At 44.9% G+C, this 71,503-nt stretch overlaps 4 protein-coding genes across 5 annotated transcripts; 1 reads left to right on the top strand and 3 right to left on the bottom strand.

The window, feature by feature from the left end:
• Positions 1–43,824: 43,824 nt before the first annotated feature.
• Positions 43,825–45,423, bottom strand: LOC127292234 (adenylate isopentenyltransferase 5, chloroplastic). Its single transcript, XM_051321593.2, has one exon. It carries the CDS (start codon positions 45,293–45,295, stop codon positions 44,255–44,257), a length of 1,041 nt encoding a protein of 346 aa, XP_051177553.1. The 5' UTR covers positions 45,296–45,423; the 3' UTR covers positions 43,825–44,254.
• A 6,383-nt stretch (positions 45,424–51,806) lies between these two features.
• On the bottom strand, positions 51,807–56,344 carry LOC127292233 (RNA-binding protein Y14B). The gene is made up of 4 exons (XM_051321592.2): positions 56,025–56,344; positions 53,984–54,120; positions 52,993–53,135; positions 51,807–52,123 (listed from the first exon to the last, which is right to left on the bottom strand). The coding sequence occupies exons 1-4, from the start codon at positions 56,266–56,268 to the stop codon at positions 52,066–52,068; spliced, it is 582 nt and encodes a 193-aa protein (XP_051177552.1). The 5' UTR covers positions 56,269–56,344; the 3' UTR covers positions 51,807–52,065.
• A 234-nt stretch (positions 56,345–56,578) lies between these two features.
• Positions 56,579–59,221, top strand: LOC127292232 (uncharacterized). 2 transcript variants are annotated; one of them, XM_051321590.2, is made up of 6 exons: positions 56,579–56,739; positions 56,933–57,027; positions 57,827–57,906; positions 58,025–58,074; positions 58,169–58,281; positions 58,620–59,221. In XM_051321590.2, the coding sequence occupies exons 1-6, from the start codon at positions 56,610–56,612 to the stop codon at positions 58,980–58,982; spliced, it is 831 nt and encodes a 276-aa protein (XP_051177550.1). In that variant the 5' UTR covers positions 56,579–56,609; the 3' UTR covers positions 58,983–59,221. The 2 variants fall into 2 exon arrangements, with proteins under 2 accessions (XP_051177550.1, XP_051177549.1); XM_051321589.2 differs by having other exon boundaries at positions 58,019–58,074.
• Positions 59,222–59,546: 325 nt separating this feature from the next.
• On the bottom strand, positions 59,547–65,036 carry LOC127292231 (protein phosphatase 2C 70). Its single transcript, XM_051321588.2, has 13 exons — positions 64,868–65,036; positions 63,681–63,849; positions 63,388–63,558; positions 63,106–63,281; positions 62,461–62,619; positions 61,874–62,014; positions 61,746–61,807; positions 61,475–61,610; positions 60,805–60,899; positions 60,449–60,564; positions 60,252–60,381; positions 60,126–60,180; positions 59,547–60,042 (listed from the first exon to the last, which is right to left on the bottom strand). The coding sequence occupies exons 1-13, from the start codon at positions 65,009–65,011 to the stop codon at positions 59,890–59,892; spliced, it is 1,707 nt and encodes a 568-aa protein (XP_051177548.1). The 5' UTR covers positions 65,012–65,036; the 3' UTR covers positions 59,547–59,889.
• Positions 65,037–71,503: the final 6,467 nt, after the last annotated feature.

The raw sequence follows: 71,503 nt of genomic DNA, 5'->3' as shown, positions 1-71,503 counted from the left end.
ACTTGCGGCAAGGAGCTGTCAGGTATTCAGATCACAGCGTATTTTCTTAGAACCAGGGTGCAGCCTCTTCAAGCTCGTAAATACCCTCTCTGGAAGTACGCTGGTGACAAGGACGTAGATCGGTTGTCGGCGGATTTAGAGGTCAAGGACTTAGAGAAGCTTGTCCGAAAAATCTCCTCCCTCAGCAAAAAAGATCCTGTCCCTTCTTCTTGTCGTGTAAAACCGTACAGCGCCACCAATGCGCTTCCCAAGGTAAACTTTGTCGATTGATTTGTTATTGCCTTGCTGATGACCCACAAGTATAGGGGATCGCAGCAGTCTTCGAGGGAAGTAAAACCCAAATTTATTGATTCGACACAAGGGGAGGTAAAGAATACTTATAAGCCTTAACAACTGAGTTGTCAATTCAGCTGCACCTGGAAAAGCACTAGTAACAGGGGTGATGTGAAAGTAGCAGTAATATGAGAGCAGTAATAACAGTAACACAGCAGCCGTAATAGCAATATGAGAGCAATGGCACCAGAAAATAGTTGATACTACTTCCAATGACATATAGAACGAGTATATAATGATGAGAGATGGACCGGGGTTCCCAGCGATCTACACTAGTGGTAACTCTCCAATAACAAGTGACAAGTGTTGGGTGAACAAATTAAAGTTAGGCAATTGATAGGATTGATAAAGCATTAAGAAAGAACATCAATTCATTAATCATGTAGGCATGTTTTCCATATATAGGCGTACGTGCTTGCAATGAGAAACTTGCACAACATCTTTTGTCCTACCAGCCGGTGGCAGCCGGGCCTCAAGGGAATCTACTGGATATTAAGGTACTCCTTTTAATAGAGTACCGGAGCAAAGCATTAACACTCCGTGAAAACATGTGTCCCTCACATCACCGCCATCCCCTCCGATTGTCCCGATTCTTGTCACTTCGGGGCCTTTGGTTCCGGACAGCGACATGTGCATACAACGTGTAGATACAATCTAAGCAATAAGTATAGAGCTCAAATCTAAGATCATGCCACTCGGGCCCTAGTGACAAGCATTAAGCATAACAAGATTGCAGCAACAATAACTTCACAAACTTTATAGATAGACTAATCATAATGTATCATCCATCGGATCCCAACAAACACAACACCGATTACATCAGATGAATCTCAATCATGTAAGGCAGCTCATGAGATCATTGTATTGAAGTACATGGAGGAGAGAATACCGACTAGCTACTGCTAGAACCCGTAGTCCATGGGGGAACTACTCACGGAGCATGATGGAGGCGATGGCGTCGATGGAGATGGCTTCCGGGGGCACTTCCCCGTCCTGGCAGGGTGCCGGAACAGAGACTTCTATCCGCCGAATTGGAGTTTCGCGATGGCGGCGGCGCCCCTGGAGTCTTTCTGGAGTTTCGTCAATTGGTACTGCGTTTTTAGGTCGAAAGGGGTTATATAGGCGAAGAGGCGGCGCAGGAGGGGCAACAGGGTGCCCTCCCCATAGGCCGGCGCGGCCAGGGGCTGGCCCGCGCGGCCCTGGCGTGTGGTGGCCCCCTGGCCCGCCTCCGACTCTCCTTCGGTGTTCTGGAGCCTCCCGGGAAAAATAAGATCTTTGGCGTTGATTTCGTCCAATTCCGAGAATATTGCCCGAACAGCCTTTCTGGAACCAAAAACAGCAGAAAACAGGAACTGGCACTATGGCATCTTGTTAATAGGTTAGTTCCGAAAAACGCATAAAAACATTATAAAGTGCAAGCAAAACATGTAAGTATTGTCATAAAACAAGCATGGAACATCAGAAATTATGGATACGTTGGAGACGTATCACTTGCTATCTTTTTTTGTAACTCCTTTCTTGACACCTTGCCCTGTTTTTTATATAGAACCATCCAAATCTTGTCTCGCTTCCTCCCCTTCCTGAAGGTGGATAAGTCGAGGAAAGGGCCGTTGTCACCGACGACAACCAAGATGCCCCCTCTTTTGTGAATGAACCCGTAGATTCTCAAAAATCTGCGGGATCTTCTGAAGGCACTGCATCGGCACAGTCTCCTCCTCCTGCTGTTTCTCCAAAGAACAAAAGGAAAAGGGACGATGTCGAAGATTCCGGCACCTCCAAAGCCGAAGAAGTTGCTCCTTCACGCCAGAAGGCAGCTTACGATCCATACCTTGAGTCCCTCATCAGCTCGTAAGTCACCTTTTATTTCCCTTTATTTTTGTACTCGAAGTTTTTTGTCTATCTTGCTTTTTATGATGCCGACATTTAATCGCAGTGATGACGAGGAAGAAGTACCAGCTGTTGATGTGGCTGCTCGAACGAGTACGTCACATACTCTAGTTGTTTCGGAGACGCCAGTCGAAGGAGAGGAATCCTCGCCTCCTCAACAAAACGTCGGCGCTCCTACTCCCCCTTCAAGCCCTCTTGTCCCTTCACCAAAAAGGACAAGGGTTGAAACAATCCCGGAGCCTACCCTCCAATTGGGTAGCTCCTCTAGCCCTCTCTTGGATGATGTAAGCTTTTCAATTTTCTTGCCACTGTCTATATTTCTTCTGTTTGCTTCTTTATGCCATCATATTTTTCCCATACCGACATTTTCTTTCTTTGTCTTTCTTTGACAGCCTATGATCAAAGAGCTTGTTCGCATCGGTGCCCAATTCATTGGGTACCGTGAGTATGCCAGCAAGACTGAAGGTAATAATTCTTTGCTAGCCCTTGTTTATAACTTCTTGCTCCTGTTTTGTCGCAATTTTGACGATTCTTAACTATTTTGGCAGAAAAACTTGCGGAGGCCAACAAGCTTGTCGACACACTTGCTCAGAAATTAGAGCAAAGTGAAGCGGCTCGCAAGAAGGCTGAACTTGATGCTAGCAAAGCTAAAGCGGAGGCTGATAAAGCCAAGGCAGAAGCTGCTGGTGTCAAAGATCTGCAGAAAAGACTTGATGATGCCGAAACTGCTTTGAACGAGCACAAAGCCGCCCAGGCCACTCGTGAAAAGGCGATCATCAAGCGCTTGAACACGCAGAATCAGCGCTTTTTCAGTAAGTTTGTCGATCCACTCTATTTTTTCTTAGACTTGCTTTTCTTTACTTACTGTCGACCAACATATATTTTCTGCGACAGGTAAAACAAACCAAGAATTCGAGCTTGAAGATCCTGACAACGATCCTCTTCTTGACGCGCTCTCTATTCTTGAGTTTCATGGAACCGAAGCTCGCGAAGGCATTGGACATGCTGATTCAGGACTGTTGCGGCTGTTCCCCTACTTCTTCCTGAAGAAAGCGGAACCCAAGACTTTCCTTGCTCTTGCCAAGGACTTCAACCCACCAGAGGATCTTGGACTGAAGATGCGCCAGGAGAACATGAAGATTCTTTATCGAAAGCTCTTGTTGCCTTGGTCGCTGATAGCCAACAAACTATCGACTGGGCGAAAGTAGGCGACACAGAACAGATAGAGCAAACCAAATGGCGATCGCTGATCAAGGCGGCAAAGCCCAACACGAAGAAAATCCTGGCCTATCTCGGAATCAAGCCATCTTCAACTCCTAGCTCATCAAAGCCGGAGGTCTAGTTGAATGCCCCTTCTTTTTATTTTTTCTGTTTCTTTAGCTATTGTCGCCATATTTAGCTTTGGCGACAATTACCTTAGTAGTCCTTTTGAAGAACTCCCTCTGTAATATTCGTGTAAATTTCCTGAAGATCAATGGAATTCTGTCTTGCGCAATCATTTGATATTAAAATTTTCTTTTCCAGTTGATATTTGATAACTACTCCGCCAACCCTTGTTCTGCCGATACTTCGCCTGCTTCTTCATTCTCGAAGAAAACCCTTATCGAAGATTTTTCCAGTAAACATTTGTCGCAAGATTTGCAAGAACTTCGCCAACAACTCCAATCCATGAAGAAACAAACTCTTGCGATGATGGAACAATCTCGAAAAGCATCCGAGAGAGAGAAAATCGCTCTTCAACAAGCCAAAGAGGCCATAGCTGCCAAGGATGCTGCTGTGTCGGAAGCTGAGAAAGCCACTACTCGAGAAAATAGCATGCTTGAGCTAATGATTGAAGCTAGTGCGGATATGCTAGGTATGTTTTTCCAACCTCACACAGCTTCTTTCTTTTTTTACTGTGCCTCCCCTTAGATTTCTTGCTTTGTCGCTTAATAGGCTCGGTTCTCGACGCTGCCGCTGAAGACGAAAGAGTGAATGTCAGGACGAATCTCCTCGTCAATCTTTCTCTTAACCATGGCTGTCTTTTCTGGGCCACTCCTGAGCGAACCCAGCAAATTGTCAGGTTCCAAGATCGCGCTTGTCAGGTGCGCTAATTTCTCAATTTCTGCACGAGAACCTTAACCCTTGTTTACAAGACTTTATTTCCTCGAGATGAGGCTCCCGAAACTCTTCTTGGACTGATGGAGAAATTTAGAGATGCTCCTCGTATTCATAACTTTGTGCGAGCTCAATTGACTGCTGGCGCAAGGTTTGCCATGATTATGATACACATTTGCCATCCCAAGTTGGACCTGGCGAAGATTGTTGCTGATTGCTTGGCCAAGAAATCGCGGCGAAAAAATAACATTGACTCAATCAATGAGATGGTTACTCCTGTGGCTGAGGCGATGATGGATGAACTTCTTCGGATGGATTCAGAATTCTTCGTCAAGGGGACCTATGCTGAGCACAAAACAACCAGAGGTTTATCCATAGATAGTATATTAGGCCTGAACTGAGCTGTACTATATTGCGAGAAATTATGTCTATATCTTGTCGATCTCTTTGGTTCCGAAGAATTTGTTTATATTGTAAAGCAGCTTATATTGTTGGAGCCCCCGAGCCTCTGGCTGGAGTTTATACTGTTTTGCTATCTCAAAGATTCTTCTTCTTGTTGCAAGAAGATATATTTATTTTTCCATCGATGGGTTACGAACCCCCGAGTGTCTTGGTGGCGAAGTTCTATATTTTTGTTGCGAGGTTTTCAGACCAAAGCAGTAAAATTTTGACGAGTACACTATATTTATAATTATTAGCTTCCGATGTTCTATTTGGCGAGGTATTCTTGTACCAAGGCGAAATATTTCAGTAAGTCTAGTTTATCTATATTGTGCATATTTTGTAATTTGAAGGCGTTGAGCCCCCGAGCGTGTCGAAGAATAAGAAGTATATCTCCACTATCTTTATTATATTGCAGCACCGCGAGCCCGCCTCATTAAAAACCTTTCCGGCCCCACTCGGTGCCTCGAAAAGGAAAAGAGTGCGTCTGAAAACTCGCGGGCGTTTCAGTACATTGTATTTTTACAGAGGAGGACTATATTTCGACTCTAGGCGTAGAACCGCCTGAGCTGCGCCACGTTCCAGGGGTTTTTCTCGGGAACCCCTGTCTTCTTGTCCTTGATCCTGTATGCACCTCCTTCGATTACTTCTGTGACGATGTAAGAGCCTAGCCACGGCGATTCGAGCTTTTCAGTACTTTTTTGATTTAACCGTAAGACCAAATCTCCGACCTGGAAAGATCTTGGCCTTAACCGTCGACTGTGGTAGTTTTTGAGATCCTGCTGGTATTTGGTGACTCGTGAAAGTACTTCGTCTCGAGCTTCATCGAGTGCGTCTACGTCATCCTCCAAAGCTTTTCTTGAAGTTTCCTCGTCATACTCTGTGACTCTTGGAGAATCATGCTCTATCTCAATTGGCAGTACTGCCTCAGCTCTGTGGACGAGGAAGAACGGAGTTTCTTGTGTCGCCGTATTTGGTGTTGTTCGGATGCTCCATAAAACACTTGGCAATTCTTCTGGCCAGGTATGTCGAGCCTTTTCAAGCGGTCCTAGCAGGCGCTTTTTGATACCGTTGCAGATGATGCCATTGGCTTTCTCAACTTGGCCATTGGTTTTCGGGTGCCCAACTGACGCAAAGTGCAGTTTAATGCCTACTTCTGCGCAGTACTCCTTGAATTCCTTGGATGTAAAGTTGGTACTGTTGTCTATGACAATGCTATGAGGCACTCCGAACCGAAAAACGAGGCCTTTCACAAACTTTATTGCTGATGCTGCATCTGGTGAATTTATTGGCTTCGCTTCTACCCACTTTGTGAATTTGTCGATAGCAACCAACAGGTACTCATATCCTCCTGGCGAAGCTTTGTGCAACTTGCCCACCATATCGAGTCCCCATTGGGCAAAGGGCCACGACAATGGTATTGGCATCAGCTCTGCCGCCGGAGAGTGAGGTTTTGCGGCGAATCTCTCGCACGCGTCGCAGGTTCTTACTATCTCTTTTGCATCCTCGATTGTTGTCAACCAGTAAAATCCTGCCCGAAAAACCTTGGCTGCAATAGCTCGACTGCTCGCATGGTGACCACATATTCCTTCATGCACATCCTTTAGGATTATCCTTCCTTCTTCGGGTTTGATGCACCTTTGCAGGACGCCTGAAATACTTCGCTTGTATAACTCCCCTTTGACCACTGTGAAAGCTTTGGACCGTCGAATAATTCGCCTTGCCACAACTGGATCGTCGGGTATTTCTTTCCTAAGGATATACGATATGTACGCTTGCATCCAAGGAACTTCTACCATCATCACAAGCTCTTGGTCTTCTTCGTCCTCCACGGCCTCTTTGAGGGGCGCCGAAGTTTTTTCTTCCTTTGCTTTTTTCTGCGTCTTCTTCGGCTTTGTGGATCTCTCCGCTATCTCTTCCCAAAATACACCTGGCGGGATTGGGAGGCACTGCGACCCGATGTTTGCGAGAACATCGGCTTCATCATTGCTCAACCTACTGATATGATTTACCTCGCATCCATCAAACAGCTTCTCAAGCTCATTGTACACCTCCTTGTATGCTATCATGCTATCATTGACTGCATCACATTGGTTCATAACTTGCTGAGCCACCAATTGTGAGTCGCCAAAGATTTTTAGTCAAGTTGCGCCGCAAGCTTTCGCCATCTTCATCCCGTGTATGAGGGCTTCATATTCTGATTCATTGTTGGATGCGTTTGGGAACGTCATCCGTAGGACATACTTTAACTTGTCGCCTTCGGGTGATATAAGTATCACTCCTGCGCCAGCTCCTTCTACTCTCTTGGATCCATCAAAGTTCATAGTCCAAGTTCTCGACAAATCTGGGGGTCCCGTGTTTTGCAGCTCTATCCACTCTGTAATGAAATCTGGCAAAACTTGCGACTTGATTGCCTTTCTTTTTTCATACGTGATGTCCCGAGGGGAAAGTTCTATTCCCCAAAGGGAGACACGCCCTGTAGCTTCTTGATTGTTCAGTATATTTGAGAGAGGTGCTTCATTGACTACTATTATCGGGTGTGCCGAAAAATAGTGGCGCAACTTTCTTACCGTTGTAATCACTCCATATGCTAGTTTCTGGTACTGCGGGTACCGCTGTTTGGAAGGCGATAAAACTTCACTGATGAAATATACCGGCCTTTGCACTCCATGGAGTTCCCCTTCTTCTTCCCTTTCGACGACTAGCACCGTGCTAACCAACTGGGGTGTGGCTGCAATGTACAGCAGGAGAGGTTCCTTTTCCTTTGGCGCCACCAAGATTGGTGGTGTCGAGATTGTGCGTTTCAGATCCTCGAAAACTCTATCGGCTTCTTCGTTCCACTGGAATTTCTCCCCTTGCTTTATTAGAGCGTAAAACGGTAACGCTTTTTCTCCCAGCCTGGCGACGAACCTGCTTAAAGCTGCGACTCGCCCAGTTAATTGCTGTATTTCTTTCAACTTTGTTGGCTTCCTCATTGTTACGATAGCTTGTATTTTGTCGGGATTTGCTTCAATCCCTCTTGCTGAAACTAGAAACCCAAGAAGTTCTCCTGCTGGGACGCCGAAGGAGCACTTCGTCGGGTTCAGCTTGAGGCAGAATTTGTCGAGGTTGTCAAAGGTTTTCTTGAGATCCTCGATCAGCGTCGCCCCCTTTTTTGACGTTATGACGACATCGTCGATGTACACTTGCACATTTTTCCCAATCTATGTCGCCAAACACTTCTGCATCATCCTCTGATATGTTGCTCCCGCGTTTTTCAGACCAAAGGGCATTGTTCTGTAGCAAAACACGCCGTAAGGTGTGATGAACGCTGTTTTTACTTCATCTTCTTCTTTTAACCTGATCTGGTTATAACCAGAATATGCGTCCAAAAAGGAAAGACGTTCACATCCTGCCGTGGAGTCGATAATTTGGTCGATCCTCGGGAGGGGAAAGTGATCCTTTGGACAATGTTTATTGAGACACGTAAAGTCGACGCACATACGAAGGACCTTAGTGTTTTTCTTCGGCACCAACACTGGATTTGCTACCCATGTGGCCTCTGTGTGCAGCTCCTTGATAAAACCAGCTTCTCTTAGTCGATCAATTTCTGACAGCATAGCCTTGCGATTTGGTTCCGAAAAACGTCGCAAAGGTTGTTTGATTGGTCTCGCTAGTGGATCCAAGTTTAGGTGGTGCTCGGCAAGTTCCCTGGGTACTCCTGGCATGTCAGCTGGACACCATGCGAAGATTTTCCAGTTCTCACGGAGGAACTCGACGAGCGCGCTTTCCTATGCGAGGTCCATGTCGTTTGCGATGGATGTCGTCTTTTTCGGGTCTGTCGGGTGAATCTGCACCTCCTTAGAATTTTTCTCAGTGTTGAAAGTTGACTCTTTATTTGGCCTTCCAACGTCTGGCAGCACGTCGTAGTCAGTCATGAGCCTTGACGCCAAATACTCAGCTTGCATCCCAAAAGTTTCTGATATTCGATGAAAATCCTTATCACATTTATCGGCTAGGGCGAAGCTTCCTTTGACTGTGATTGGTCCTTAGGTCCAGGCATCCTCCATAGCAGGTACGTGTAATGTGGCACCGCCATAAATCTAGCATATGCTGGTCGTCCCAACAGAGCGTGGTACTGTGATGGGAAATCTACGACTTCAAACTCCAACTTTTCGATTCTATAATTTTCTCGGGTCCCAAACTGAACGTCGAGATTAATCTTCCCCAGCGGATAGCTTGGCTTCTCTGGTGTGATACCGTGGAATCTCGTGTCTGTTGGCTTCAGGTTTGCTAGGGATATGTTCATCTTCCTCAATGTATCTGCGTACATAAGGTTTAAGCTACTACCACCATCTATAAACACGTGAGATACGTCGAATCCTGCGATGACCGCTGGTAGTATGAGTGTTGACTGCCCTGGTCGAGGAACTTGCTGTGGATGGTCCGCTATGGTGAAACCAATGTCCTGCCCTGACCAATTAAGGTATTCGACTGTTGGTGGAGGCATTTTTTCTGCCATCAACACCTGCCGCGAGATTACTTTCTGAGTTCTATTGGATGGCCTTCCCTTCTGAATCATCGAGACCGCTCCATTAGAGTTAGGATCCATGTAAGGCGGTGGTGGAGGTGCTGCCGCTATTCTGACCTGATGTCGATTGTCGTCCGTAATCGCGGGAGGAGGTGGCAAGTGAATCTCACTCCTGGGTTCTCGAGGATTTCTCTGTGCTGCCTGAGCATTAGCGTGCCCTGCATACCTTAGCATTGCCTGGAAATTGCGACAATCCTTCTGCAGATATCCTGACTGTCTTTTTCCGTTGCTGTCGAGGAAAAAGTGCATCTGGCACGGCCCGTTCATCATCTCTTCGGGAGACACAAAAGGCCTCTGGAACCTTGGCCCGCTATTTTGCCTATTGTTTCGAGAGTCATCTCTATTGTCGCCTCGTTGCTCGTTGCTTCTCTGGTACTCCTCTCTGTTGTTTCCTCCTGCGCTTGATCGGAAGCCAGCCGATATTTGTCATGGAGCATCATAGCTCGAGTACTGTCGAGGAAATCATCGCATTGGTTGGTAATTTCGGCCGCGGTCTTCCTCTGGCGACCTATGCCGTTTGTTGTGAACAACATCTTCTCCATCTGCCCATCTGTTTGCTATTTCTATTAATGCGGATACTGTCTTTGGATTGGTCCTCCCCAGATCCTCGACGAAATCTCCGTGCCTGATTCCTGCGTCAAACGCATCTATTGCTCTCTCGTCAGATATATTTTCTGCCGAGTTTTTGATGATATTCCACCTTTGGATATATTTTCTCATAGGCTCGTCTGGCTTCTGTCGGCATGCTCTTAGCTCCTCTAATGATGCAGGTTTTTTACATGTGGACCGGAAGTTCTTGACGAACACGTCCTCGAAGGTTTCCCAGCTGTCGATAGATCCTGGAGGAAGTTTCTTTATCCAAGATCATGCGGCTCCACTCAGATGCACATGTATGCTTTGCATAGCTATTGCTCTGGTTCCTCCTGTGAGCTTCACCGTTTCGAGATAATCGATTAGCCAATCCTCTGGATCTTAAAGACCGTCGAATTTCTTGAAGTTATCGGGTAACTTGAATCCTGAAGGGACTCGAGTTTTTCAAACTCTCCTTGTGAAGCATGGCAACCCACACATATCCTCGTCGTTTAGCTCTGGGGACTGCCGATGTTCCCTTCTGCTTTGTCGCGCTCTGTCGACCCTTGCTTGTGCTGCCGTGTCCCTTGCTCCACTTGGTCCTTCGGGAGCTGCTGCTATTGCTGCCGCAGGTCGTGGACTATTTTGCCTTGCTGTTCCTTCGGGAGGTGTTGACACAAACGCCGTCCCCATGGCTCCAACTCCTGCCATTGCCATGTTATACAATGCCTCCCTTGGATCTCCTGGGGGTGGTCTGGATGCAAGGATGAAAGCCTGTGTCGCCATATACTCAGCTTCTGGTGTCTTGGGTATGATGTTTCCTCTGGTGTCTATCGACATAAAAGACATGTCGAGGTTTTGAACCAAGTGCTCTCTTTCTCCTTCAGGTACGTTTTGCAACCTTGATCTTGCTCTGTTCCGAGCTTCCCTGTGGCTATCACCCGAAGTTCTAGATTGTCGACTCAGCTCTGCCCTTCGCCTACTTGATGCAGAGGCTGCTTCTTTTCTTCTGTTTAGCTCAGCTGTCTGTTTTTCCAATTCCATTGCAGCTCGTGCGAGCCTATATTGATATGCTTGTAATTCTTCTGGCGTGGCTGTGGTAGCCATTGGCTCTGAGCCATCCATAGCCCTTGCGGCTCTATCCCATGCTGCTTACGGAAGTCGGACTCTGTCTCGCGGCTGTGGCCCGATATATTTATTGCCTAGGCCTCGTCGCAAATCAGAGGGGTCGACGTATGGATTTCCCAAATCGTCGAAAGCCTCAGATGTTTCCTCCTGATCATGACTTGGCTATCCGATGACATAAATCTGATGATACTTTGTATTCAGATCTATGTTGGGTTTGGTGACACCATCATGAAGATTGGCGAAGACCTTGCCCACTGTAGTAGATTTGTCGATGAAGTCGTAGCTGTCGATACTGCTTGAGCCATCGCTTATATAGGAGTCCGCAGATGACTCAAACGACATGTCGCTGAAGATCTTGGCAAGTTTTTCTCTTGCCCTGGTGCTGATGAAGCGTGACGTCGAAGTTTCTTCTTCTCCTGACTCGGTTGACGATGTATAGCTTGAAAAATCGGAATCGACCGCCGACGATCCCGACGAAATCGGAATTTCGACACGATACGATCCCTCTTTCTCGACGCGAAAGTGAAATCTTCCGAACGTCATCTCCATAGGCTCCTCCAGATACGCATATGCATCCAAACGGGAGGGCGGGTGAGGAACAAAATCGACAAGACCAGTTGCGATCTGTTTACCTCGATCCATCGCGTTGCTTGCGGTTGATGAAGTCGACGATCTTGAACGTGCCATCTAAATCGTATCCTTGACGCCTCTAGTTCCCACAGACGGCGCCAATTGACAAGGTATTAACTTGTCAATGCCTACGGGTTGTAGACTAGGGTTTAGTTGGAAGTAGAGGGCAAGTAGATCTCGAAGGTTTCAGCCGAAAAGTACTCGACGATTATGAAAACTAGGGTTTGAGAGACAATGATTCGATGCTTTCTTTGTCCCTCGACTCCCCCTTATATAGGAGGCGGAGCCGAGGGATTCGTATTGTACAAGTTACAGAGTCCGGGAGGGTTTCTAACTCATCCCGCAAGATTACAAATAATGCTTCCTATTACAACTCTTGTTTTCCTTAATAATATCTTGGGCTTCCGAATCTTCTAATTCTTCGGGTAGTGGGCCTTCAGTAAACCCCGGGTACTATCTTCGGCAGGTCTATTGGGGATGCCTATGTCAGATACACTTGTGTCAACGCTTAATGATGGTCTAGCTAACAAGTAATCTGGGAAAGTTTATTTGGAAACTTGTTGAATCCGTAGTGTTTACGGTTAGATCTATGTATCTTAATTTAATGAATGGTTATAATCGGTACTTACTTAAATATATATGGAAAATGAAAATCCCTCTTAAAATTAAATATGTATGTGGTTCTTAAGTAACAAAGTGTTGTTAACTAAGGATAATCTTGCTAAACCTAATTGGAATGGTTGCCAGAAATGTTATTTTTGTGATTGACATGGGTATACCCTTCGGGTACCCATTATTGGTATACCTGGATCGGCTCGGCCCAATATGGAGAGAAGGCCCAACAAGGCAACCCGAAGAAGTAGTCGACTAGGACTCTTGTAAAACCCTAGGCTGGTTGCATATATAAAGCTAGCCAGGGCACCCGAAATAAGGAGGCCAACAGATAGACAGAATATAGACAACATAGCTCCGCCTATGGCGGCACCCTGTAAAACATATGATCATATACTGGATTGCTAGCAGCACGTAGGGATCCTCCACCGAGGGGACCCGAAGCTGGGTACGTCGTGTGCCTAATCTCGATCCCGGAATCTCCATCGTCGCTCTCCCGAAACCCTAGTCTACAATACGTAGGCATTGCCGAGGTGATCCCTTGTCAATTGGCGCCGTCTGTGGGAAATCGCGACGCTGGATTTTGTTATCCGGGCGAGATCCATCAAGTTCAACAATCCTGAAATTTTCGAGTTCATCAGCAATATCATCAAAGAAGAATCGGAAGATCGGAAACGCGAACGCGGCCGTGGCCGCGCCAGTAAGCCAGCTCCACATTAATTCGACCTTGTTCGGTCGGCTCGAAAGATTAGCGAAAAATCAAGTTTCTCCATGTGCACCACCCCGTCAGATCGATCTTCACGTTGCAGACCAGTCACATCACGGCAAGGTGTACTGACTCATCACGGCAAGGTGCACTGACCAAAGAAGGCAACGTCAAAACAATCTAAGTTGTTGATCCCTGGAGATGTCTTGACCTGATCCGATCGGCCATATGAATCAGCAAACAGAAAAGAAAGCTTCGGGTGATATACGATTGCAAGTTTTTATGTCAGCAGGAAGGAAGCTTCAATCGGGAAAAGATTCAACAAGTCATCTTAGACGTTCAACCAGACGCTGCATATTCTTCGGGCTATCTCGATGAGCACACGAAAGATACAATGACGACTGATTTTCGTGCTTCAATACAATTTTAGATCGGAACAATCTCCGATTACTTCGCCGTGTACACAGTCGCATGCTCGGGGGTTCGCCCGCCGTAAACCCGACAACGCGCAATCGCCTCGCTCGGGGGCTCGCCCGCCGCGAACTCGAAGATTCACTCCTCTAGGCTGATTACTTCGGCTGAACGCAGCACGGTTCCACTTCATTGGCTGCGTTCGCTTCATCGACTCCGTCAGTCGAAGGACCTACTCTCATGTCGGCTCCGCCCGATAAAAAAGCTAAGTGTTCCTCTTTCAAGAGTCGATTATTACTTACTTTCGTCACGCCGGAATACTCGGGGTTGCGCCATTACTTCGTTACCACAAATATACTCGGTTACTTGGTGAATTTCTTTTCTTCGGCTCTGGATATATTTTCTCCGGCTCAGTGGAATTATTTTCTTCGGCTCAGTGGAATTATTTTCTTCGACTTAGTGGCTTTATCTTCTTCGACTCAGTGGATTTAATTTCTTCGGATTACTGGATTGGTTTTCTTTGGTTAATAATTGGTTCACTTATACAATATTACCCGATGTGTTTCCGGGTCAATGGACTCATCTTTTATGATTATTACTGGAACTATTTTCTTCGGGTCAATGGATTCATCCTCTATAATATCAACGGATTCATCTTCTATGGTTATTACTGGATTCTTCGGTTCAATGGATTAATCCTCTATGATATCAGCGGATTTCTCTTCAATATATGCTCTATATTTAATGGCGTTATCTTCAATATGGATTCATCTCAAATACTTCATCTTCGATTCATCTTCATGGACTCATATTATATTATTGACAATGGCTTCATCCTAAATGTCTTCACCTTATATGACGCCGCGACTACGTCAATTTCTTTCGACATCATGGCTAACACTCGGGGGCTCGACCATGATTTCGCCTTGGGTCGCAACTGCGACACAACATCTAAGTAACAATCATAATGTCACCCCAGCAGCGCTCGGGGGCTCGGCTATTTCTTCATCAACAATTTGGCGGCATCTATTATCGCTATTGGTGGTTTCTACTTCGGTTCGACTTCCTCTATGCACTCGAAGACTTCATCGCGCGTCGACTCCATCGTACCCAATAAAGCTAAGTGTTCTTTTATTTTGTACAAAGTTGATTATCATTTACTTTCGTCGCACCGGACACTCGGGGGCTGCGCGGCATATATTCACTTTACATATCATCGAATCTGAGCATCTGACACCGCATGCGAAAAAAAAAAGAGAGTCAAGGAAAAGATAGAAAAAGTTTGTTTATTTGTGCAGGAGAAAGCAAAATTCAAAGTATATAAGAGGGAACCCGAAGAAATTGTCTACAGGGAGAACTCGACGAAATTGTCTTCAAGAAAGAACATGACCCGAAAAAATTATCCTCAAAAAGGTCCCGAGAAATTATCCTTAAGGAGTACCCGACGAAATCAGGAACCCGACAAAATCAAAAGAGTACCCGACGAAATCTTCTTCAGGGAGGAACCCGATGAAATCTTGAGAGAACCCGACGAAATTTTATTCAAGGAGGTCCCGAATAATTATCTCCAAGGAGGTCCCGAAGAATTATGTTCAAGGAGGTCTCGAAGAATTATGTTCAAGGAGGTCTCGACAAATTATCTTCGTGGAGGTCTCGACAAATTATCTTCAAGGAGGTCCCGAAAAATTATCTTCAAAGAGGTCCCGAAAAATTGTCCTCAGGAAGAACCCGAAGAAATAGGGAGGACCCGAAATTTTTTTCTCAAGGTGGTCTCGAAGAATTATCTTCAGGGAGGACCCGAAGAATTGTCCTTAAAGAGGACCCGAAGAAATTTTCCTGAAGGAGGAACTTGACGAAATAGTCATCAAGGAGAAAAAAAAAAGGGGTGGACAAATCTTCGGGTCCATTGACTCGTCATATTGTTCCGAGCAAAAGCATCGGTGATGTACCCGACAATATAGAATAACCAATATATTCGGCTGTCTCATCAAGCCCGAGAGAAAAATAGAAAAACCCGCAAAATGGGTCATTGTATCAGCCGAACAAGGCACTCGACAATATATTCTCAGAACGCCAAAGTTGCGATCAATTTCTGAATGCCGCAAATTTGCGAAGGTAAGACCCCAGATCCGTTCTGCTGGGCGTGGCATCGCCGAAGACTGCGCTCTGCTACTTTTATCCGTATCAACAGATACGAAGAAAAATCCTAACGGACGCGTTAGGTACCCGATAAAATATGACTGGGACTCGACAGAATGGTAAGACCTTAAGCGGCACCTGTCGAGTTAACACCAGTATCCCGAGATCATGTCCAGGGACGTGATCTTGAAGTAGGTTTTTGCGGATTGCCACTAGAGCAGTTAACTAGTACCTGATCCGTCAGATGAACTAGCCCCAACTACCATTATCCCTGTACAATATAGATATGGATGTCAAATAAAAATAGCAACGGCCTGGAGTCGACAAAAAGAGGGGCTGCGCCAAGTTGTTTATCGAGTAGTACAACTTGAGCCTATGCCTAGGTGCAAACACCTTCTCATAGGCTCGGGGGCTACTCTTATAGAGAGTATTGTTCACCCTCCTGATAAGAAAGAGGAAAAATTGTGGAATAAATTACAAGCAAGTTGAGCCTACACCCAAGTGAAAACACTTGGCTGTAGCCTCGGGGGCTACTCCCATCGGGAGCGTTGGTCGCGCACCCGATAGAAAAATAACTTCGACAACATCTATGGCAATCAAGGTTTGTAGACTCAACTCGATTCTACGACTCGAGTGGAGCCTACTCCCATCGGGAGCACATGGATTTCATCAAATCTTCCAGAAATATAGTTAAGTTCTTTATCGAGTAGTACAACTTGAGTCTATGCCCAAGTACAAGCACTTGCCCATAGACTCGGGGGCTACTCCCATCGGGAGCGCTGCCGCGCACCCGATAATTTCAAGAATCGTCGACATCATCTACGCTACACATGATCTACGACATGGACCTCGCCTTGTATTTCTTCGACTTCGGAGATGGTTATGCTTGGAGTTTGTACGCAAGTCTTCGACTTCCCTATAAACTCGGGGGCTACTGACATGGGTATACCCTTCGGGTACCCATTATTGGTATACCTGGATCGGCTCGGCCCAATATGGAGAGAAGGCCCAACAAGGCAACCCGAAGAAGTAGTCGACTAGGACTCTTGTAAAACCCTAGGCTGGTTGCATATATAAAGCTAGCCAGGGCACCCGAAATAAGGAGGCCAACAGATAGACAGAATATAGACAACATAGCTCCGCCTATGGCGGCACCCTGTAAAACATATGATCATATACTGGATTGCTAGCAGCACGTAGGGATCCTCCACCGAGGGGACCCGAAGCTGGGTACGTCGTGTGCCTAATCTCGATCCCGGAATCTCCATCGTCGCTCTCCCGAAACCCTAGTCTACAATACGTAGGCATTGCCGAGGTGATCCCTTGTCAGTGATTCATTGGAAAACATCCAACATTTTTTTTGTCATGTCCTTTAGCTAAAATTATATGGCGTATGGTTTATTTCGTCTATAATATAACACCACCCACTAATATTACTAATATGTTTGGTAAATGGTTAAATGGTGTGGATAAAGATGATAAATCTAGGATATTGGTATTGGTTTGTTCGACGAGCTACACATTGGATTTAGTTATGGGCTTACCTATTCCTGGAGGATCAGCGGGAGTCTATGGTTACTGGATGCAGCCGATTGCTGACAGTTGCACAAGACTTTTATTTTCAGGATAGTGGATGGCGACACATTAGTATACTTCAAAATGGATAGCTTCTTATTGCTTTTAATTTTCCGATGGTTGATACATGTTTCAACCTTGTTTGATCCATGATTTGCAAGACATCATATTGCGTGAACTTTGAAATAAATAAACAAGCTATGTGCATGATGCAGAGGCTGGAGATTTTCCCCCATTTCGAAAAGGTGGCATTACCATTATGATGGGTTCGTTGCATAGAAAACAAAAAAAAATCATACGGTTGCAACCACAAACGCACCAAGATCATATCTAGGAGATACTTGTAACGGATAAACCGTGGTTGAGATAAACTCAACATTGAAGACGTAGAGCGTTAACGTGAACGATTCTCGTGGTTGATGTAGTCGATCACTTGCATAGTGGTGTCACCCCTCGCCCTACTTTCTCATGAGATTTAAACTACACAAAAGAGATATTTTAAAGTACTTGGAGGCATACCACACATATTATATTTGGAGTAGCAAGTGCCACATAGGTAGGTATGGTGGGTGTTTGGTTTGAGGTGTTTGGATACAAGTCTTAGCTTGTTTGAGAATTCTGGGCTAGCAAAAAGATCTACAAGAATGACATAGTGTCCATAGCGCCAAATCATTTCTCATCAAACGAGGCTCCTTAGTATTAAACATCAATGTATATGATAAAAAGGTCGCACTCAATAAGGCACTATCAAATTATCATTCATCAAAGTATTCACCTAGCAACACTACACATGACTTTGAATTTCGGATTTTTTGCTTTCATTCTTTTTTTGATAGCACACAACTCATTCCAATCAAGGCATTCAATCGTCGGATAGTTTGTTCAGTAGCTATTTCCTAAGCAAGCAAAATATCTATGATGATGTTCTCATTTATTTCCAAGCAAAACTAGACATAACACTAAACAAATACGCTCCAAATTTCTACGATAATTATATGTTGCTCGAAAAACAAAGTTTAGAGGTTTGCGAACCGAGAATTTAATAGGTCCAGTGGGGTGCCTTGGGAATCTCCAAGCTTATGGTCTTTGCCATTCTTGGATAACTCTTGGTGTGGTGTTCCTCCATTCCCTGTCAAAAAACTTCAACACAAAACTTTCTCCCATTTTCTTTTCTATGGAGTGACATTAGTGGTACAAGGATACGATAGTAGCTGCCATATATATCAAATACAAAAAAAAACATCAGTATTCCAGAAAGCATCCTACAAATTCCTAGCATATCAAAAGACTCATAGAAAATCATTTTGGGATCCAAAGGAATGGCTCAAACACTAGTGGGTATAATCTGTCTAGATTTTCAGCAGCAGAAAAACGAATTTATTTCGATCACATAGACATGTCAGGAATTTTGGAATTTTTTTTGCATATAGAGGATGAAAAGTTGCAACTTTATTATAAATATGAGAGTAATCGGAGTTACATAAAAAATCAGGGAATTTTTCTGCTAAACAGTGTTGTGCAGAAATTTGCTACTCCATGTATTCTAACAACTTGATAGCATCCAAAATGGGTTCTACTCGGTGCTTTATTGCTAACCTACAACAAAGACACTAGAAAGCAATCTTTTACTACAGTCAGCATGCATAAAAATAAATAACCGGGTTGCCTCCTGAAAAACATTTTCTTTATAGTCATATAGCTAGGCTTTACTCACTTGATTCAAGTGATATGGAAATCATGTGGTAGCTTGTACCTTGGTTCTACCTCCTTCTTCCTTGGAAGTTTTCCATACATTTCTTATGTGGAAACTTAAACTTCACATTACCTTCCTTTGAGTTAATGACTGCACTTGTAGTTCTCAAAAAAGTTCTTCCAATAATTATAGGACTATAGGTGTTAGTTCCCATGTCCATGATAACAAAGTCAACATGCACAGAAGTCATATGTAACTCAATCATAATATAATTTACTTTTCCTAAAGCATGTTTGGTTGATTCATGAGCAAGCAAAAGATATATGGAACATTTTTCCATGGTTTTGAGTTCTCGTAGATCATATATTTCTTTTGATAACACAGAGACACCAGATCCTAGATCTAGAATAGCATGATGTGTATCTTTGCTAATAGAGATTAATATTTTGGGGAGCCAAACATTCCCATGCTTTGATGGTATCATGGCTTCATTATTACATCTTTCTATTTTTTTTGATGACATAGTTTGCTATGTAGGATCCAAAACCTGCTTGATGAATATTAATGGATGGGTCATTAGAATTTTTTTGTAGGATTTTGATAAGTTCTTTCAAGGTGCATTTGTCAAGCTCAAGTAGATGATCTTTTGTTTCACTTAGAATTTTAACTTCTTATACTTTTTTATCATTTGTAATCCTTTGTGACTCTTTCTTATCAACAAGCATAGTAGTTTCTTCTTCTATAATATATTCTATCTTTCTTATTTTCTCTTCTTCACTTTTCACAGGTGTTACCAAGTCTCTAGCATGTCCTAGGAGACGGCTTATAAGGGTTATTTTGGAGTGGACATTCTCAATGAAATAATCTTTAGTTTTGACATGATATTCAATACTTTTCATTTTTCTAACAAGGGTATTGAGACTATTAGGGAAAGTCTTAAGTTTAGTTCTCATATGAAGGATAATCCGGCTTACATCGTTCTTATTGGGCATCTCCTTATTGGACTTCTGTAAGTTAGATATGATTTCTTCCAAATATCCCCTTAATTGATGAATTTCAAGTTCTTTCTTAGTTTTTATAGAGTCCCCAAATAGATTTTTCGTGACAATATTAGCTTGAACTGGGTTTCCAGTGATAAATCTACCATTACTTAAAGAGTCTAGAAAACATTTTCCCAAGGGTTTAGCCCACCGTAAAATCTTCTAAGTATCATAGCTTAGGTGTGTTGTCTAGGGCACATTTCCTTCATATGTAATATTATAAACCATGCTCCATCAAAGATTCTTCCGGATATTGATTAAAATTGTTTATTTCGATAGCAGCAGATTCCTTCTTTGAGGCTAGCATATCGCAAATTAAAAAATTATGAATCGTTAGGTTTTTCAAAACAAAGACAAGTTTGATACTATTTTTATGTGTTTTTTGTTTTAAAGGAAACTAAAAATATTTAAAAGAAGACAAAGAAAATTACTTTGAAAATCTACAGGAGAAGGAAGAGCTCACAGTGGTGCACCCCCCCCCCCCCCCACCAAGCTTAGGTGTTTGCACAAAGTTGGTGTTGACGATGCTAGAAGATGTGCTCACTCCAACTTGATGAATATGCAGTTGTAATATCACTCTTGCAACTCATCGGCAACGGCGCCAGAATGTTCTGGCTGTTGCGGTGGGAGTTGAGTTGTGCTTCACCACGTAGCAACCACTATATAGTTGCATGTTAACTGTTCGATATTTTCAGTACTTTGGCCATCATTTTCTCCTACTAACTCTGATTGGTGTGTTCTACGGCTCATTGGATTTGCGTGAACGGGGGATATAATACCATTATCTTGGATATTAATTATATGATGATGAAAATATCAGTTTTCCACCCTCCATATGATCGAGTCATGGTGCCAGTAACTCCTCGATCCATATTGTCTCCTCTTGGCCCCTTTCGTTGTGCTTTGTTCAGCAATGATTGGTCTGGCCATCAACATTCTTATGATAAGTGATGAGTGAATTTTTAGCATGTTTGTACACCGTTATTTCATATAGATGTCTCTGAGTAGCAATAGGATTATTGTATTTTACCGCACTTCCGTGCCCTTTTATGCTTCTCTATGAATGATTTTAAAATATTAAGGCAACGATGAAATATCAATAAACGCTATCATTTTTATGGTATTTGGATGTGATAAAAATTATCTAAACACTTAACCATGCACATGGGTGAAAGGGAAACATGAGGACAAGTTCTAGTAAGTTTAGCGGCCGGACACCGGTACGGGGGGAGGCCGCTCGTACCGTCCGCCCGTACGATGTGTCAGGAGGACCACCTCGTCAAATACTCTCACCTCCCATAGATGGATCTGAGATCCAAGACCCCGAGCGACCAAAAGCACAAGAACACCGCCCCAGAAGAGATCTCAAGGAGGGACAAGAGGAGGCATCATCTAAGTTATTGCCAGGATCATAGGAGAACAAGGCATCACCCCCCTCATCATCAACCGATGCACCATCACCATCTCCATCCCTTTTGTACCATTAGATTGTAACATCCATTCTTATTGTGGGTTTGTACTTGAATTCACATCGCTACCCTTGCTCCATTCGCAAGATTATGATGATGTTCTTGATTGTCTCCATGTGTGAGTAGTTTACCTCATTCTTGGGGTAGATGGAGAAACCCTAGCAATATTTTAATGTGAATGAAGATGATTTATAGCTTTGTACTATGATTGTGTGTTAGTTTTCTCAAATAATATTATATGAAGTCGACCATGTAATATTTTCCTTAGGTCACGAGAGGAAATTACGTACCTTCGGAAGTATGATAGTGTATATGGCGGAAAGTGACATACCGTGGGCGGTGCACTATTGTATGGAAGGAGGGCATAAGAAAGGACTCACTATGCTTTCACAAATAACCATGGGGGGGTCCCTTAATTGTGATGGATCAATTGGTGGTTTGCCGAAGGTCACTGCGGTGGTTATTCAGGGATGCGTTATTAAATGTGCATCTCATCATAGAGCCTTTCTCACATACAACGAGAACAAAGATATATATTATCTAGTTTGTGTTCTTAATTAATGATAGTGGTGGAACTAATAACCCCCGAGAAATATTTATCCTTATTTAAGTTCAAACTGAATCCATCGTAACCGTGTTTTTTGTTTCAGTTATTTATTTGGTAAACTAAACCACAAAACTCATTCAAAACCAACACCTCATTTAGGATTTAAGACAACACTTAAGTAAACTTACATAAGTATAGCAACAAGGGACATCAAGACCTTTACTAGTAGCTTCCCGTGGTTCGATACTCTTATTTCGAAACTAGCTACAATTGATTTGTGTACTTGCAGCCAACGGTATGATCATGGTGAAAAAACTAGAATAGGTGCATGCGAGCATAGTAAAATACCAAAATCCTAGCGCTAATAATCCAAAAACATAAGGTAAAACATGATGCAAAACGAACTCATCGGAAGTTGGGGAATACTCATCAGAAGTTGGGTCTTGGCCAAATACCGACCTACAAATCTTTCAGTGGAGTGAAAACCCGATTGTTGTCATGCTAAGTAGGGACTTAATTTGTGCGCCAACTTGAAGTGGTCTCTATGGGTCCATATAAGAACATGGTAATAATATGCATTTAAAAAACACCAAAGACATACTGAACTTTGTATGACGTAACTTGCCTCATAACAAAATATCCACCATCATGGGAATACAAATATGACCATAATCATGTAGGGGAGCTCATATGGTTCTAAAATATGTGAACACATGGAGAGATATTAATAAGCCTGCCACAATCCCGTGAGGGGTGAACAACTCCCTTGTCATCATGTAGGCCATAGTGATGTTAGAGAGGTTGGAGATTCAACTAGAGGCTCTAGCGATGTTTCCCCTCCAATGTTCATTAGTGGTGGACTTATGTATATGTTTATTTGTTTCACCTCATAACATCGTCTCTCTTACATTAAGAGCACTTTCACTTTCCGCTAGACATGAAAGTCTTGGGGTAGGTTCGCAGGACCCATCGGTGCAAAATGAAGTTGATCAGAGACAAAAGCGGAGGGGACCCTCCCGGGAGCAGTTAGGCTTTTGGGCCATGCCATGGGGCCCTTGGCTCGCCTCGTTTGCTTCCTAGTCTTCGGCCCATCAGGTACTTTTGTTTTGCAAAAAATACTGATGTGGGATTTTGTCCCAAAATTAATTGGTCTCCATAAGAATTCCAAAACTAAAAAGTACGAGAAAAATAGTGGTTTCCTATATTCCACAGTTAGACACCGAAATAATGGGAATTCAGGGGAAACCCCGTAACACAAGAAAAACTATGGTGGTAACTTCATATATGATGGATAATAACATAATAAACTACATAATACATAGATATAAAGTTTCACCTTACGTGGGCCCCATGTGGCCCGAATAAAACTCCTTCCATATTTTCCCCCGGTATTTTGCATATGGAATCTTCCCGAAATAAAAGACTCCGCGAAAAGGTTTTCTGCCTTCTAAAGTTATATAGTGAAAGTACAAAATAAAAAGTGGTACATAACAATTGGAACATTATGTTAACCTTAAAATCAAGGCATAGATATATTTAGGACTCATCACTTGGAGAAGAAGACCTTACTTACATATTACTCACAGTTACTAACTGTTATCACCATTTTGTTGAGTCTCGGATCCTCTGGATGATCCATAATTTTCTGGGTGCCAAAAGCCTCTAGGCTATTCTGGGATTTACTACATATCAGATCAATAGCTCCCTATGCAAATCCAGAGGTCAAGCCGGATCAAGTTCGGATCCTCCAAGTAAAAACTGGTCGTAACTACCACAAACCTTGGGGTTTCATTAATTTGGGTTTTACTTAGGCATGTTTGGTGTCAATAGGATATGTTATTAGCTGTTGATCCCCTCTCTTTTCTAACAACGAACCTCTCTTAATAGCAAGGCTTCTATATGACTCAGATACACCGAAAAGTAGATGCGAAATTTAAGAATGTATCTTCTTATAAGCTTTTATATAGGTAAATCCACCATTAATATTTACCATCCTAGGGGACTTCAACATGTTCTCATACTTGCAGAAATCCCCTAAGTCATTACTAATGACCATGAAACCCCACCAGGGCAAAGATGTCCTTCCAATCGGTGCGATTGAGTGCGTTTTTGGCCTTGACCCTCACAAACTGAATATGGGTCCCCGTAGGAGCCTTGCTGGAGATGCTCTAAGACAGTATAGAGGGGTATGGAGCTGGAGTGGATCTTGTAGGATACTAAGGAGATGATGATTTTACGTATCCTATGAGATGGGTAGTAATAGTACGACCAGTTAGTGTCTATTATTATGTGTTCACGACGAGTACACGAGCTAGACTAGATCATCCCGTGAAGTCTTGCATGTTAAGTCAGAACGGACTCCTCCTCCGGCAAGGGTCTTCAGGTCCTTATACAATGTCATCTTGTTTGTTGCAAGTCTTCAAACTTAGATGTGGCGTGGTTTGGTCGTGATAACCGTTTAGTTTAGGATCCATACTGTCATGTGTATTTGTTCTTATTTCATCTTGGCATGACTACGCGTGGGGTGGGGTCTCAAACATCGATATGGTACGTCCTCATACACCCATATAGTATACCTATTTTAGTTGTTTTACACTCCTCGCGAAAGAAGTGATGTCTTTGGATTTTTAATAAATAAGTATATTGATTTTAATTGAATGGGGGATGTGAGAGAGATAGTGAGAGAAATGCTTTGAACTTAAAAAAAAGAGTATTTATCTCATGTTATATTTCATGTGAAATTGTGGCCAAGGAAATTAATGTGCAGAGCCAGTTTATCATTGTTTCACATAGAGTGTAAATAGATTGTATTTCATTATATTCGCTAAGCACCAAATTGGAGGCCTCCCGACAACAAGCCCTTCCGAAACCCTCGTCCCTCCCGTGCCGCCCCCGCGCGGCGGCCGGGGGGATCCCTACGGCGCCGCCGCCCCTCCCCCCTCTCCTCCTCCCCTCCCTCGCCGCCGCCTGCGGGCGCGGTCAGGCAAGGCCTGGCCGATGGCGACGGGGATTGCATCGTTCCCTCTCGCGTGGGGGTCGGGCGCGGGGCGCCTACCTCGGGCCAGGGCGCGGCCCTATCGTCGGGGGCCTCGATGGCGGCGCCTGGCCTCGTCTCGGCAATGGCATGACGGACGACATGGCGGTAGTGTGCCATGCCGGTGGTGTAGGGAGGGTGGGGCGGGCTGCAGGGGAAACCCTAGGCCCCCTTCTCCTCGCCTCTCGGCGGCTGGCGGTGGAGGGTTGGCGTTCGGCTGCAGCGGTCCCCAGGTGTGTGTGGTGTCTCCGGACTACGTGAGTTGCTTGGTGTCTCCGGCGGCAACCATGGCCAGCCTGGGATGGTCGCCGACGTGGGGGCCTGACCTGAATAAAGGCGGCGGTCCTAGGGTCTCTCTTGGGTGAAGATGAAGACATGCCGGAGGCCTGGCCTCCATGATCTGGCTGTAGTGTTGAGTTTCGAAAGGCGCCTCCAGCGAGTGTAACATTGCTTCTATTGCCTGGAGTTTGCTGGATCGGTGGTATTCGGTCGTGCACACCCATGCTTTTATTCCGACCGTTTGGTCTGGAGGGAGCGGCGCGAAGCTCTTTTCTGTGTTGACACCAAGTGACAGCTGATCCATGGTGAAGTCAGAAGAAGAGAATATCATGAAGGTCGGATTGGAGGACTAGCTAATGGAGGTTCAAGTCTTTGCGTTGTTGAGGGGCTTGCTTGGTGTTCCGGACTTCGCAACGGTGGTATGAAAGTGGGGGCGGCAGCACATGTGAAGTTCAGAGTCTTACCTTTCAGGGTGAAAACCCAAGGCCTGGCCTTAACTGGTTGAAGCATTATTTTGAGAGCGGAGACTATCTTCAGGGTGAAACCTAAGATCTTTGATCGGACGATGACGGCGCTTGTGCACTGTTCCCTTCTTGGAGGCGTTGCTTTTGAAGAGTCTGAATTTCAGGTGTTGTCTTGGTGGTAATTGTATTATTGTTGCTAGGACTGGGATATTGTAGCGTAACTTTTATTTCTTAGCTTTCTTTTTCTCTTTTTTGGCTATGTGCATCTGTAATGTTTTAGGACGTTGCGTTGTTGCTAGGTGTAATTGGTATCTTTTGATATTAATATATTCTCTTTATCGAAAAAATTAAAATATACATGGACATATTCTCCAAGGTACTATTATATACACGTAGAATACCATCTCACTTTGAGTGAGTTTGACTAATCAGAGCCATTTATCTTCTGATCCAACGGGATCCTCAAAGCGGTACGAGGTGGACCGAGCCGGTCCACGATATCTCTGTTAGGTCTTCCGCGTCTCCCAGGCGGCGGCAGCGGAAAAGTTTTTCCTGCTCCAATCTTCGGCGTTTGTGTTGGGCCCCTCTCTTTCCGCTTGCCGCTCCGGCGGTAGGAGGGAGGGGACCCCATTTTTTGCATGGTACTTAGGGCTAGGAGTTCTCTGGCATGGCGCGTCGTTGGGGTGGTGGGAGCGGCGCCCGGGCAAATAAATCTGCCTCAACTCTTCTCCCACACCGGCGCTGTTCTTCATGGCGGCATCTCGGAGTTGGTGGCACTGTGTGCTTGCCGATCTTTCAGATCGGTGGCTTTAGGGTTCATGGATGGTGTCGGCGAGGCGGCGGCGGTGACTCTATCAGATGGTTTTTTCCTCCTGTTCTGTCCCCGTTGTTGCGGCGTTATCTCCGGCGCCAAGGTGGAGCAGAGAGGATTCGTCCAGGAGTACGTGCAGACGGTGGTCTGCACTGGTGACAGCTGGAAGATGGTGCACATTGTGGTGGGTTCGTGGTTGAAGGCTGATGGTTCTGGTTCCCTACTCCGACATCGTCGTGCGTGGGTGCGAGTGCTGAAGTTCGATGGCGTGTCCAGGGACATGCTGCCCTGGTCTGACTCTTTCAACGGCAATGGTTTGTCCTATGGCAAACTACATTGGAGATCCGAAAAGCTGATGATCAGTGATGGAGCCGCGTCGAGCTCAGGTGAAGAGGTGATCTGTCCATTTTTTCCTTGGTGGCTGCTACGGTGGTGCCGAAGAAGATGGATAGGCGTTGGTTTGTCACATAGGTTTATCCTATCTTTCCAGATTTATAAGATCGGTGTATACGTACTTTCTATCTCGTCTTTAATTTATCAATGAGAATCGTATTACCATGCAAAAAAAAAATCTTCTGATCCAACGACTCTACATCCATCTATATTCTCCGACCTTCATAGGAAAGTTTCTAATGTATAAATTATGGTCAATAGAATGACACTCCTCTTAGGCTATATTCCTCGAGCTTGAGATAAACAAATCTTAATTTTTTTCAGTTAACACCTCAGGACTAACTATATACACACACGTTTAGATTTATAAGTACATATATCGCATTTCTTGTGTATCCCGCTCAGTTCCATAAAAGTCCCCACTCTTTTTTTACAAGCTTATGATAAGATATGTTCCATAACTTCTTGACCTGTGCCGCACACCCAGTACTTCTGATCTGCCGAGTTTTCAATGCCGCAATTTCCTTCTAGGTCATGGCCTATGCTACACCGTTGCAAACGGGTGGGTATTGTGGAATTGGATTCCTCCCAAAGTGAATTCATCTTGTGCATCTTGAAATTCCTTTATTTGAAGCAACTGGCGAGAGTAAAACTCATTATATTAAGGAAAAAACAAGGGTTATCAGGGCACGAGTTAGGAAGCAACAGATAATCTAGACACGACAATAGGGCCTACTCCCAACCTAAAAGACACCCAAGCAACGTAGTCCAGCCCAGCATCTTGAAGTAATTAACAGTGCGGATTGTAAATTTAGGAAGATGTATATGCATATATACGCCGTGTATTATTGACTTGGACGCAAATATAGATGATCCCTATTCCCCTTGCACCGAAAGAAAAGAAACAAGCAAAAATAAGTATGGGTTTTAGTCAAGGCCAGAATCTGATGCATGGGAACCTCAAGCACGGAGACTGAATGTTTCTTAGCATGTCCTATCTTCCAAAGCTGGAAGAATCGTTTCAGAAAGACAGGGCGTGAGATACGTACCGTGATGATTGTTTGCTGCTGGTTAGTAACATAATAGTGTACTATTAATAAGTTAAGAGAGATGTGGGCATGGCAAGCTCACGCCTACAAGTGCAGCTGAAATGATGCGATGATCGATGGGCAGCAAGATGCCACCTTTTGGCATTTCTAGACTCAAATAAACCAAGTGTGATGCTCCTTTCTCGTTTCAGTGGAAGAATTTGTACCTTCTGATCTTGTTTGGGGCGATTGTTATAGTAAGAAATGTGAAATTTCATGTGCCAACCAGTTCACTCGAACATTATTCCTTCCTAGGGTTAGCCTGACCTATCACGCGAAATTGACAATGGATGGTACTAGTTCCACCAATGGAACCCTCCTGGCCTTGCTTTCACACCATAAAGTTAATCTTCATCTGTTTTTCATGAGTATTTTGTTTGATGAAATATATGCATAATAGCCATGATTAATGAGTGGGAATATTCAAACGTTGAGTCTTTTGCATGCAGTACATTATTGTTGTTCCTACTACAGAAAGGCAAAAAGGATGCACAAATTAAATTGTCCCTGCCTCTTCAAAGTCTCAAAGGGTCAGGGTATATATATAGTTTAGATTTAAACCAAATGGTCCTACAGCAATCCTCCTCGTCCAAGCCAAGACAAAAGTTAGCTATTTTAAACTAGCATTAATTTCAAATCGTGCGGCCTTATTCCATTTTGCATAAGAATTAACATGGTGGTGCTCACTAGCTAGCTAAGCTAGTTCCTAATCACTTTCTACGATCCCTAATCAAGCGCCCTCACTATAGTTTCTGCACAATTCATCATAGCTTCCCTTTTATTGGTCTACTTGTGTGAAGATCACATCAAGGCTCGGCATGTCCGAAAACGATAGGTAACCGCAGAATTCTTCTCCAGAACACTAGAATTGAAATAGCTGATACTCATGGCACAACCGCAAAAAGGAAGTAGTAATAATCACTTATGCTTTTTGTATCTTTCGGCTCTAGAGCTAGAGTGACCAGTGGCAGAACCAGAAACTCACTCGGGTACAATGTAGCCAAAGTGGGCAATATTGTTCCTTCTTGTCTTGTTTATTCAAAGAGAGAAGATAGCCACAAGTGGTGAATACTAAGAATCCTTGAATTTAGTGTGATCCTCGCTTTTGCAAAGGGGTATTCCTTGGGTACCCTATGGGGGCATCACAAGTGCAAAATAAGAAGGAAAAAACTAAGGAAGAAAGCATCACATCGGTCCAATCTCTAACCATCACGATGAGAATATATATCGTCGGCTCGGATGGAAAATCAGTGAATTCAAGATGTCCCAAGATAATAATTTACCGTGTATTTTATTTCAGACGTGGATAAGGGCATGTTTGATTCTCATGATACATACAAAAACTGCAGGATCAAATTGTCATGACCAGTTGAATCATATTGGGTAATTCTTCAAGTAGTGCTTAACTCACAGGAAAAATAAAATAATTGTAACATAAGTTTTGACCGGATAAAAAAAGTCTGCAAAACATAGTTGAACATAATAGAAAAAACTCTACACTCCTAAGGATTCCAATCATGCGAAATGAAACAAGACACATCACTACGAGAAAAATAGGGGCTGCCGTGCACGCTATCTTTGCCGTGTGCGCCCGCACGGCAAAGACTTCTTTGCCGTGAGCTCTGAGAAAAACGCACGGCAAAGACACTGACCACAGCAAAGATAGAAACAAGTGCACGACAAAGAAACGATTCACGGCAACGACAGAAGAGAGCGCACGACAAAGAAAGCTGCACGACAATGGACCACCAGAGCGCACAACAAAGATTTGGTGCACGGCAAAGGCTCTGGGCATTGTCGTGCCTCGCCCTTTGCCGTGCGCCCACCTGGGACGCACGGCAACACCGCATTTGTCGTGCGTTTTGCCTTTGCCGTGCGCCATATGGCATTTTCCTTTGTTTTTCCTTTATATTTTATTTCATTTAATACTTATATATTTTTTAATTAGTTTTACTTATTGATGACTATTTATTAGTTTTACTTAAGACAATGTGTATATACCCATACTATTTGCAATACAAAAGTACTCTCCATCTTTATCCCTCACATATAAAATTAGGGTTTCAGAGCAATTCGCGCTTCGAAAAATCGGCTAAGTGTATCGCTCAAATGTGAGGAAGGTCGCACCGGGAAGCTATTTTTGCACCATTATACCTTCCACCATACCTTTACACATATCATAGATCCACATGCAAGATTTGGTGGGGCATTTGCCGTATGTATGCACACGGCAAAGGATATTTGGTCACTTTGCCGTGTGCACACGCACGGCAAAGACGCCATGTGCCGCGCAGCTGTGCTCCTGGCGTGCGTCTGGGCGTGCCTGGAGAATTCTTTGTCGTGCGCGCTGGGGAGTGGCCGCACGGAAAAGAGCAGTGGCATGACACAGGCCTGCCTCACACCAAAAGCTATGTGCACGGCAACGACGCAGCGCACAGCAGCGTTTGTTCCACGACAATGGTCTGCCGCACGGCAAAGGCTACCTGCACGACAAAGAAAAGGCCGCACGACAGCTTTGCGTCGCACGGCAACGTCAGCCCGCACGGCAAAGGTCTACACGCTCGTTGCACTACGGACGCACGGCAAAGCCTTTACCGTGCAACATAGGCGAGCCGCATGGCAAAGAGCTCGTTGCCATCGAAATCGTTGCCGTGCGGCGTCGCATGGCGAAGACTTTGCCGTGCATATAGTGCAACGTGCTATTTTCCCGTAGTGCATAGGAAAAATTAAAAGGGTGAAAACTATAAAATTCTTATGGTATTCCTCTAAATCAAACGAGCCCCATGCGAGTTTGATTTTCAAAGATGGAAAACCGAGGAACATATTTATCTTCCTTTTCATGCAGGTTCTCTAGCCTGCTTTGGGATCGAATCATCCTACCTGATAGAACTGGCTAGCCATTACCAGCTAGGCACCAGCATGCACTCGCAGATAGTGTTCAAGCAGATCAATTCGGAATTCCCTTAAGATAATGCGCGATAAGAAAGGCTATTCTTAGTAGCACAACGACGGCCTAAGGGATCAGGATCAGCTCGACGTTTCACCACCTTGCAACTTCTAACTATTGACCTATTATTTGTCGTTACATAGGCATATTAAAGTTTTGCTAATATCCCACACTACAATGAATTTATATTTAGTACCGTGCCATTTAAAACGACTTATTAGTAATTGGGTTTCACCTGATGGGATGCGAAAGTTCAATATACACACTATCAATGGAAGAAGATCGAAAAGCACCTGTGTTTGCCAAAGATACACCCATTCATCGTCTCTTCAATATTCAGCGAAACTATGAATTTCTTCGTACTTTTGGCTGCGCTTGCTGATCTAGTCTCTGTAAGTATAATGCACATAAGCTCGAATTTCTCTCCAAACTATGTGTGTTCTCGGGATATAGCGCCATGCACAAAGGTACAAGAGTGCCTGGATCGGTCTACGGGGAGGATTTATATTTGTTTTCCTTATGCTACTTCCACTGTTAAGACTGATCTTCCTACTCTTTATGATGCTATCGCTTTTCCTTTGCCCGAATCGGCAACGAATGAATATATGCGTAAATATGACTTATCTTACTTGTTTAGATTGAGGGGGGTGTGTTTGGATTGGTCGATACGTGGTGGTGTTGTATTTCGCTCATATACGAATGTATGTAACATGTATGTCCTCTCGTGAATATATATATGAAGAGGAGGTGTAGGTTATTGCCACACCTAAAACCCTAAACCTATTTTACTAACTTATACATATCCCTGAGCCATACAAATTTCTAGTTACTCGAAGAATCAACATGACTCTTAGACCCTCTTTGGATGGTGCAAAACTTTTAGAATACCAAGTTTTACATTTTTTTCTGTAGATGCCCTATCTAGGTCAAAGAAACGACCGATGTTTTTCGGGTTGATTCTTGTGCCCCAGTTTCACATCCACCCTAAACTATATTTTAAAATTATATGCACTTGAAATCCAGATGTTTTTATGTTAAATCCAAATGGCTATTAGTATAATTTCTCTAGTTTGAACTTTCATGCCTCTCTGACTTTGTTTTTTTTTCTCTGTTACTGTCTTTCAAGTTTCAACCATGCAAATATGCAATCTAAAGATACCCTTATAGTGGCGGGTGATGGTTAAGCGTACTTAGCTCGACACATCTGTATGTGCAAAGTGTGGGCCGAGGAGATCCGTTGCCACGCCGCATGGGCTTTGCCCGGCAACACCCCCTGCGGTGACGAGAGGATGATCATGACGCAGAGAGGTCCTGGAGCGTCTGGCGGTGGCCCCCGGGTGCGGCCGGCGGTAGCAGCACGGGAGCGGTAGGTCAGGAGCTCGGGCCGCACCCTCTTATTTTCTGGACCCTCTTGTTTTCCTCATATGCATTGAGTCTTACACATCCCTATTATTTTCCACCTTTGCTTGTGAAGAAGTTGCACCGAAATTTCCATGGAAATGCAAAGGAATGGTATAGATTATATGTCGATCATACCAATGCGCCGGTTGAAGCATAACATCATTAATTTGGACACATTTGCACCGTCATGTGGCCTACGTACTTAAATTAGTTAAAGTGTATTTATAAGAAATATGTGTTCTTCGTTACTTTCAGATGATATGTACCATATATATCATTGTTCTTTAGTTTATAGAGAGATCGATAAGACATGCTTACATTCTTTTTGCAAATAGTTCTGAAGAAGTAGGTTTAGTGGTGTGCATATGTGGGTCTGCCCTACTACTAATGTGTCCCTTGTGATGACCAACTTTCCTGGTAGGCACTCTGGGCAAGTACAGACGTAATCATGCATATCGTTTTGTAAACAAGATGCCAACTTGGAGTTAGAAATGATTATTTTCCAAGTGCACGCTTGTACTAACTACCCTAATAAGATCACCTTAATTAATCATATGGGTCTTTCAAGCTTTTGAACCATCCTAAGTAATAGATCCCACTATAAAACACACCGTTATTAGTGATCGGCGTTAGACTTATCTAGGCTATTACATGTGCATTAACAAGACCAAAAGGATGAGACAAATGCTAGTGTCACCCTCAAATAGAAAACAAAAAGATGCAGTAGAGGGAATTCCTTTTGACCATTGCTTTAAACCAAGATTGGACCATTTGCAAGAAGTGGAGGGCTGTTGCCTGCCAAAACCCACCGGCGGGCAGCGGCCTGTCAACACAGTAGAGCCGGGAAGAGCCTAGAGCTGCGGCTGGCTGAGACCCCTCCGAGCGACGGCCCGCAATGCTCTTCTGGTCACACGCGGCGATGCGAAGTGCAAGGGCGTGCCACCTAACCTATACCTGGTCAGGAAGGTGATGGGGATGCCTCGCTTAGTTCCTGCATGGCATACACGTAAACATTAAATACGAGCCTCGATCGGCTCTCAGGTTATCCTGTGAATCGGCTCAAAGAGCCGATTCACCCATGATTCGTACGGGGTGCACGAATACTTGGTGATCCTGCTTGATCAAAATATAGCTAATGAGATCTACGACGATTTAGGGTTTTCACCGCATAATCGGATCATCCTACTCCAGGTTGGGCCTCGCGGCCACGCACGGTACTCATAAGCCGATCCTAAACAAGGCCTAAAAACCAACATGACGTTGATCCTCGGAACATCCTGTTTAGGACTTGCGAACGCCACCCCACGTGCCGCTGGATCCTCCACCCCTTTGTAAGGCCTAACTATTGCAGATATTAAACTAATCCTTGCAGAGCAAGGAGCAATCGTAACGGATCAGATCTACTAGATGATGAACAAGCAGGGTGCCGCCCCCACACCTGAGATAGGCGTGAGGGCGGCTAGACATGCAAGGGTTGCACTACGTAAGCATGTTATACGAAGAACTATGCTAACCCTAACACATCTATGATAACTACGTTGCTCGCCATCAAAGACGCTTCAGTACGAGCAACGCATGAACAACGTGGAGCTTGTGCTGCCTAGATCGCAAGATGCGATCTAGGCAGCATGTCGCTTACCTGATTGAAACCCTCGAGATGAAGGAGTTGGCGATGCGCCGAGATTGGTTTGTTTTGGGTTGAACGTGAGTTGTTGTTTATTCCATAAACCCTAGATACATATTTATAGACCAGGGGACTTTCTAACGTGGGAATATCCCACCGTGCACGATACAAACTCTAATCTTGATCTAAAACATAATCTACTATAATTAAAGATACACGGGCAAACTAGCCCAAATTCTCCGTGCAAGGCCGCTTCAGAGATCTTCCACGTGTAGTCTTCCAAGCCCATCTCTCTTACGGCCCACCTCTGGATTTGTCCAAAATCTGGTGATAACACATGCCCCCCTGGTTTTGGAAATGACATTTCCAAAATCATTACGCTTCTCTTTCGTCGGGTCATGTCGTGGCAGAGCAAAAACCGTCGCAGCAGTTTTCATCATGACAATTTTACCTTCCCAACTTCTCTGCACGATTTGACAGCTTTGGCACCACCTCCTCGGAAATCACCACAGCATTAAACCTCCCCGTCTCCTTTATTTTTAACCGCGTCGAGCGGTTTGCTTCTTCATCCTCCTGTTCCACAGTAGCCTTCGGCAAACAAAAAACCCTTCTTGGCCCGCCATGGATTCCTCTTCCTCTTCCAGCCTGTCCTTCCAGTCCCCCCCCTCCAGCGAGCCCGAGCAGGAGGTCAATCTGATGGCCATCTACGAGGCCCGTGCCCCAGAGTATTGGGACGCGCGGGACTGGGACTTCTCCCTCGAATCGGAAGACGACGAACCCCTCACCGAAGGGGAGGAGGACCTCCAGTTCCTCGTCGACGGGGAGCTGGTACCGGCGGGCGACGACGACCTCTTCCCATGGGAGGCAGTCCTCTCCTCCGACGAGGAGGAAGAAGAGGCGGAGGAGTCGGAAGACGACTCCTCCTCCGCGGGATACCCGCCGGCCAAGCGCTTCCGTGGCTGGGCCTGGTCGGATGACGACAACGATGACGAGGAAGATGAAGCCCCTACCGGCGGCTTCATCAACAGCGACGAGGAGCCCACCGGCAGCAGCGCCGACGGCAGCCACGATGGCGACGACGAGGGCGGCGACGGCCCTTAGATCAGGGAGTAGCATAGGGCTAGTAGTAGTAGTGCATTAGGCATCGGATGATCTTTTGAGAGCCATCGGCTCTTCCTTGTAAAAATCCCTCTTCGAATCAATGAAAATTGTTCTTTTAATGTGATTCTCCATTGGTTCAATATCGAATCCTCCGACTGCCAAAACAGGTCAATGCACCAAGAACCAATAGCAACGTATCGGCTTTTCACCCTCACACGCCCATAAGGCCGAACTTAAATCCCAAATCGGACAGATATCTAAGCAAACATTCCTCGATTCAGACTGCAACTTGATATCTGACCACAACATTTGCAACTCTAAAGTCGATGTCTGTGCAGCGGCTGTTTCAAAAACTTTTTACTGGCCGATTTCGTGTACCGGCCTCCACATTTTACTATCCATCGACTCTTCACTGATGATCTTGAGATCTGGTGGGCAAAATCGAGTCTCCCGGAACGCCTTTGAATTCTTCCAACCAGACCAACTAATCTTCCTTGAACGCTCATCATTTTGTGAAGAAGGTCGCCATAAAGGTCTAGCCGATGGTAACCCCATCAACTCCTGAATAGAGCATCCACCAAGCTTGCTGCCCCCCGAGCCTCACCTCTTCTGACTTCGTCGGCTGCCAACTCAAACAAAGCTCAATGACTGTTGGCAACGCATTGGCTCCTGATAATAAGCTTCAAAAGGACCCTGGGACTGTCGCTGAATCAGCTTGGATGGTGAGACTGGCACTCCTATACCAAAAGCACCACTCTTCAGGGTAACTGTGATGTAGAACCAGCCGATTCCAACCAAATTGGGTCCCCAGGGCCAAGAACTTTCGGGGCGAGCCGCCACTGGCTTCTCAGTTAGAACACAGAACCAGCCGATTCTGGCCAGATCGGCTCTTCAGGGCAAAGATCTTTCTAGGGTGAGCCGCCCCCCGAGCCTTAATCAAGGCGAGAATACCGGCGAGGATCAGCCTAGCGAAAACGTGAGCCTTGAGCACATCTTGCAATAGCCAGTAGGTCTTGGTCTTGGTCTTGGTCTGTACTAGAGTCGATGGCCACGTATCTGCATCGGCTAAACCTTTTGTTTTTTTTTTTTTTTTTTTTTGGCCGATTTTTTTAGAATGAATCGGCCCCCAATATTCCACTGCACGCACGTCTGCACATGTTTATCTGCACATGTTCATCTGACTATATGCCCCCCGAGCCGAATCTGCCAAATGACTGCAGATATCGGCTTTCATGGTTAGTCAGGGCACTGCACTTGCACGTCGGCTTCGCAAAGATTCACGCTGACTTTCATCTGCCGACGTGGCCGCCGCCCAGTGGATCGTTGCTGAACACAAACAGAATATGTGCAGAGGATAATTTTGGCCGATTGCTGGAATCGGCCTCCACATTGCTTGTTCGATGAAGGTTTTGTAATGTCCCTCCATAAATCTTTTGGGGCCGATCACAAGGATCAGCCTCGCACGGTTTGCTCATTGGTTTAATCTTGCTACTCGGTTAGGCTGGATAAAACCAACCCAACCTCTGACTTGATGCGCCTGCTGTCGTCCACCTTGAGTGCATCGTATAATCGTGGAGCACTGAGCTCTGTCGGCAAGACGAGCACCATGTTTGTGCCAGCCGATGTTTCATTATCGGCTTTCTTTTGCTTGGGACGCCACTCCATTCTCCGTGGACGACCCTCTTCATCCAGGGCTCGCTGAACCTTTGCAGCCAGATCAGGTCGTGCCTTCCTTAGCGTGTGCAAGTATAACCTTTCGGCTTCCTCCAGGCCGCGCAACCGCTGAACCCTGCGTTTTTGTGAACGGCTGAGTCCGTCAGGGCACCACCTTGGACGGTGGTACCTGTCTTCTTCTTCTTCTAGCCCCTCGTCTTCGGAATCCTCAAGATCTGCCCAACGAGGTGACTCAGCACGTTTGCTCTGTGGCGGGAGAGGCCCTAAGCGCTTGAACACAGACACGTTGGCTGCCTCCTTCTTCTTCTGGTTGCATTCTGGGCAATTGCCGATTGTGGGCAATCGGCTCATTCCTGAATCCCAGTGTGTACGAAGAAAGGGCAGTCCCAGTGTCTGGCGTTGTCATCTTGCTCCCTTGATGTGTCCGTGGCACGGCGCTCGTGCTCCTCCTCATCGCGATCCTGCCGACGATGTCTTCTGGCTTCTCTAGCCAGACGATCTCCTTCATTATCATAGTTGGACCGTCGGCGTTGGTCATACTGACTCACATATTTGTTGAGGAGGTGATCAGAGAGAGGTCGTTGATATCTTATGTTCTTCACTTCTCCCTCTGTGACGTAGCGCTTGCCATCATGATGGAGCCGATCGCGTGGAGCGGCCTCCTCTGTGTCCTTGCTATGAGAGCAGCTGCCCTCATCTCCATCTTTGCCAGAGTGGTTCCCAGGTCCTACCATGTTAATGCTGAACGTGGGACCTGGCTGGCAACCCTCAGGGTAGAAGACTTCTACCATGTTAACGGCGGGGAAGGGTTGGGTGTCGACCTTCATGGCGTACTGGTTGAAAATTAGACGCCCCTTCTCTATCGCCGCTTGGATGTGCTGACGCCACACCCTGCAGTCGTTGGTGGCATGGGAGAGCGAGTTGTGGAATTTGCAGTACGGCTTTCCGTTCAGCTCTTGCGCCGTGGGGAACTTGAGACCTTCAGGAATCGTCAACTGTTTCTCCTTGAGCAGGAGGTCGAAGATTTGTTCAGTCTTGGTCACGTCAAAATCAAATCCCCTGGGCGGCCCTGGTGGCTTTACCCATTTGCAGGATACGGGGGTTCCTCCCCGAGTCCACTCAGCCACTGCTACTTCTTGGTCTCCCGCAGGCACCTCATCTTCCTCTGTATCGACCATGACTACTGCACGCTTGAACTTGTCTTGGTACAGTGCTGGGTGGCGCTGTTCATATGCTGATAGTTTCGAACCATGTGCGCCCGAGGGATAATCTGCTTGGGAGGCCACGTCCTTGAGCTGTGTTGCAAGGCCAGCTACGCCAACTCATTGCTTCCTTTTCGGTTATACGAACCGAATAACATCGGTTCCTAAGATTCCTGAAGCGCTGGATGTACTCGTCACCGTTTCTCCGCGCTTCGACGTAGTTGTGCTAGATCGGCAATGCTAGACTCGGAAGCTTACGAATGGTATTGCGTATGGAATTGTTCTTCCAATTGCTTCCAAGACTGGATGGAGTTTCTTTGGCGAGAGAGGTGTACCATCCAAAAGCCGATCTGTGAGGGACCGTGAAAAGAGCCTCACGCGTAGCTGATCCGACACCGAAGCCGGTCCTAGTTGCGCCAAATATCGGCCGACGTGCTCGATGGAGCTGGAGCCATCGATCCACTGAATTTGGAGAAGTCGGGAGCCGATATTTAGGTGGCAGCGGGATCATCTCGTACTCGTCGAGTACGGCTTGGAATAGCCGATTGCCCTTCTTTTCGGCACCATGCCGAACTGGTCTCTCGGTATGGTGCGATCTGATCCGCTGTCTGGCTGCAGAAGTTGCACTCTGAAGGTTCGCCGGGGTGGCGTACTTAGCCAGCCATGCTTGCTTTTCCAGCTCTGAGCCAACTGCAGGAGCTGGGCTCGGGAGTTTCGTCGGGGTGGCGTACTTAGTTAGCCACGTCTGCTTCTCAACCTCTGTTGCTGACGTTTCTCCTGTTTTCGCCGGAGTCCCTGATGTTGTGGCCTGGTTTGAGAGTGCCCAGTTGCCACAATCTGGCACATACGTGCACGCGTATCCTTGAGGGATCTCCTTAGGCGCCTCGGTCAAGAACTGGTAGTCACTAGGATCACCACCAATCTTGTAGACGACGAATGCCGGTGTAGCCGGCACTTCAGGTGGTGCTGCCAACGCATATGGCAGCGGTGGACGGGACTGGAGCGGCAACTCTCCTTGATGCGTCCCGAGAGCTGGTCCTGACGGCGAGTACTGGTGGCTCATGATCTCCTGGATCACGCGCAGAGCGAGACGCTCCAACACGTTGACCAGGTTTTCAGAGTGGCGGTGTAGCGAGTGAGCCACCAAGTAGTTGATCTCCTGCCGTAGGCCCCTGGTGCGTTCCTCCGACGGGGCAGAGAGATCTATCCCATCGAGTGCACCTTGCGGTGAGAATCCCTTCCATCTGATGCCATGGGAACGGGTTCTCTGGAAAGAGCCGATGAGGTCGGCTTCGAGGGTGACCTTGATCTCGTCGTATCTCTTCTTGAGCTCGTCAGGCAGCTCCTCGTAGGTGACTGGCGTGCCGTCCGCCATCTCAGATGTAGATGGCGATGTGGTTGATGTAGACGATTGTCCCACCGGACGTGCCAGAATGTGTTGCCTGCCAAAACCCACCGGCGGGCAGCGGCCTGTCAACACAGTAGAGCCGGGAAGAGCCTAGAGCTGCGGCTGGCTGAGATCCCTCCGAGCGACGGCCCGCAATGCTCTTCTGGTCACACGCGGCGATGCGAAGTGCAAGGGCGTGCCACCTGACCTATACCTGGTCGGGAAGGTGATGGGGATGCCTCGCTTAGTTCTGCATGGCATACACGTAAACATTAAATACGAGCCTCGATCGGCTCTCAGGTTATCCTGTGAATCGGCTCAAAGAGCCGATTCACCCATGATCCGTACGGGGTGCACGAATACTTGGTGATCCTGCTTGATCAAAATATAGCTAATGAGATCTACGACGATTTAGGGTTTTCACCGCATAATCGGATCATCCTACTCCAGGTTGGGCCTCGCGGCCACGCACGGTACTCATAAGCCGATCCTAAACAAGGCCTAAAAACCAACATGACGTTGATCCTCGGAACATCCTGTTTAGGACTTGCGAACGCCACCCCACGTGCCGCTGGATCCTCCACCCCTTTGTAAGGCCTAACTATTGCAGATATTAAACTAATCCTTGCAGAGCAAGGAGCAATCGTAACGGATCAGATCTACTAGATGATGAACAAGCAGGGTGCCGCCCCCACACCTGAGATAGGCGTGAGGGCGGCTAGACATGCAAGGGTTGCACTACGTAAGCATGTTATACGAAGAACTATGCTAACCCTAACACATCTATGATAACTACGTTGCTCGCCATCAAAGACGCTTCAGTACGAGCAACGCATGAACAACGTGGAGCTTGTGCTGCCTAGATCGCAAGATGCGATCTAGGCAGCATGTCGCTTACCTGATTGAAACCCTCGAGATGAAGGAGTTGGCGATGCGCCGAGATTGGTTTGTTTTGGGTTGAACGTGAGTTGTTGTTTATTCCATAAACCCTAGATACATATTTATAGTCCAGGGGACTTTCTAACGTGGGAATATCCCACCGTGCACGATACAAACTCTAATCTTGATCTAAAACATAATCTACTATAATTAAAGATACACGGGCAAACTAGCCCAAATTCTCCGTGCAAGGCCGCTTCAGAGATCTTCCACGTGTAGTCTTCCAAGCCCATCTCTCTTACGGCCCACCTCTGGATTTGTCCAAAATCTGGTGATAACAAGGGCATCATAATCAATCAAATAGCTCAGAATGGAAAATCATGGCTTTGTACAGATGTACTTTGTATTACATGTCATTGGATCAAATACTTGCAGCTGATGTCCATTTGTGTGGTCCTTAAACATGGAGTTTATATTAAAACCAACATTATATAGATACATGTCCTGGTCAGCTAAGCATTCTCACATACATTTTTGTTTGTTGTGGGTACTAATCAAGCAAAGCATCCTCACGTCTAACTTAGAATAAACATAGCAGCCATGGTTAATTTGTCTCATAGGTTCTTCTTGGATTTTTTCAGGGGTAATTTGTAGTTTCGGAGAACCATAGCAGCCATGGATATTTTGTCCAAAGGTTATGTTTGGATTTTTTTTTTCCAAGTGTAGTGTATATGTAGTTCATGATCAGAAGAATATAGCTACCCATGGTTAATATCACTACTGAGAGTAACTTCATATGCTGCATCAAGTAGCATGACTACAACAAGAAGAGACAATATATATATAAGTAAGACATATGCAAGATGGCTAGCTGAACTATATGTTAGCTTGTTAAATGGGGCATACTGTTCTTTGTCCCTTCCAACTACTATTGACGTCAGCTGTTTTTCTTGCATGCATATAGCCAAATGCTTTTGGGCAACAACTAAGCAGAAACTTATATAATATTAATGGATAAGGAGTGGAGCAACTAATGATTGGATGACTGTTGCATGAAAACGAAATGTGCAGTTCATGGAAGCCGTTTCTCTACAATTCATCACAAAAATCATCACCACTTTTCAAGATAAAGCAAAAGAAAACAGAAGGCCAAGAAAACACCACTCAAGTGGTTGTGGTACACACAAAGTTTTCTAGCAAATGATAATACCATGGACTGGCTTTGGTTGATCTAGGTGCTAATCAGTCTAATCTTACATATACTGGCACTACCTAATAACTGCTCTCACATAAAAAATGAAATATAGTGCAAAAGCAGTGGGGCCAATTAATATCGGTTCAATGCCTTATATATTATCACTAGATGCAACTTTTCTTTAGTTCGTTAATTATGTATATATAGTTCAGTGGTGCACTACGAAATAGAACCATTGCCCCAAAAGAAGATTTGCAAGTTGTAATGTTGACATTACCACTAAGGTTACAACATCAATTCCTTTCATGTAAAATATCATCTCTGTTTTTTTGCACACCATGCTAATGGTTTGACCCTCTATTATGCAGAGCAGTTTGACTTTCTTCGTCACGAAAAGTTTTGACTTTTAATCAAAATAAGTTTGACTTTCTTAATCACAAAATAGGGTTGACTTCCTCACGAAAACATGCTCCTAATTTGGAAATCAGATCCATACAGTACTATTATCATGAGTGATCATTCTTTTAGCTAGTGTCGGAGCGGTTAGTCATGGCAAGTGTTCACCAAGAGATTCCTTTTCTGAAGAAAAAGATAACGCAAAAAAGGGTTAGTTCGTTTTTTGCTGTCAGATATCAGCTGTGTCCAAGCAGCTGATCTATCAGTGTACGATTGACTCTAATGACACATCCTCATGTATTAGTTTACTATACGCTGACCTGCTAAAAAACTGAAAGTGAACTACTTACCGTTACGGGAGACCTAGCAGGGACAGGTTGACTTTGACCACGCTAAAGAGAAGAAAAAAAAAACTAAACCGTAAGCCTGTTTGGCTGTACATGCATGCATGCTGGACTGGTGTTAAGTGTTGACTCTGAGGAACAGTACGCACACGCAACAAGAACAGCTGGAACAGCACCGCCACCTGATTGCTTTGACCTTGACACGCAAGCACTCTCCCAGCTAATCTCAATCATGCATGGGGAATGCTTCCATCACCAAGAAATTGGCTTGAGTTGGAAAATGACAGCCAAAGCTGATGAGATGTCAACTCCCATACGGCCATACCTATGAAAATTATATACTAATTAGATCAATGTCAACCCCACAATCAACCCACATAACCACTACAGCACTGAGCAATTGGCTTTCAAATCAAAGGAGCGGCCACTACACACCAAATTGTAGCCTGCATAAACCTCTCTCTTTTCCCTCCATGCGAAGGTTCTTTTTTTGATAGTGGAAGCTTTTGTCGATTATTATCGTCACATCGGTTGCGCTAGAGTTCAGTTGCGGCCTTTGCATAGGAGGATGCAAATCCGCAAACAAATGTCTAGTCGATTAATTTTGGAATGTGGCGTAACTTGTCACTTTTTAAGCTTTTTTGACCTAGGTTTCGTCCCCCCTCCCGGGTACTAGTAAGAAAAATATCTCAAAGGGGGGCGGGATTTCCGGTAACCATGGTTACCACTTACCATAAATTATTATCGGTTGAATATCAAACGAGAATCTCAAACAAAATATGAATTTCAAAATCGATAATATCTAAATATTTTGTGTATATGTTTTGGAGGAGGGGGGGGTCCAAAGTTTGGGACAAATGAGTTGGGGCATGGGATACCATCAGAGGGGGAACACATAGTTTTTAGGTTGGAATTACCAACCAGCCTAGATTTAAATGAAGTGGGATTGTTTTGTTCGTTAAACCAATTTTCAAGAGGGGCGTAGAAGGTCCAATTAGTGGAAAGTAACCGTGTATTTCTCTTGGTAACCAAGTCCCTGATCAAAGCAATTCAGTTCAGAACTTAAATTTGAGACATGGTCCTTGTAGGACATGGATTCATAGTACTATATGAAATTCATATTGAAAAATAGAGTAGTCGACTGGTGCACACTAAATGAGAATCTTGATAGCGCCACTCATTGTATTAAAATTAAGCTCCGATTGCCATAAAAACCAGCGAGTAGTCCATCTTTCCAAATATATAAGTCCCCCACATATATTTTGAGCCTTACTTAGCCATATATTTGACAAATAAGATATAATTTTATATGCAATGGCAAATATAATTGTCAGATTCATATTCAAAAGAAGTTTGCAATGGTACAATTTATGTATGACCTACTCATATTTTATTGGGATTTGCTAGTTCTCAGCTAGCTAAGAACTAACTTCGTGCTCAGCCAAATCTTGCACCATTTAATTTGCATCGTGATTCGTGCTTGTCATGAGTTATAACTCATGTTGCAACTGAAATTTAATGACATTATTTGACTGAGAACGAACCCTATTTTATTACTCAACTTTGCCATCAAAGTTATGCTCAAAATTTGAGAGGTGCTTATATGAGTTATGCGGCAAGTATACAATTTCCTTTTCGGGAAGTCAAATATATTGACCTCTAAAAAAGAAAAACATACTCTATTAAAACATACACTATTCGCGGATTGAAGGAGTATTTCGAGCGAGGGAGTACACTCAACTGATCGTAAGGAACAATTTCAGGAAGCAAATTAAGCCTATATTATTTACTAACATCTCTCTCTATATTGCACAAGAGCCTGTTACATCGGTCACCCCCAATCAACTGAAAGGGTTAATTCTTGAGGCAAAAACCCAAAATTCAAGTTACACGCTCGATCTCGATCACTCATCTCAAAGTACCAAAAAAATAGGAGAGAAAAGGATTTATGTTAGCCCGGAGCAGAGTCGACCAGCTCGTATAAGAACAAGCTTACTCTGCTTCGCTGCGGGTCATCGAGAGCTTGACCGTCGCCGCCGTGGGGTGTACTGTACTTGGCTACCTTGCTGAGCTCGTGCTGATCGCCAATGGCGATTGCCGATTGTGTTATCACAGCTAGTTCAGGAAGCGTTCGGGCGGATTCTGTTGTGTGGATGTACGTTCGAAGGAGGTGTGTGCGTGTGTGTATTAGACGACGGCGGTGGCGGCGAAGACGGAGGCATTGCCGGCTGCGGAGGCGAAGACGGAGGCCTTGCCGGCGGCGGCGACCATGCTGCATTCTTGGTCCTCGTTCAAAAACGACCGGACGGCGTCGATGCAGGGCGCGGCGACGAGCCGCTGCCACGCCTCGTCGGCGGCAGCGCCGCGCTTAAGGAACACCTCCGTGGCGTCCACGCGACGGACGCGCCACATGCGGGCCAGCCGCTGAATCTTGCCGCGCTGGCGGCACGCGAGCCGGGACGTGTTGGCCTTGATCTCGTCGATGGCCGCCGCGAGCATGAGCTCTCGCTCGTCTTCGCCAGCACCGGTCGACCGGAGGTAGGCGTCGAGCTCAGGTGCGCCGATGGCGCGCCAGAGGCCCCTGGAGTAATCGGTGCGGCGCGGGTCGAAGGCGGCGGCGACCTCGTCCACTAGCCCACGGCGGCACATGTCATCGACGCGGCGGGCCACGAAGTCGCGCAGCACGGGGAGCTGCACGTCCACCCAGAGGAAGCAGCAGTCATAGCGCTCCCGGAACGCGCGGCGATCCCCCTCCACAAGCTCCTCGACGTACGAGTTAGACCCGCCGGCGACAACGGGGATGCGGCCACGCGCCGCGGCGCCAGCTGCGGCGCGCGCGGCCTCGCGGCGGAAGTCTGCCGCGGAGAAGTCGTCGTCGGGGCAGGTCACGACGCCGAGCAGGTGGTGCGGGACGCCCGCGCACTCGCCGGGGGTAACCTTGTTGGTGGCCACATCCAGGCCATCGTACAGCTGCATCTTATCGGAGTTAATGACCTCGCCGCCGAAGCGCAGCGCGAGGTCGATGGCGAGGCGGGACTTGCCGGTTCCGGTGGCGCCCATGACCACCACGGCCTTGTGCTTCGGGGCCGCGTGCCTGAGCACGAGCGACGGGGGCGGGGGGCGCATCGTGTCGGCGCGGTCAGGCAGCGCGATGATGGGCGGCGGCATCGTCTTCAGCGATATCCGAGGGAAGGCCAGGGCAGCCGGCGGCGCCATGGAGAGCGGCATGGTTAGTTAATGCTAAGCTTGATGGAATGCTCGCTTAGGCTACACAAGCTGCCGGCCGGAGGCGCGCGCTGGTAGAGTGTTGTTGGAATGTTGTCGCTTGCTCTGGTTTGTAATGCAAGGGTGTGTAGGATGAAGAAGACGAGATGGTGTATTTATAGGGGTGCTTAGCAGATACTAAGCCTGAGTGCTCGTGAGGAAGATCGATGGTTAATCGAAAGGGGTTGGATTAGTTTAAGCTGGAAGGAGACGTGGACTCTGGGCGAGTTGGATGCGGCGACCAGTGGGCGTAGTGGAGGAGGGTTAACCGGCGAAGAGATGAGAGCCAACATGAGACTCACCTGAGCCTCACGCCGTCGCCGGCGAGAAAGCTGGTAATTTGTCTTTACTCACTGCTCTGTCGCCGACATTCTCTTAACGGAGGTCTGAGGTTGGTGACTGGTGAAGTGATGATGTTACCATGGTGGCCTTGCGGCGACGGTCAAATCACTTGCCACTGGAAAAAATCTCAGCTTAGTGGAGCAAATTTAGAGTTTGATTATTAGTATAGGAAGGCGAAGTGAGCGAAAGAAGCTCCACTAATGTTGCCGTCTGCGTTTGGTATAGGATAATCTAGATTTCGAAACTATTTTAGCATTTACCTAACTACTGTAACTTTTTTCTTTATATTGTATCTATTTTATTTTAGAATTGCTAGTTTCAGCTAGCTGAGACGTAGCTTATGTCTCAGTCATGTGCTCCATCGTTGGATTTTGCTGCTTCAAGATTTGTGTTTGTTGTTTTTTGTACTTTGTTTAGGCCCACATCAAAACACACTGACTGAAACATAAGTTAAGTCTCAGTCGACTAAGACATAGACACGCCCCTTGCTAATGAGCGGAGGAACCTCTATATTAATCAAACACTAAGAAAGACGCAATTTTTTTCTCAGTTTTGCGTGTTCTAGCTAGCTCCGAGAACTAAGTTCATGTTCAGTCAAGTCCTACACCGTTCGATTGCATCGTGATATCTGCATATGAGTTGCAAGTGAAGTTGCAACCAAAAAAAATTCAGTTACAGTTGGTGTTAAGAAGAAGAAGAAGAACTGGTCAAGATTGTGTGTTTCGAGTGCAAATTTGAAGTGCACTATGTTAGATCTTTCCCTTTGAAGAAGAAGACGCTTAGTCAGAAGCAAAAAAGGAAAGCGGCCGCAGGTTGAACCTCAGTTTTACCTCAAGTTGAAAAAAGGCCGCTACCTAAAAAAAATCAAGCTAATTCTCCCATTGTGGAGAAATGAAGGGATGAGAAAGAGAAGAGAAGAATTTGCTATATATGTCGTGAGAAAGCCACATCTCCTCCTCTTGCACTATTGGTACCTCATCTAATCATATCTTAACTGATGATGTGTTGCCTGGCAAAACCCACCGGCGAGCAGCGACGGGCAACACGTAGAGCCGGGAGGCTCCCAGGACTGCTGGTGGGCCCTGGTCCCTCGAGCGACGGCCCGCAAAGCTCCGGCACACGTCCTAGCTGGTGCAAGGGCGTGCCACCTGACCTATACCTGATCAGGAAGGTGATGGATTGCTTCGATTAATTTCCTGCATGGCAGACACGTAAACATTAAATACGAGCCTCGATCGGCTCTCAGGTTATCCTGTGAATCGGCTCAAGGAGCCGATCCACCCATGATTCGTGTTGGATCTACGATAACATGGTGGTCCTGCTTGATCAATACTAAGTTAAAACGATCTACGACGATTTCAGGGTTTTCACCACATAACCGGAACGTCTTACATGTAGTTGAGCCTGACAGACACGAAAGATGACAGAAAACTAGCCCTAGCAAAGGCCTAAAAACCAACATAGAGTTGATTTCCGGAACATCTCTTTTAGGTTTAGCAAACCGTACCTTACGCACTACTGGATCGTCCAACCCGTTTGCAAGGCCTAACCATGTGGATATCAAACTAACCCTTGAAGAACAAGGAATAACCATAACAGATCGAATCTACTAAATAAAGACTAAACAAGATGCTGCCCTTACACCTAAGATAGATGCAAGGGCAGCTAGGTATCTAGGGATAGCAAGACTAAGCAAATACATCAAGAGAGTATCGATGCTAGCCCAAAAAACACCTACGATAACAGTGCTACTCGCCATCAACAAAGCTTCAGTACGAGCAACACACAAACAATGAATAAACGTATGCTACCCAGATCGCAAGATGCAATCTGGGTAGCATGGCGCTTACCCGGAAGAAACCCTCGAAACAAGGGGTGGCGATGCGCCTAGATTGGTTTGTTGTGAACGTGATCGTCCTCCTTTCTCAATAACCCTAGGTACATATTTATAGTCCGTGGACTTTCTACTTTTGGAATAACCTGACCGTGTACGACTAAACTATATCTCTTAATTCTAAATCTACCATAACGTACAGATACACGGGCAATCTAGCCCAGACTCTCGTAATGAGGCCGAATTAGAAATATTCTACGTGTACACCTTCTAATCCCATCTCAACTACGGCCCATCTCTTGACCCGGTTAAAATCTGGCGATAACATGATGTTTTTTCTTTTCGTAAGGATTCTGTTGGCAATGTGTTTACCAAATATGTCGATGCTAAAAGTGGTGTCAAGAAAGAAAAACATGTGGGTTGCCAAGCCTATTGTGACTAACTTCTTAGGACCATCAAGTCAAAACTCGATCAATAAGTGTGGTTGGAGTGCATTGGAGACTTGTCTACTTTATGAAGAATAAAGAGACCTTCGTCAATTATATTGTCTCAATATAAGTCATTTAGATTATCTTGCTTCTATCATATATCCAATGTCCATCCTTCTGGTAACATGCATTCTACCTATTTACATTGAATGTTACGTACCCGCTCCCTTTAAATGTGTTTGTTTTATCACATTATAGGTGAGTAATATGATTTGTGTATAATACAAGCCTAGAAAATATAAACATTCGAGGTTGTTTCACATAGAATTGATATTATAAATTATCTTTCTCCTATGTGACATGTTTGCTCAAACAGGTTTCAATTTTCTTAATTGATTTTAGTATTCTTTTGGATCTTATTAGTAAGAGGTTTTCTTGGCATGGTTTTCCATAATGTGTTCCTCAATATGCTTTTTGCGAAACCGCGTGCTTCAAGTTACGCTATTCATTGTTTTGCATGATCGTGTAACTAATTGAAGATACCAAAAATCTCTCTTTGCATGATGGTTAACTATTATCTTTTACCATATGCTTTCTTTGTTGTGAAGATGATCTTGGATATATTTTTAAATACCATCGGGAAGTATTTTCTAAATACCTCTTTTTCTTGTATAGTTGATAATATATTATGAGGTATACATTTAGATCATCTTCAAATTTGCGTTTTTTATTTTTTTCGAAGAATTTTATTATGTTGACTCCCATGTGTCTTCCTTGCCTTTAAGGATACCTTTATTTTACTTGAAATTTCTTAGAGTTTTAATAGGTATCGGTAGAGTGATGATCCTACATTTTTGCATTTTGTATTCAAATGCAAAATCCTAAACGATGCACTAATTTTGGGGGAGCTCACCCATATTTATTAGAACACTATTGTTTCAAGTGTTTCTATTTGGAAGACAAAACTTTTGTTTCTTGGTACTTTGTGACATCATGAAAATTGCGGAGGGTTTGGTTTAATTAATTGTTGGAACCTTCATTCTTTGGGAGTTGCTCATCTCATTACATGATATTTTTTTAACTTCTTAAAATGAGATAAGTCTTTGAGAATGTGTGTTTTGTGTATCATTTATTCTCTTTGGGATTTTATTTTTTATTTTTAAAATTGTAGGGTCAAACAATTTGTGTTGATTTTACTCCTTGATATAATTTGGAAAAAAAAATTCCATGTCACACTTTTTTGTGTCATCTTGTTTTATTTGGTGTTTTGTCATAGATTGGACAACAAATTTTCATGTCACACTTTTGTGTGTCATCTTGTTTTATTTGGTGTTTTGTTCAAATTATATATCTGGTTGGTTACTAAAAGTCTTATGCATGCGTATTTACTATATGTATATGTTAGCCATGTTTGCTTTCATTGATCCAATATATAGGGTAAACTCCACCAAATCCTAAATCGGCTAAGATGCGCATGAAATTCAATTTCATATCTATATGCACATACTTATTAAAGCGGTCAAGTTCTTCATCAATCAAGCATAATCAAGAAAGTTGTTCCATATTAAAGCGGTCAAGTTCTTCATCATCTAGATAAAGTGGAATGAGCAAGGTTAACGTTTGTTCTTTATAGAGTTTCCCTCTTACCGGTCTCACGTGTAGTTGGGAGACCGAGTTATTGGTAGTTGGTCGTACTATCGAGAGGACTCTCGAATGAGTAACTTGATTGTATCATTCGGAGAGAGGTTAAGATCCCCTTCTTTTTAGCTTCTGCTTCTAGAGAAGCTAGCTTTTGGAAAATTGTGGGAAGAATCTATGGCGTGGGGAACCTGAAAGAAGGTGACTTCTTGTATTCCTTTTTGGCTTCTGTGAATTTAGCTAGTTTGATGTGTTGGGTTGAGAAATGTCTGTAACGCCCCTAACATGTTGTGGTTGTGATGGTTGCGAGGAAGACATGGAGCGGGCGTCGGGCGCGTGGGGCAGTGTGGGCCGGTGGCGGGCGCGCGCGTCGGGCGGAGGCGGCCGCATGGGGCGTCCGCGAGGCGGGCGCGTCGGGCGGCGGCGGCCGCGGACGTCGGCGGAGACGGGCGGGCGCGTCTGGCGACGGCGGTGGGCGCGAGCGTCGGGGAGGTGGCCGGGTGCGGCGATGCTTGCCGCCGGCGTCGAGCGGCGTGGGTGCGGCTTCGGATCATACGCACCCGGGAGCCGAATTGAGTTTCTGCTTCAAAGTGAACTAGATACACACCATGATAAGTGAAGCTACACAGTAAAAGTAGACTAGATACATACTAAAATAGATAAATTTTGTAAAAACTAAAACATATATAATATTTAATGAACCGAGGGAGTAGAAGGTTATAGTACTCCATCTGTCCCACACAGAGGTTTGTAAAAACTCGGATGTATCCGGATACTATTTGGTGTCTAGATACATTCTTTTTTTTTTAGAGCAGATACATTCATATTTACACAAATCTCAGATGTATAGAGAGAGTATTAAAATGGGTGGGTGGGTTATTCGTAGGAATAGAGTTGAAGGATAACTAGGCACAGAGAAAAAGTACTGGACGTCTGCGATTTGTCTAAATTTAAATATATGTTTAGATATATTCAAATTTAGACAAATTCCAAATAGACGGTGCGAGTACTTTTCATGGTGAAGTAGTGAAGCGAGGGGATATCTATCCGGCTCACGACAAAGGGGGGAAGCCAGCCGCCACGGCCCACGGGGGGGTGGCGGAGAAACGATCGACGCGGCGAGCCCGAAAGGCGCGGGTTGACGCGACGGCCATCCCATGGGGCGGCGACAGAGGTATTACGGCGATGCGATCCGCGTGCGCGATCGACGCGGCGCGGGTGCTTTCGCTTGGGGGAATCGCGACCTCTCCCCGTCGGTCCTTCCGGCGTCCCCCCCCCCCCCCCGTGTACGGCGGCCGTGTCCGGATTCGCGTCACATCCGTCGATGGATCGATCGTGGAGGCCTGGAGGCCTAGGCTAGTAGGTACCTGCTGCCGATGGAAACGATCGACGTCACCCGGTGGTGGACTGGTGGTGGTGGTGGCCGCCGGAGCGCGCAATCATTCGCGCACGACGGCGGGGCCAATCGGAGAGCGACAGGAGGTGCCAAGATGAGGACGACGGCGTCGATCCAGCCAGGGCTTTCATCTCCGAGCGTGTGGCGGCCCGAGGCTACGACCTACGACTACGAGCGCGACTCCCCTCGTGCTCGCGCGCGCCATGGCTGTCATGTCAGGGGCCTACCGGGACCGGACGTGGAGATGAGATGCAGCAGGTGGCCAGATGGGATGGATCCGCGCGCCGCACTTGCATCAGTGGCCTGGGCATATATGCGTGCGACGGAGAGGGGAGCTATGCAGCAACTTGGCAGGTTACAGTCCATCCATACCATCAGTTCACATCGTTTTATCCACAAGCTCACATGCTCATCGCGCAGATTGAGCAGTACAGACACTACACTACAAAGGCCTCATTCTCAACCAAAAAGAAGATAGGGCCGCCTGAAACAGGAGTGTCCTTCCGTTGAACAGTGAAGTGACCAGACACTTCCGAGGAAAGTCGAAACAATACGGATGTGGTCCCGCGCAGAAGATTTCAAGCCGTCGAAAACGGCCGAGACATGGATGGAAGTGCAGGGTACCGAGGGAGCCTACAAGCACACCTTGACGGACATGGACATATTTGTCATCAGGAAACTCGGACAGGCTCCATATGACGCCACAGAATTTTGAACATAAATTTGATTTATGAGTCCGAGAAAAGAGAACAGGTAAGTTGCGCTAAGAAGGATATCTAGAATACGTTTGTTTCAGGTTCAATTTACGCATAATGCCTGCATCATACAATCACCACAAACAAAATGGTTCTCAGTTGGATTGCCAGACCTCCATCAAGCGATCAATATCAAAGTCTGGGAGCTAAGCTGAACAAGCTTAGTACAGATAAAATCAGGCCAGCAGAATCAGACTCGGTTCTGGACGATACTCCGTTCATTCAGTTACTGCATACTGCCAAAGACGATGGTTAACACCAAATCTAGCGATTCCTGGCAACTACCCAAAAAAAACATCCACCACGACTGGTCAGAGATTGCAGCCCTAGTAGTCCCCCCTTCAGTATGTCAACGCAGCGAGCCTGCGAGGTGGAGTCCTAGAGCGTCCGCGTACTGGCCTGTGAGGAACAAAAAAAAAGGTAGTCAGCAGACTCAAGACAGCAAACATTTCACGTGACAGGAGAGCAGAATCAACAACAAAAATAGAATTTGAGCAAGTTGCACATCCACAACATATATGGCCATGGCATCTATAACTTTTTAGATAATGGAAGCTTTATTGCCCTTGACCACTGCATCAACGATGCATGAAGCTCAATGCTCACAGGCATCTAGGGGAGGTAAAGGCATTGTCTTCTCTTACGGTTCACATCAGGCAATGCTATTTGGAATAACAGGATGTCTCGAGAAATCGGCAAGAGTTTGGACTCGACTTTTGTTTCTTTTTTATACAACTTGGCCTAGGTTCATTACTGAAACAACTGTTATCATCTCCCGTCAACTCATAATCATGAGGCCACGAGTGGACAAAAAGCTTGTGTTCACACAAAGATAAACTTACAGCTGGAAAAGGAAAACTAAAAATGCTGCATCATTTAAGTATTTCACAAATGTTGAACCTTACAGCTGGAAAAGGAAAGATTATTTTATGTAATTATCTTCCACGTATCAGATACACAGAAATTAGTCCTATTTTACGCCAAATGTCGCATGTCTCGATGCACTACTGATGTAAATAACCAAGACAAACTAGATCGTGGAAAATTAGCTAACAAGTGAAAAACAATTGATCTTGCTTGCAGGAATTTCAGGACAGGTCTATGGCAAGGATAAATATGGTAACATATATCAATCATATTATTGCAGATGTAAATAAAAGACACATAGCAAGACATTATCAGAACGGACATGTGACCAAATGAGGTACAATGTGAAATTGACACAAAAGTTTACCAAAGCATTTTAACAAAGCACGGTAGATTCGCACCTCGTACTCGTGACCTTTTGGATGGGACCTCTGTTGAATGCCCAATCAACATGGATAGTCTTTGTTAACAGCTGCTTCCCATCCATTGCTCTGATTGCAGTTTGTGCTTCCTCAAAGCTTTCATATTCAACCAATACATATCCCTGTTGAACAGAAAAAACAGACGTGTGGAGAGAAATCAGAGTTTATTCACAAACAAGAGCATATTTAGCATGATCTCCATTGCAAAAATGTAGCCGGTTAACAGTCTTTCTTGGAAGTAAATGCAAACTAATAATCTTGACCAAGCATGTCACTGCAGCGAGTTCATTTATGATAAAACTGCGACCAAAGATACATAGCACTATAGCAGGCTGCCTTCTTGAACCAGTACTTTACACTAAAACCTCAATGGATCTGATCTAAAAAAAAAACACATCTCAATCATTCCTCGAAATAATGTTCACTTAGACATAACAATGTGCTAGGATCATACACCAAACTAGTCTGGGATCGCTGTAATTCTGGGTAATGCGTGTATGAAGCTCTTGGTTCTTATTTACTGCTAGTCATAACTCGGAGATACATGCACAAATTGGTGAAAATAAATGGAGGTGGCTTTATGTTCAAGAAATTTTAACAATGCACTGAACATATCAAACAATTTCATGCTGTTGGAGTCCTCTGACCACAGCATAACACAGTCCATAGGGAGCATTTAACTGCCATGCATGCAAGGTTTTTGAGTCGCCGAGTTAAACCAAGTTGCCAAACCTGCGACATCGACTACACAGAAACTCAAAAACCATGGTCACATGGTAGACAAGCTAGAAGCTACCACCCCCGCTGATCCTAATTTCTAAACAGGGCCACTTCAAGACAAAATTTAGTATATACCAGTGAACATAGCTTTATCACAACATGTTCTGTCGATGAAGCTCAACTGGTATTGCATTCTGCCAAAAAAACCTCTACTGCAGTAAGCTTGTCAGAGTAAAACTATCAAAATTACCTTTCCATATCCAGTGCGGCGTTCCAGATTCAAATGCAAGTCCTTGACATGACCAAAGTCACAGAAAGCATCGTATATATCACTTTCTTCTGCATCTTCCTTCACACCCGAGACAAGTATTATCCATCCTTCAATTGCTACAGATCAACAAATTTTTCCATTAGTAATAGTATTATAAACACACAAGTCAACTATCACTACTTTAACAAAAAAAAAAACTATCACTACAAGAAAGAGAATCAATCAATTATAATAAGCAATTGAGCATGATATCAGAAGCAAAGTTCAACACAACCACATAGATTACAGCAAATAAAACCTACAGCAAGTGATCAGCTAAGCTGATCTGGGCAAATCTGTAGATGATCTGTTACTTATGCCGGTTTGCACTTTACGGGGTATGGAAAAGTAGCTTGTGTAAGCCAGGAGCAGAAGGAACAGCAATGCATGCATGTTCCTCGGTGCATAAGAATGTTAGGCAAATCCATTGTTGCAGTTACATGGTTGCTTACCTAGTACTACTTCCGTTCCAAAATATAAGCCTTTTTAGAGAGGCTGTAGCTCTAAAAAAGGCTTATATTTCGGAACGGAGGTAATAGTATGTAAACAACTTAAGCACAATGCCACGGGCTGGCATACAAGAAGCATAGTGGGAAACAAAATAAGCAGTGTCATACGCATTGGATCAACCGTCACATCATTGTGTAGAAATACAAAATTTATTCAGAAACACATCCCTGTTATGTCCAAAACTTTCAATTCTGTCATTTGTCTTTGTTTTGATGTGGTGCTTATTCAGGCTTCAAGGAAACACTAAAAATCTGGAAGACAATACCAGCTACAATTTTCAGTAGTACAACTAAGTAACACTGGTAAATAAAATATAGTTCATTCTAAACAGAATCGGCCAAAATGCAAAACTGCATATATGAGGCCCAACCCACCACAAATGAAGGTGACAGAGAGTGTAAATGCAAGCGAGACACCATTTGAATCTGTGTGCCAACATATTAGTCTTAGCTGGCAGTCCATGGTCTGTTTGTACCTAACTGTTCATATAATATTCTGCAATCCTTCCTTCGAATTCTAAATCATTCTAGTGTTCACCTTTCAACCAAAAAATATAAAGACGCTTACATGATTGCAACTAGAAAATGCATTTTAATTCAAACAATGTAGTCGTAAGACCCTCTGTCAGCAACACACCTCAAGTGTACCATTCCAATGCATCAAATCCTTATATGACATTTGGCATTTTCTGCATATCATTACTGCTTCTGATAGGATCCACCATCTACGCTCCTGGAGGCTTAGTAGCCCACTACAGTAGTACACCATCAAAAAATACAGTCCAGCAAACAGAATCGAGTAATTCTTAAATTCGGTCAGAAGAACACTAACCATCATTCCACAATTTGCATCCCTCTCACCCGCAATTCGCGCTACTGTTCTAACTACACTAGATAATTCATTCAACTGTGATTACATTTTCTTTCTACAGAAAAGCCTTTCAATATAAATGTGTGAAACTACCAAAAACATGCATAGCACAGAAACAGCAGCTACCAAACCAGCAGAACAACATCAATTAGTGGAAAAGGGCTGTTCTCGCTGCTCAGCATGTAGAATCATGTAACAGAGAACCTACATTGCGATGATACATCTGGATTTTCATAGAAGCATCCAACAATACACATGCCCGATAAGGAATTCAATTTCGATGGTTAATTGGTAGTCTAAACATCAAACAGCCCTGGTTCCTCAAGCGATGTTGAAATTCAACTGACACGAGCAGTACCGCGGGTGGGATGAAACACCACACCCATCTGACCAAGCACGCCGGACCAAAAACCCTGAACCCTCGCGAAAATTACCAGCCACAAACCCTAGCCTGCCACCTTCCCCGCAATTTTTCACGAATCCAACCCCAAAGTAGCACACAAATTCACCTACAACAACGCGAACGCCCAACGGAGATCCCGAACCTAGAGATCAGGCCCAAAACATAAATAAAAAATGGTCGAGTAGGGGGGGTTCTCACAGCGCTGGGGGCCGCCGTGCGGGGAGCTGGGGATGGAGTCGAAGCGGTCGCGGCTGGAGGCGAGGACGGAGGCGCTGCGGCCGAGGAAGCGTCCCCGCGCGCGGGCCGAGGCGGGGGTGGCGATGTGGGGCACGGGGAGCGCGCGCGCCGCGGCCTCGTCGTCCTCGTCCATCCCGTCGTCGTCCTCGTCGTCGTCGACCCGGCCGTACTCCGCGAAATCCACGTCCTCCGCGACCGTCGCCATCGCCGCCGCCGCCGCGAGAGAGAGAGAGGGAGTGGGAGAGAGCGAGTGGAGCGTGGCGGCGGCGACGTGAGAGGGCCTCTTATAATGGCGGCAAGTAACCGCGAGCTAAGCCTGATTACTGTAGCGGCGAGCTGAGTGATTAACATGGAGATTATATTTGCGTAATGACCCCCGCGAGATTTATTATTAGCAGAATCCAAATCTGGCTAGGTTCCCTGCTCCGTTGTGTGGACGTTGGATCTTGAACGGACGGCTGAGATGAAACTGAGTAGCATTCGGGCGCTTCTTCCCCTGTTTACCTGGAGCGACCGTGCGATGCCGACTCATCTGGACTTGCAGACATGGCGGCGGCCGCCGACGCATCCGGTGCTGGCCGCAGCGACGCGGCGGCGGCGGCCGCGAGCGCTGCGTGTCCTTGCCCCATCTGCCTTGAATCCTTCAGAGACGAGGCCTACCTCGACGCCTGCCTGCGTAAGTCTCCCACCCCCTCCTCCTTCAAAGATTCTACTCTGTTCGTCAATGCAAGGGGACTAGGGGGGCAAGGGGCCCTCTGCAGAAATTGGGGGTTCGGGTTGGGGGCAGATATCTCCTGTATTTCGAAATCGCCGTTTGGAATTTCTTGGTTCGAGGTAACTCCTGAGCAAACCCGAAACGCTTCTTGCAGATTCGTTCTGCTTCAAGTGCATAACTCAGTGGGTGAAGATCGTGGCGAGCAAGCATGAAGAGCCTCTGTCCTCTGTCAAATGCCCCCTCTGCAAGGTGAGCCACGGTTTTGCTGCTTCTCCAGTAGCAGCTGTCTTATTTATCTACCACCATTTTGCACACTTGCCCAGTTTCAAACTATTTTACTATCTTGAAATGCCAGACTGCAAGAGACCATTTGCTCTTCGACTTCTCGTGTTTTATCCTATTATAAGTCCTCTATGGAAAAGGTAGTGTAAGTTTGGTTAGTATGGTGTGCTGTTATAAGATTTGACAGACGTTCCTAGGGCTTCCAAATACATTAGCCAATATGAGACGTAAACATGTCAGTCAGCCAGGTCTAAAATCCACTTTTCAGTCTTATTGCTTTCTTTTTGAGTCCTACAAAATAATTTGCAATTATGGAATCCTATCTTAAAGGCCAGCCCTATATTTTATTAATAAAAATGGAATCAAAAATTTCATGAGATGGGGATTATTATCGGACAGAAAAGAAATGACTTCTCTGCTTGCTAATTTTTGGCTATGAGGCTCTCTGAAGATCCAGGTAGACAAAGGATTCGTCATGGGGAGGCAGGCAAGGAGAAATGGGATGTTTGCTTTGGAACCAGTCAAATCATTTTGAATCTCACTTTCATTGACCTTGAAGTCTGAGAAAAGGCTTTTTATTTCTACTAAAAGATCAGTCCTCTTTCAATCCTTCTTCTTATGAGTAGCCGCCACAGGGGGGGGGGGGGGGGGGGGAGCCACAGTCTGAATCCTCCATTTTCGGTTGATTAGCAAAGAACTGTATCTACAAACTTTTGCCAGAGGCATACTTGGTCCTGATCATATTGTAACCTTCTGATGCTTGCAGACTGAGAATGTATCAATCATTCATGCTTTTGATGGTGAATCATTCCAGAGGCATTACATAGAGCAGGACCGGGGGAAGAGGTTAGTCACTATCTCATTGTGTATGACTGCATTCTGCAGTTGCTACGCTGGAGATCGGTTCTAAACTCAAACTTGTTGTATGGATAAGTGTATTGGTCTTACTTTTATTAAGGTGCAGGTATCTTTCAGACACACAGGAGTTTATATCCCAAATTTACAACACAAGAGGTATCTGTGAATTTGGAATCTTATTTATTTATGAGTTCACGATTTTAGAAGTAATCTCATATATTAATGAACCTTGTTTGCTCAACTTCAACAGAGATTCCAGACGATGCGTCTAGTGTAGAGCAATACTGGAAGCAACGGAAGTATCTTCGCAAGAACACGTGGCTTGAAATGTGGCTGAGACAGGAAATTCAGGCTCTGACACAGGTACAGTGCTACGTATTAGCAGCACAATTGTTCTATAGCCAATATTTGCACTTTCATATTTCAGTTCCGCCAGTAAGTCAACCTAGCTTGTTTAAAAAGAAATGCATATGAAGCATCATGCTAGTGTTGTCATGTTTGAGCATTCTTGTATGTAGTTCCTGTAGATCCTTGTTAGGACTTCTCTTCTTATCTATGCATGTATTACCCGTTACTCATTCAGTCATTCAGCATTGTCAAAAGGACAGAAGAATCCAGCTGATCTGCACATGCCAGAGTACTTTGATGCTGGCAATTTTAGGTGTTCATTGTAATTAATTTGAACTTATAATTTTCCGCAGGACGAGAATGTTGAGACCATTGTTTACCACATCCATGGTGTCATCGAGTCTTTCATGAAGAGGCAAGAAAAACTACACACTTTGAAGCAGACTTTGCCGGAGCAAACAAGGGAAGAGTTCAGGAGTTTGCTCTCAGACACCGCTAGGCCGTTCCTCCTTGGACGGACGGCGCGGTTCGTCGCAGAGGTGGAGCTCTTCCTGATCTCACAACGGAATATCGATGCGTACAGCAGAGCCCGTGTCCAGAGATTCACGGAGTCTGCTTCCCATGTGGCGAGAGAGCAGGATGCACTACCTCGGGACCGCCCCCTTGAGGATCACTACTTGTACCTTCTGAGCGATGAAACAGGCGGTGAGATATAGTGATCTGACATTGTTGTTCTGTAGATTCTGCTGGTGTTGTAGTTATATATTCCGGTGTAAATCAGAGATCGGCCTTTGCTGTGTTCGCTTGTTTGTTCTTACAGAGATCGGCCTTTGCCGTGTTTGCTTGTTTTTTCTCACAGAGGTCGGCCTTTGCTGTGTTGGCTTGTTTGTTCACCCGATTCAGAATGATCACAGGTTACTATATTTTATGATATATCTGTTTCAAATATTGTGCATATTGTTTTGTCCTGAGCGAAACTTAGCAAATTTTGACAAGGTTAGGTGGCAACAGGGCCTGCACATATAGCATTGCTTTAATATTGCCTTATTATGCGGAAATTCAATTCGGCTCTCGGGTGCATATGCTCCCTATACGAAAAAATTATTTTTCGAGTTGTCAAAAAATTTTGAAAATAAATTCTACATATACATCTCCATAATATATGGCATTCGTCAGGTTTCACGAAAAATCAATAATTTTTGTGATCTATGTAAAAATGAGAAAATTTATCTTGTAAAAAGCATTGTTTCACAGAAATAGGAATGTACATTATACCAAGCTTGGTACGGAGGCACATTTTGCATCTGCTCAACAAGATAATGGATTTGTGCCTACAGCCATCTTAAATGTTCAACACAAAAGATTCTACTGCTATATCTGGGCAGCCTTGTCCGAGCATATAGTTGCATGTCCAAGGATGTGAAGTTCATTAACACATTAGCATTTCTACAGGCACATCCGTACAAAAGAGCTCTCCAAGTATTTGCAGACGAGAAAAACCGTTGTACTTGGCCTCAGCAAGATGCAAACTCTGGTAATGGACAAAAAATAAGAGAAAGGGGAAAGAACAAAACAATGGGGTTGAAGCAGCCAGTAAGGCGGTTTCTAGAATCAATGGATTGATCAACTGGCAGTTCGGGGACCCATTCTCATAGCGTCAAAGTCCACGAATATCACGGATGTGTTGTCCTTTGTCCGCAAATTCCTGGCTTCACTCAACACGTGCTCTGCTACTCTGTCTGCTGAAAGTATTTGGTCCTTGTTCCTCTCCTTATACTGCAAAACCAGCAAATAAAACTAGCATCAAACGACCGAAGAGTAATGAGATCAATATGAACAAATGCCGACTAATATCTTACTTCAAGGACAAGTTGTGCTGCTCTTTTCGCGCTAATGACATCCCATAGGCCATCGCTGCAGTAGCACAAAACAAGTCAGGCAAAGGATGCAGCATAAGCATTAGCAGCTACGGAAATTTGTATTACCTAGCAATAAGGGCAAAAGCTGAGCATGATTTTGTGATGTGCACCACTGGGCTCACATATGGTTCTGAGCTGAATCTCGGATCTTGCTCTTTGAGAAACTTGTCTCCAAGCATCCTGCAAAGATTTAGTCCTGCAAAAACAAAGAGATTTTAACATCACAGCTGGTCAAGTCAGCATCACAGGTAAAGGTAACATACCACATATACGGCTTTCACCGTCTTTCAGGGGAGGTCCTAATTTTGCTATCCTCTCTCGCTCTGTTGTACTAACTACTCGATGATCCTCTGTCATTGCAATTGAATTCCCATCGACACTGAAAGAGGCATACAAATAGTTGGTGTTATATAGAGTTTCAGAAAAAAAAGAATACACAAGCATGGCCCAAGTATATTTATGTTATCAAATCCTTTATGTAGAAGAGAATAGAGACATTAGTTAATTCTGAATTATAAAGGATAAGGGAAATGCACATTTTGTGTTACAAGAAGTGACTACTGATTATATTCAAGAGAAAATAATGAAATATCTTTGAGAGAACAAGAGATGTTATTACTTCATAATACATGCTGAGTCACCGAGATTAGCACATTGGGCAAAGCAATCTCTGTTCTTATCAAACCAAATAAGAAGCGCAGTTGCTGTACAACCCTGTAAGAGATAGACAGGCATGAGCCATACAAGTTCATGTGTTCAAGAAATGGAAAAGGGTACTTCTACTACTTGTAAGTACAGCATCTAATTGAAGATCGTGTATAAGTAGACAGCCAATTTGCAGCCTAGACATTGCCAAAAAGTGTGCTTTAGTCAGACTCAAAACTCAAGAAATCAGCAATTCTTTGCCCAAGGGTCTACGGAATCTTCACTGACTAGTGACTACTGACTTCCCAGAGCCTCATGTACACTTTTATTAAAGACCCAGAGTTCTTCTTCTTTTCATATATATAGAAAACCAATATATCAGGGAATTACACAGCCAAGGAAGGTTGAAGGATAAATAAATGATAACATATCAGATAAGGAAAAAAAGGATCACAAGTCAAGCATATCTATGATTACATGTTTGGATAAAATCAATTATACCAAATAAGTGTGTGGATAAAATCTGATTTCATGTTTTCATCAAATTTATAGACTTCCTAGCAATATGATTACAGGCAACATGCTGATAACTTGGCAGTACTAAAATGCATACACCAGGCAAGAAAGCTAGATAAAAGGAAAACCTCATACTGATGATTGAGTGCAGCTTCCGTCAAGGAAAAGGCACATCTAAGGACATCTGAAGCATTGCCAGATGTGAGAACTCCTTCTATTGTTTCCTGTTGAGACAGAATGTTCGCAACATTCTCTGGAAGAATCCTACACAACAAAAGCCATCATCAATTCAACATATAGATCATCGTCTCACCCAAAGCCAAACATATGTTAAAGTAACTCATGCAGGATAAAATCATGATGTGCACTCCATCAAACGGATAGACAAAAATAGTTTACCTGCTGGCAGCTTTTGCAGCCCCATCCCCTCCATGGCCATCAAAAATGCCAAACAGACCAAACTGTGCAGAAAATCTAAATCAGAATGAATTCAACTATTTCGAAAATCATTTATATTACTTACATACCTGTTCCGCACCAGCAAGAGGATACTTATAGCAGCTGACATCCTCCATGGGAAGTTTCTGTCCAGTTCGGCGGGCTATCATTGCATCAGAAGCCATACCAACTCCAACTGGCACTTGTTGATTTTGTAGTGAAATTTGAACCTAGTGAGGTAGCATTATTAGAAACTTATAATCCATAGAAAAAACATACTCTGATAAATAATCTAAGAAACAAATGAATGCGAGAATTAAATCGTGGAGTTCCAGACGTTCTTGCGCCTATAGGCTTCAATTCTCGTGGCACATGATGACAGATAGGTCAGCTTATCAACTGAACTGGTAACAAGATCTATAACTGAGGATGGTAACATGTTTGACTATGAGTATACCATGCCACTTTGAACAGGATATAATTCAATTTATATGGGAACAAACGCAGAGTTCAACAGAAGTTTCTTTTTTAGCAGAAGGATATAAGTTTGAATGTCTTGTACACCAAAACATTGAAAGCATGAGCATGATTAGAAATAGTGGGGCCATGGCCAGTCAAAGATTCTGCTAGTTTTATGTAATTTACTCACTGATAACATTAAAAAAATAGTACTTACTGATACTTTTGATGAACTTCCAAGTGTTATAATATCGCCATCTTTAAGTTCAGCAGGCTCACTCCAGCGCCTAGAGCCAACATCAGGGTGGTTAACTGGCTGGGAATTCAAGAAAGTTCCATTTAAACTGCCCATGTCCACAAGTTCCCACTTCAGTGCCTGCAATATAAGAGTAACGATTTGATCGGATGGGAACGGAAGAATACTAGAAATATTCGCAGGTACATATGCTTTATGATGATATGAACGGAATATGTTAATTTTGGGAGACTGGTCAGGTGCTCATAAATGGCAAAGTCTGCCCACCTCCGTTCTGATTTATGAATCAAGGGACATATAATCTGCGATCTGGAAATGCCAGAAGAAATCATATTTGTAAACAAACGAAATGTCCTAAATATGTAGTGTAGCATCAATCTAAGAAGAATTGTAGCATCATCACTGACAGCAGAAACAGGAGTTGGGATTTAGGAACTCCGCAAACCGGTAAAAAAATGAAAATTAAAGCACTAAAAGTTCCAGTAGAAGCAAATAAACACTCCGCCAATTACCTCCACAGATATGTCAATTTTCAAAATGATCTAAGGTTTGGATACAGTAGCATGCTGAAGGTGAAAAAAATAAGAAATGATGTGAGCAACTTACATTTGCATTCCAGTTAATCTGTGCATGCTTTCCTGACACCTCAGAATCCTTTAACACCAAATTACTTTGAGGAACTCTTCCAAGAGTCATCGGGAGCATGGATGTATTATCTGACTGCAGGTAGCGGTTTATTCCATGAGATGGACCAGCTATGACCTCCAAGGCTAGGTGGCTTCCTGCACTCCTAGCAAATGATTAAACATCATGAGTATATGCAAGTAATACAATATTTGCAACATATATGGGCCATTAGAATATCCAACTGATGAAATGACGTTTTACCAACTGTAATATCCTTCACAGGAATGCCACCATTATTATTCTCTTCAGAAGCCCTTCTAATGTGCTTCACCTCAGGCGTTGGTACACATGTTTCTGCTGGACGCTTAAGTGTACTTCCCAAATGAAGCTCTTCCGGTGTACCGTTTGTAACATCAATCACGTGAATTTCTCCTGTGAGATTGTAAGAACCAGATATTTTAAAATTTTATGATGATGTTCAATAGAGGATCTGGGTAAATGGGTTGCTTCTGTATAATCCAATGATGAAAATCAAGGTGTAAGTCTGGACCTACCTTCAATGAGGTGAGATTCGGTGGGGTGTCTATGTGTCCTTGGTGAAGTGCTACTCCTATTTTTCCAAATTCCGGATTCAGCAGCAGTAGTACTGCTGCAATGATTATTGCTTGAGCCTGAGTGGTCCTCCAAATTATCTGATATGAGAGGCCTGTAGATATCATCTTCCTGCAAGCAAAGAGTGATATCAATCAGACATACAATACCACCATCTTCCATTGAAAGAATATATATTTACTTTTTATTTTTTATCCATTACATCCACTGCGATAATATTTGCACATAGTTGCATTACAACAGCCAAAGTTTTTTTGAAAAGAAACATCGTAAGTTTTCTTATCTTCTACGAAACAATTGTAGGATTAAAAAGACACATAATAGTTCATTCTCTTCGCAAGAAAGAACGGCGGTGGGTTTTTTATAGCGCCAGTACCAGTTATTTGTTTGGGTGGATCAGAAGGTAGTTGTTCTCATGCCCAACCATAAGAGACGCAATGTTACTACTCATTTAACATGATATACATCGTGAAGCATTTAAGTTGATCGCGTACTGTGGTGAAGATGGCTTAAAGTACAAGAACATGGGAAATGGTTTTAGTACAAGAACGGATGAAATTACTAGGGTAGATAGAAGGCCAGTTCATTGCAATGAGAGAAGCACTAACTGGTAAGCTTAAAGATGCAAAATGATCATAGTTCGTCCCATTTGTCCCCAGTCCACCGAAGAACATGGCAGCTGAGTCACGCAACACCTCCCCGGGTTCTGACGCAGTTTAGATCGATAACCCTAGTTGTCAAGGCTAATGATCCCATCAAAGCCCCATGTTCCTCAAATATTATAACAAGAATATGAACCATCACGAACACCAAATCCAACAGCCACCACGAACTACTGTCTAGCGCATGAGAAGGGGGATACAGGGTACAGTATCAGCATGGCCCCTCATCCGCTACAATCTTGCCCAAATGTCTAACGCTACGTGCCACCATGGACGCGGCGACCGCCCACTACCCCGAAGCCCTCGAAACCAAATCGCCGCCGACTACCGCCACCGAGATTCGCGGCACCGTAGAACGACGGGCGCGAAGACCCTGGCCACTCACAGGGACAGATCCGCCGCCGTGATCGGGAAACGGAAGGGGGCGAAGGAAACGAAGGGGGGATTCCCTAGGGATGGTCTCTGACCTGGGAGGAGGGGGAGGCGGCCGTGGGCGGAGGCGGCGCGGGCGGCGCGCCCCGGCGCCACCGGCGGCAGGCGAAGACGGCGAGGCCGAGGACGGCGAGCGTGGCGACGGCGGCCCCGCTGACGGCGAGGGGGGAAATGGCCATGGGCGGGCGGGGAGGGCGGTGGCGTGGGGGCCGCGCAGGCGGGCGTCGACACTTTCTTTATGTTCGCTCGCGCACAGGGGGCTAATTGCTAAACTTGTGTTTGGTTTCTGCAGGTTTATTTGTCTTTTCACGTGGTGGGGTTTCGTGTTGAAGCCGGATTTGATCAGAGATTTGTCTGATGGTGATGTCGTGACAGTCGTCTGTGTCAAAATCATCGACGGTGTTGTTGTTTTTTGTGTTGATGATACAATCGACATTACGACAATGGCACAAATGTACATTATTATGTAGATACGGTGAGATACAATGTGCCATTAATGTGTGATCTCAGCCGTGTGTATGATACGAATTCGAATAGATCGTCAGGTAAACATGATTGGTCACTTTTGCTCCAAAACTGCAAAGCGAATTGAGGTTGTGTTGCTTTTGAATTTCAATTGAATAGGATTACAACAATCAGTTAAGATTAGTTGGTTCCGGTTCGAAAAACACAACATGGTGCACTAGATAGAGATGATAGTACAAGTTGTTTGTCTTTGCTCGAGCACAATTATCACATCCTCAGATGTTACAACAATGACAACAGGTACTCACCTGAGACTTCAAGTATGTGCGAGACACCTTAACCAGTGGATTTGTCTTCAGGTATCTCAAATCATTTTGAAATTGTCAAAAACCCCATATGATCAAAGGTACCATTGTCCTCTTATCTAACACTGCCTTGATCATACAGACAAAGGATCATTTGAGTCGGGTGTTAATGGGATCATATATGCCCAAACATAGCCACGCACCATTCATTACATTCAAAATCTTTGCTACCTTATGGTTGACCACCGATACATGTAATTCTACCTTATCCGTCATGACATGTAGGTTACCATTTGACAAGACTTTCACATATATTCAGTTTTCTTTAAATCTAAAGCAGAGACACCAGATGCTACCATATAAGCTAGCAAGTTGATGTACCACATCTATTTACTGAGTTGTTTTTTCTTTAGCCATCATATAGTCAATTCGTAAGAGGTGTTGTAAGGTACAATCTATCGGACTATCTTTCAATCATGTTTCTTGTTATCAATTTGTAAGGAGGAAAACAAAATGTAGCCAAATAATTGATGGTGTCGGAGATCTCGGGGTAAACATTAACCAGATAATTGTATTAGTAATACAAAAAAACTTGAAGTTCATTGTTATATAACTGAAACAATTAACACTTGAGATACATCAATGCTTAATGTAGAACTATATTTTCTAGTATAAAAATAATATTATTGTAATTTTTAGTACGAGCCGCTATAATGAAATGATTTCCATACAAACCTAGGGAAAGCCTGTAACGACAAATCACCTCTATCTAAAAAAGTAACTTGTGTCACTTATATATGCTATATTATTTGAGTGATTTTCAGTATCTATATATAAGAAGTTGTATATGTGTTCTAAATGTACCGAGTCTAGCAAATATCATGAGAACTTTCTACATTAGGATTACATAGCTTAGTTTAACCAATAGTAATTATACAATGTATGTGGTGTTAACAAGTGTTTTATCCAATGCCGCTTTTTTTATGTCGGCGCACAGTGGGCTAAACTTCTTTTTGTTTGGTTTTCTGCAGGTTTATTTGTCCTTTCACGTGGTCGAGTTTCGTGTTGAAGGCCTGTAAGGGTATATTGCCCCTATGTGTGGTTTTGGTAATTAATGACAACCCCTATGGACTAATGTTTTCATTGAGTTTATATGAAGGAATATTCCATAGGTACTACTTGTAGTTCATGTGTTGGATTCAAGTATGGATTCCATGAAGATAAATATATACCTTGTGTATCGGCATCAAGATCATCGATTTGAAGATATATATGTGATATGATCAAGAAGAAGAAATGAAGATGGAGTTCTTATGTGGAACTCAATATTAGCCATGCTCTAGCTTATGTGATAAGCAATGAATGATCAAGATCTTGAGTTCTTGATTCCAAGTGAAGAATTCTATATACACCTCAAGATAGTATGATAGAGCATGATAAGATACTAGGTTGACCAATACAAAGAGTGAAGAATAGATTCAAGTTTGGTCAACACATGAAGCATGAAGAATGTGCCACGAGAAGTCATGTGGTATGGTAAGCCGTGTCAATTATGCTTTATGAACTAACCCATCATATATGTTCCCTTGTGTTGTCTATGTGGGTTAGGTATCTTTCCATGGGCATGCATCAAAAGTGAGATCTCATATAGCCCATGAGAGGATGACGTCAAGTGGTGATCGTCATCAAGGTTGAGTTGGGCAAGTTCAAGTTGAGCATCTCGAGAGGATCATATGCTTGAAGCTTGTCGTCCATTTGATGATAATGGACATGTGAAGATGTATATCAATGAAGCTTTCCCATCATAGTGTATGGGGGAGCATTTGTGAGTCTTCACGAAGTAACGATGATCAAGTGAGGCATTCCGGCTTGAGTACAAGGTATCCAATAGAGGGTAAGAAGATAGTACCCGGGGTTTACTGAACGAAAGATACGTGACCTGGATCCAAGCTTTCTTCGCGTTTGCACCTCGCCGCCGGTCATCAGCACCCGCATGTTGTTGCTCCATGGCCTGGTCGTGGGTGTTGGTGATCTTGTGTGCGGCCTCGGGGACAATGCGACGACGAGTTTCACCTACATGGCCGGTGGACGCATCGTGACGGTGCATGAACTCAGCCAGGAACGGGCCGCTCGCGGTCAACAGGTGGAGGTTACCGCTGATTGGAGTTGGATGTCTCTCAGCTCCAGGATGATGGAGCCAAGCAATCCATGTGATCTATCCTTATCTTTGATGTCCAATATCTGCGCGAGGGGAAGTGTTTCTTGTGAACTTGGCACTTCCGCGAGTCTGGCGTAGACTGCGGCTGCGGTGGCGGAGGCCGCCCAAGGGACCAGGAAGTATGTTGGCGCTCGTCCTCCATGGGATTCGCGGATGCCGTAGCATCTACGCCCAACGGTTCGTTCTCCATGGGTTCCGCGTCGGCCTCGACGTCTCCATCTGCTTCATCTTGCATGTTGTGGCGGTCCTACTTACTTGGTCCTCGCCCTGATCCATTAGAGTTAGAGGCGAGAGATCCCCGACGTCCTCCGCGGCATGTCTTGTGGCGGCTTGAGTACGATGCTAATAGAGTCGAAGGTAACGACTTTTATGCTTGACATAGGCATCCCAAATGGGCCTGCCGAAGATAGTACCCGGGGTTTACTGAAGGCCCACTACCCGAAGAATAAGAAGATTCGGGAGCCCAAGATATATCAAGGAAAGTCAAGAGTTGTAATAGGAAGTGTTATCTGTAATCTGGCGGGATGAGTTAGAAACCGTCCCGGACTCTGTAACTTGTATAGCACGAATCCCTCGGCTCCACCTCCTATATAAAGGGGGAGTCGAGGGACGAGGAAATAATCGAATCATTGTCTACAAACCCTAGTTTTCATAATCGTCGAGTACTTTTCGGCTGAAACCTTCGAGATCTACTTACCCTCTACTTCCAACTAAACCCTAGCCTACAATCTATAGGCATTGACAAGTTGATACCTTGTCAATTGGCGCCGTCTGTGGGAATTAGAGGCGTAAGGATCTGATCTCGATGGCACGTTCAAGATCTTCGACATCATCAACTGCAAGCAACACAATGGATCGAGGTAAACAGATCGCTGCTGGTCTTGTCGATTTTGTTCCTCACCCACCCTCCCGTTTGGATGCATATGCGTATCTGGCGGAGCCCATGGAGATGACGTTCGGAAGGTTTCACTTTCGCGTCGAGAAGGAAGGATCGTATCGTGTCGAGGTTCCGATTTCGTCGGGATCGTCGAAGGTCGATACCGATTTTTCAAGCTATGCGTCGTCAACCGAGTCAGGAGAAGAAGAAACTTCGGCGACACGCTACATCAGCACCAGAACAAGAGAGAAACTCGCCAAGATCTTCAACGACATGTCGTTTGAGTCATCTGCGGACTCATATATAAGCGATGGCTCAAGCGATGTCGACGATACGACTTCATCGACAAATCTATCACGGTGGGCAAGGTCTTCATCAATCTCAACGATGATGTCACCAAACCCAACGTAGATCCGAGTACAAAGTATCATCAGATTTACGCCATTGAAGATCAAGAGGAGACATTCGAGGCTTTCGACGGTCGGGAAATCCATACGTCGATCCCTCCAATCTGCGACAAGGCCTGGGCAACAAATACGTCGGGCCGAGCCGCGAGATAGAGTTCAACTTTCACAAGCAGCGTGGGACGAGCCGCGAGAGCTATGAACGGCACAGAACCAATGGCTACCACAGCCACACCGGAAGAATTGCAAGCATATCAATATAGGCTCGCACGAGCTGCGAGGGAATTGGAAAACAGACAGTGAGTTGAACAGAGAAAGGAAGCGCCTTCGCATCCAGCGGGAGAAGGGCAGATCTGAGTCGACAATCTAGAACTTCGGGTGATAGCCACGGGAGGCTCGGAGCAGAGGAAGATCAAGGTTACAACACATACCGAAAGAAAGAGAGCACTTGGTTCAAAACCTCGACATGTCCTTTATGTCGATAGACACAAGAGGAAACATTATCCCTAAGACACAGAAGATGGGTATATGGCGACACAAGCTTTTATCCTCGCGTCTAAACCACCTCCAGGTGATCCAAGGGAAACACTATACAATATGGCGATAGCAGAGTTGGAGCTATGGGGACGGCGTTCGTTACAACGCCTCCCGAAGGAACGGCAAGGCAAAATAGTCCACGACTGCGGCGACAACGGCGGCAGCCTGAAGAACCAAGTGGAGCAAGAGATACGGCAGCACAAGCAAGAGTCGACGAGCACGACAAAGCAGAAGGGATCATCGGCAATCTCCGGAGCTTAACGACGAAGATATGTGCGGCTTGCCATGCTTCACAAGGAGAGTCGGAAAACTCGAGTCCCTTCGGGATTCAAGCTACCCGACAATTTCAAAAAGTTCGACGGCCTTCAAGATCCGGAGGATTGGCTAGTCGACTATCTGGAGACAGTGAAGCTCACGGGAGGAACCAGGGCAACAGCCATGCAAAGCATTCAGGTGCATTTGAGTGGAGCCGCACGATCGTGGATAAAGAAACTCACTCAGGATCTATCGACAGTGGGAAAGTTTCGAGGACGTGTTCGTCAAGAACTTCAGATCCACGTGCAAAAAACCCGCGTCGTTAGAGGAGTTGAGAGCATGTCGACAAAAGCCGAGATGAGCCAATGAGAAAGTACATCCAAAGGTGGAATATCATCAAAAACTCGGCAGAAAATATATCCGACGAGAGAGCAATAGATGCGTTTGTCGCAGGGAGTCGAGCGTGGAGATTTTGTCGAGGATTTGGGAAGGACCAATCCAAAGACGGTATCCGCGTTAATGGAGATAGCAAATAAATGGGCAGATGGAGAAGACGCTGTCCACAACAAACGGCACAGTCGCCGAGAGGAGGACCGTGGTCGAAACTATCAACCGAGGCGAAGATTTCCTCGGCGGTGCCGAACTATGACGCTCCAGGGACAAATTTCGGCAGGTTTTCGGACAAATACGGGAGGAAGCAACGAGAGATGATTACCGGAGAAGCAATGAACAGCGAGGTGATAACAGGGGATGATTCACGCAGCGAGGCAAAATAGCGGGCCTAGGTTCCCAAGACCCTTCGTGTCCCCCGAAGAGATGATGAATGGACCGTGCCGGATGCACTTTTCCTCGACAAAGAACGGAAAAGACAGTCAGGGCACTTGCGAAAGAGCGTCGAAATTTTCGGGCAATGTTGCGGTATGCGTAAAACGCTAACGCGCGGGCAGCACGAGAGAAATCCTCGAGAACCCGAAGCGAGATTCACTTGCCGCCTCCTCCCGCGATTACAGACGACAATCGGCATCGGCTCAGAATAGCGGCAGCTTTGCACCACCACCTTATGTTGATCCTAACTCCAATGGAGCGGTGTCGATGATTCAAAAGGGAAGGCCGTCCAATAGAGCTCGAAAGTAATCTCACGACGGTGTTTATGGCAGAGAAAATGCCTCCACCAACAGTTGAGTACCTTAATTGGTCGGGACAAGATATCGGCTTCACAATAGCAGATCATCCGCAGCAAGTTCCTCGACCAGGCGATCGGCACTTATTCGCCGGCGGTTATCGCGGGATTTGATGTCTCTCGAGTGTTCATAGACGGCGGCAGCAGCTTGAACCTTATGTATGCAGATACATTGAGGAAGATGAACATATCCTTAGCAAACTTGAAACCAACAGACACAAGGTTCCACGGCATCACACCGGAGAAACCAAGTTACCCATTGGGAAAGATCAATCTCGACGTTCAGTTTGGGACCCGAGAAAATTATAGAATCGAGAGGCTCGAATTTGAAGTCGTGGATTTTCCGTCGCAGTACCACGCTCTGTTGGGACGACCAGCATATGCTAGATTTATGGCGGTGCCACACTATACATACCTGTTGTGGAGGATG

This window comes from Lolium perenne, chromosome 4 (genome assembly GCF_019359855.2).
Source record: "Lolium perenne isolate Kyuss_39 chromosome 4, Kyuss_2.0, whole genome shotgun sequence".
Lineage (NCBI taxonomy): Eukaryota > Viridiplantae > Streptophyta > Magnoliopsida > Poales > Poaceae > Lolium > Lolium perenne.
The sequence above is the reverse complement of the archived record's forward strand: the minus strand, read 5'-3'. Positions and strand labels throughout refer to the sequence as shown.

Excerpts from the sequence above, each read along its gene's own strand:
- LOC127292234 (XM_051321593.2), bottom strand. The coding sequence starts at position 45,295 with ATGCCGCTCTCCATGGCGCCGCCGGCTGCCCTGGCCTTCCCTCGGATA.
- LOC127292233 (XM_051321592.2), bottom strand. The coding sequence starts at position 56,268 with ATGGCGACGGTCGCGGAGGACGTGGATTTCGCGGAGTACGGCCGGGTC. Across the intron at positions 54,121-56,024 it reads GCACGGCGGCCCCCAGCGCT|CAATTGAAGGATGGATAATA; the intron begins GTGAGAACCCCC and ends GTTGATCTGTAG. Across the intron at positions 53,136-53,983 it reads GCCGCACTGGATATGGAAAG|GGATATGTATTGGTTGAATA; the intron begins GTAATTTTGATA and ends TCTGTTCAACAG.
- LOC127292232 (XM_051321589.2), top strand. The coding sequence starts at position 56,610 with ATGGCGGCGGCCGCCGACGCATCCGGTGCTGGCCGCAGCGACGCGGCG. Across the intron at positions 57,907-58,018 it reads GAGCAGGACCGGGGGAAGAG|GTGCAGGTATCTTTCAGACA; the intron begins GTTAGTCACTAT and ends ACTTTTATTAAG. Across the intron at positions 58,282-58,619 it reads AAATTCAGGCTCTGACACAG|GACGAGAATGTTGAGACCAT; the intron begins GTACAGTGCTAC and ends AATTTTCCGCAG.
- LOC127292231 (XM_051321588.2), bottom strand. The coding sequence starts at position 65,011 with ATGGCCATTTCCCCCCTCGCCGTCAGCGGGGCCGCCGTCGCCACGCTC. Across the intron at positions 61,808-61,873 it reads CTCTTGCTGGTGCGGAACAG|TTTGGTCTGTTTGGCATTTT; the intron begins GTATGTAAGTAA and ends TTTTCTGCACAG. Across the intron at positions 60,565-60,804 it reads GACTCAGCATGTATTATGAA|TGTCGATGGGAATTCAATTG; the intron begins GTAATAACATCT and ends TGCCTCTTTCAG.